The following is a 72089-nucleotide window of genomic DNA, read 5'->3' as shown; positions in this document are numbered from 1 at the left end:
GAGTCAGTCTTTTAGATACAAACCACAAAATCCTTGTTTTCATTGTGGTAGTTTATGGCATTCCATTTATACGTGTAAGGAATATCATAGTTTGTACTATGATTATTATCAAATAAAACCTTCTTTGAAGAAAGTTTCCATTGTTCCTTCTAGTGTAAATTCTGATTCAAAGTCTGATAGTGTAAGTTCTGATAAGGAAAATGTTAACATAAACTCTGATGCTAAATCCGCTGTAAATGTTAACAAACTTAATAAGTCCAAAGGATCCAAGCAAGTCTGGATCCTTAAAACTAATAATTAGTGGTCTTTGTGATTGCAGGGCAACAGGAAAAATATTCTAGTTCTGGACAGTGGATGTTCAGGACATATGACTGGAAATAAGGCCCTGATATCAGACTTTGTGGAGAAAGTTGGCCCAAGTGTTTCTTATGGAGATGGCAACATTGGAAAAACATTGGGATATGGCAATATCAATCTTGGAAATGTCATAATTAAAGAAGTAGCTCTGGTCTCAGGACTTAAACACAATCTACTGAGTATAAGTCAAATCTGTGACAGAGGTTATCATGTTGATTTCTTTGAAGAACACTGTGAAATTGTGAGTAAATCTAAAGGCAAAGTTGTTCTGAAAGGATACAGGCGTGGTAACATTTATGAAGCTAAGCTTTCAACAAGTACTGATGGTTCTACAATCTTTCTGTTAAGTAGAGCATCAATTGAAGAAAGCTGAAATTGGCACAAGAAACTCTCTCATTTAAATTTCAACAATATAAATGAACTGGTCAAGAAAAATCTTGTGAGAGGACTGCCAAAGTCAGTATTTGCTCCTGATGGCCTTTGTGATTCCTATCAGAAGGCCAAACAAAGAAAATCTTCATTCAAGAGCAAGACTGAATCATCAATTCTTGAGCCTTATCATCTACTACATGTTGATCTATTTGGTCCAGTAAATGTCATGTCTATTGCAAAGAAGAAGTATGCGTTGGTCATAGTGGATGAGTTCACCAGATACACATGGGTGTATTTCTTGCACACAAAAAGTGAAACTGCATCTATCTTGATTGATCATGTCAAACATCTGGATAAATTGGTCAAAGATTCTGTGAAGATTATAAGAAGTGATAATGGCACTGAGTTCAAGAATTTGATCATGGAAGAGTTCTGCAAAGACCGTGGAATAAAGCAGGAATTTTCTGCTCCTGGAACTCCACAACAAAATGGAGTTGTTGAAAGGAAGAATAGAACTCTCATTGAAGCTGCATGAACTATGCTTGATGAAGCAAAGCTTCCAACCTATTTTTAGGCTGAAGTTGTGCAGACTGCTTGTTTTACTCAAAATGCAACACTCATTAACAAGCATGGAAAGACACCATATGAGATGGTGAAGAAAAAGAAGCCAAATCTGAAGTATTTTCATGTATTTGGATGCAAGTATTTTGTTCTTAAGACTCATCTTGAACAGGTATCCAAATTTGATCTAAAAGCTGATGAAGGAATTTTTGTTGGATATCCACTTTCCACAAAAGCCTTCAGAGTCTACAATTTAAGAACAAGGGTTGTCATGGAATCTATCAATGTCTCTTTTGATGATAAGAAGATTACTGGACTTGAAGATTTCAATGATCATGATCAGCTGAGATTTGAAAATGAAGATTTAAATTCTGATACTGTAAATCCTGACAGTCTAAATCCTGATACTCCAAACTCTGATGGATTAAACTCTGATGTTATTGAAACTGTGGTGACTATGCCAAAGGAAGATGCACCTGTGCAGGGGGAGCATACTGAAGATACAACCACATCTCAAGAAGCATCAGAACATACAACTGGCTCTTCAAGTTCTGATTCGTCAAGTTCTGATAAGCCAAGTTTTGATAGTGCTGAAAATCTAAATACTGAAGAATCCAACTCAGAGAGCATAGTTTCAGGGGGAGCATCAGAAAATGAAAATGAAGACAGCATGGATCATGGGGGAGCATCCAGTTCTAGAGAAAACCTTCCATCTGCAAGGAAGTGGACAAAATCACATACACCTGATTTGATAATTGGAAATCCTGATGCAGGTGTCAGAACTAGAACAGGTACTTCAAATGAATGTCTCTACAATTCTTTTCTCTCTCAGACTGAGCCAAAGAAAGTGGAAGAAGCTCTTCAAGATGCTAATTGGGTGCAAGCAATGCAGGAAGAGTTAAATGAATTTGAAAGAAACAAAGTCTGGACCCTAGTGCCAAGACCAAAGATTAGATATGTTGTTGGTACAAAGTGGGTATTCAGAAACAAAACTGACAGTGATGGCATAATTACAAGGAATAAGGCAAGGCTGGTTGCAAAAGGATATTCTCAACAGGAAGGAATTGATTATGATGAAACATTTGCACCAGTTGCTAGGTTAGAAGCCATAAGGATATTTTTGGCTTATGCTGCTCACAAAAAGTTTACTGTCTTTCAAATGGATGTGAAAAGTGCTTTTCTCAATGGAGAATTGGAGGAGGAGGTATATGTTGAACAACCTCAAGGCTTTGTAGATTCCAAACATCCAGATTATGTCTACAGGCTTGATAAAGCACTTTATGGACTTAAGCAAGCTCCTAGAGCATGGTATGAGACTTTAGCTCAGTTTCTTCTGGAAAGTGGATTCAACAGAAGAACAATAGACAAAACACTGTTCTGTTCTACCTCAACCATGGAAAGGACTTACTTCTGGTCCAGATTTATGTTGATGATATCATTTTTGGGTCTACAAATGACAGACTTTGCAAGAAGTTTGCCAAACTAATGCAGTCAAGATATCAGATGAGTATGATGGGGGAACTTAGCTATTTTCTGGGCCTTCAAGTCAAGCAGAATGAAGAAGGCACTTTTATTTGTCAAACCAAGTACACCAGAAACTTGCTGAAGAAATTTGGAATGTAAGATTGTTCTAGTGCATCCACTCCCATGGCCACTGCAACAAAACTGGATAAGGATACTGGTAAATCAGTAGATATTACTGATTACAGAGGTATGATTGGCTCTCTACTCTATCTAACTGCTAGTAGACCTGATATCATGTATGCTACCTGTCTTTGTGCAAGATTTCAAGCAGATCCAAGAGAACCTCACTTAATAGCTGTGAAAAGAATCTTTAAGTATCTTAAAGGAACAGCTGATCTGGGATTGTGGTATCCTAGAGAATCAGATTTTAAACTAATAGGTTACTCAGATGCAGATTTTGCAGGTTGCAAAATTGACAGGAAAAGCACAAGTGGAAGCTGCCAATTCCTTGGAGGCAGATTGGTTTCTTGGTTCAGCAAGAAACAAAAGTCAATTTCCACATCAACTGCTGAAGCAGAGTATATTGCTGCAGGAAGCTGTTGTGCACAGATTCTTTGGATGAAGAATCAGTTACTGGATTATGGGTTAACATACTTCAAAATCCCTATTTACTGTGATAATCAAAGTGCTATTGCTATGACAGGTAATCCAGTTCAACACTCTATGACAAAGCACATCAGTATCAGGTACCACTTCATAAGGGAACATGTGGATGAAGGTACAGTGGAATTACACTTTGTTCCAACAGATCAACAACTAGCAGATATCTTCACAAAACCACTGTGTGAAGCCACTTTTACAAGATTGGTAAATGAACTTGGAATGATTTCAGGTTCTTTCTCTAAATCTGCTTAGTCTTGTTCTGTATTATCAGACTTTATGATCAGTATTTATAGAATTTAATCTCTTTGTGTATTCTGTGATTAATTGACAAATGTTTTTAAATACTGACTGTTGTCTGATATATGTTTTTAAACTCTGATAAGTGATATGTCTGTCTAAGTAACCATTCAATCCTATGAGGATAACTGTGCTAGATACTGACTTAATAGTCTTCAATAAACAAATGATCCCATGTAAGAAGTAATTATTTCTGTGGAAATCTTATGACACTAGCAAATTCTGATAATTGAGCTTAGTTGAGTTTACTTTGTTTATCTTATTACTAAGTCACAAATTAGAATAATGCTACTCATCTGTTAAGTTCTGATACTGGTAAAACTGCTGAATGTACTAAGTGCTGATAAACCTCACTTATAAAAAGAAAAATCAAAAGGATCAAAGAATAAAATCAGGTACTCCTTTGAGATCTAGAGTAAAAATGTGGAAGGGAAGACCCAAGTGCATTGCTGGTATTAAGTAAATATGCATTAGAAAAGCAAAATATTTTCTTGGTGACTTTTCACACTCTATGATTACTGGAGAAATACTCTGATAATAGCATAAATTCTGATAAGCAGTCGTGACTCACTTACACTGAGGAGCCACTGTAAAATAGAATTTAAAAAGATGCATAAAATTAGCACAAAACAGTTGAGGTGGACTCAAGCATGAACTCATTCATCAGTAGGTTTTAGGATAATGACAGCTCTTTAGCAAAATTTTAGTTATGCCTTATTTCTAAGATATACTGAAGTGAATCAGACTTTACTCTTTGTCTGCTTTTAGCTTGATACACACACTAATCACTCCATCTGAATGATGAAAATTACTGTGGTGGTCTATGTTGTTTTAGATAAACAGTCATTGTGTCATTTTGCATTAACTCTGAGGCCAAGTTCTGGTTGCATATTCTGACGATTAAGTTCTGAAGAGTATAACTCAGCACTTGTATGAGGATTTACTTAGATAGGAATTCCTTTTTCGAGTTAAGAAATTATGTTCTGATGACTGTTAAGTTCTGAAATAAGTCTAAGTTCTGATATTACAGTCTAAATTCTTTACTTGACTTATCTGTGGATAAAATTTGATAACAGTCTCGGTACAAACTAGAACATGTGAAGTGGAAGATTAATAGTCACTATGGTTAGGATTAATGGTACTCGTACTTGAACAGTCAACTTTTACTTGTGTCTTGTGCGCATTCAACCATGTTTTCTCTTTCCAATGAATGTTATTCTTTTTCCAAGTCTGGGGAGACGAGGTAGAATTAATTCTACCTGTCAGAATTAAAACCCTTTATGTCTCCTGGCATTCTCTTTCCTATATAAACAGCCTCTTCACATCAGCCTTCCCATCAAATTCTTTCTCACAAACTTACCTTCATACTTTTTCTTTCAAAAACACAATGGTCAGATACAACATGTTTTTGAACTACGAAAACTTCAATATGGAGATAAGTTGTGCCGACTGGCAGCAGGAATGGCACGTCACGGCCATTCCTGAGGAGATATGGGACTCTGTCCCACAGGAGGTACTGACCCACCTCCTGTTCTTCTATATGGACTACCATCACCATCTGGAGCGATTGGAGGAGGAAAGGCTGGAAGCTCTCCGCTAGCAAGAGCGAATCATCCGACTCGCCATTCTGTTTGTCGAGAGTAGGAAGAAGAAATGATTTAATCTCGTCTTCTTCCTATTTTTCTTCATCATCAGCTTTGTCAGGCTTCTTAGCTAGGACTAAAGCTGTTGATGTTAGGTTTCGTAGCTTAGGAAAATCTTGTATAAGTACTGATGTAATTTCCATTTCATGAATGTATTCTCTTGATATATAAATGAAATTTGTTTTTGTTTCAAGATTTTGTCTCTAAGTTATTTTGTAATGCATTGATAAATCCTGATTGATATTATGATGACCATATAAATTCTGTTTTAATTTAAGTTCTGACTTTCCTTTATCAGTACTTACTCATATGATTTATCTTGGTCATTTTCACTTGATTTCTTTTCAGAATATTAATGATGCAGTGAAAAATAATTAAATCAGTGGGAACGGTTTCAATTTTGAATTAAAACTGTTTCACCTTGATTAATGGAATATCTGGGTAAATAGAACGGTTTTTCCTTGAAAACAGGCAAGTGGGCAAGTAATGATTACTGTTTTCTCGCGCCCAGTAACTATCTGTTATTACTGCATGTCTGACAGGTGTCCAACGGTAACATTTTTTTAGAGTATAAGTACGACAGAGAAAGGATTTCTTTAATCTTTTATTTCCTTCATACTTTTTCTCTCTACTTGCTTTTACTCTCTCTTTCTCTCACGTTGGTTTTTCATACAGACATTTTATCAAACACCTAACAGGCACTTTTAAATCTCAATTTTTCACATGGCACCTAAGGATTTAATCATTGATGGAGCTAAGTTTGTTCCAAACAACTATGCTGCAATTCTTGATCATGTTGAAGCTCCATCTGAATTGCATTTTGTGTGAGATCTTCTTGCACACAGTGAGATTGGGTATGCACTGACTCAGCCTTCAGTCTTTTCGAGCCAACAAGTTCTGACATTTTGGCGGACTGGGCACTTTGATGATGGTGGTAAACATGGCACTCCCGGTATTGTTTTCGAAGTGGGTGATTCATCTTATGCAGTCACTCCTGGTACAATACGCAAAGCTCTACATCTCCCAGAAGATTGTACCTTTTCAATTCCAGAAGAATCAGCTCTTCAGGAGTTAATGGCAAATTTGGGGTATGAAATGAGTTTGGCAAAACTTGGGCAGTTGAAACGGGCTCATATCAGAAGAGAATGGAGCTTCTTCTTCGACTACATCACCAAAGCTTTTGGGAACAAATGCTCGAATTTTGATGATATCCCAATTCTGAGTCAACACATCGGGTATGCTATTATCAATCAAACTCATTTTGATTTTGCAACTGGTATAATTGGTTTTATTGGGGATAGGATGCCAGAGGATAGGAATGTTGTCTATTTTGCTAGATTCTGTCAACTTATTTATACTTTTTGTACTGATGAACCTCAATTAGTCAGTTCCTCAACCCCGCCTTTTAAAGTTGCAAAATGATACTTTAATGACCTGGTAAATGCTGACACTAAGAAATCAGTGGTTAGACCATTACAGATTCCTCAGTCTGTATAACAGATCTTAGTAAATGCTGATCCTGATACCTATAGATATGTTTACTCTGATGTCCAACCAACAACAAACACCCAAAAACCATCATCCTCAGCACCTACCACTCATTCTACTCAACCTACCCTCAGGAAATATCTCAAATCCTATCTCTCCACTTCACAGACTGATCATCCCTCAGCCTCAGCACCTACTGTGAAGCCTTCATCCTCCAAGCCAAAGAGGACAAAGAATGTTCCTCAAACACCTCAAAAGAGGAGGATTGCCTTGAGAGATGAATCTGATACTGAGGAACAGGTACCTTCTTCAAAACCTGTTGTAGGTGAAGCTGAGAAAAAGACTTCTCAGAAGGATTCTAGAATTGGGGGATCTAGGCTTCTTAAAAGGCTTAGAAGAATGACAGTTCCTGCAACTCCCAAGGAATCCAAATCAACGAAGAGATACAAGAAACAAAGGGCAAAAAGGCTAGTTTCAGATGATGAAGAGGAAGCAGCTAAGGAAGGGGATCAGGAATCTATGATCTCACAAGACAAGGAATTTGCTCCAGTCACTTCTTCTCCATCAACTCCATCTCAGGAAGCTGTTTCTGAAAAGGCTAACACACCATCTGTGTCTCCTGTTGATCCAGGCACAAGTGCTGATATTGATGTTCAAAACTTGGTTGTGCCTGAAGTAATTCTCTTAGAAGCTCCATCAGCAACTAATCCTTCTACAACACCTGTTCCTGATGTTGTTCAAACTCCAGAGTTATCAACAACATCTTCTCTGAATCATGATGCTGATGATCAGACTTTAGGTGAGCATCAGGATTTGGCTGTTGATCAGAACTTAGAACAAGATCAGCAATTAGAGGATGCTGAAGCCTCTATTGCTACTCACATTGTTGTCTTATCAGAAGATACTGATTCTTTAAGTTCTGATGCTGCAAATGCTGGAGATACTGGTGATGCTGCTCCAACTGCAGATGCTGATACAGCAGGTCCTTCAGGACATGCTCCTCAACAGACTATTCTAAAGTCTGAACTGGTTAAGAAGTTTGTTACCGGAGAAGCACCAGTACCTTGGAGTGAAACTCCTGTAGGTCAGGAGTGGACTAAGGAATGGAACTCAGTTTCATGTGTTCCAACTGAAAAGCATCTTGCTGAGCACTTGACTAAAGCTGATGAAATGTTAAATTCTGATGATTTCAAAACCCAGCTTAGAGTCACTGCATTGAGTACTAAACATCTACAAGGTCTTCATTCAACTACTCATGCAGAGCTACACAAGATTCAGGAGAACTTTATCAAACAGGAACAAGTTTGGAAAATTGATAAGAAAAAGTTCTTCCAACCTACCATTGACAGGATTGCTTATATTGAGAAGACTCAAGATCATCAACAAGCTCAGATTGATGAAATTCTGAAAAATCAAGCTTCTCAGCAATCACAACTGACTGAAATCCAATCCTCAGTGGAATTGCTTATCTCTCTTCTACTACCTGCTGATGTCAAAAAGGGGGAGAAAGTAATTAAGTCCAAATGCAAGACTGACAAGACACTGACAGGAAAGGATGATGAAAAAGATGATCAAGGAAACCCTGGAATGGGTAGAGGTCATAGTCAAGGTAGAGGATTCACATCAAGACAAGCTAGTCACAGGACAAGTTCTGATACTGGGAAGAGAATAAGTTCTGCTACTGGTAAAAGTATAAGTTCTGATGAACTTTTAGATCTTGATGAGGAAATGTCAAGACAGTTATTTCTTCAGGAAAATCCAGGAATGGACTTGGAGAGTTTAATGAAAGAAGAAGCCAGGCTTAAATAAGAGAAAGTCACATCTAAATCTGAAGCTTCTGGTAAAAAGCCACTTCCAAAACTCAAAGGCATTGTGATCAAAGAAAGGACACTTACTGAAGCAACATTGGCTAGATCACAACCGCAGATAGATCCAAGATCCAAGGGTAAAGAAAAAGTTGGTGAACCTATCAAGGTTTATGTGCCTCCTGAGGATGAAGAAATTACTGATGAAAAGGATGATCTTGCTCTGACTTCAAGAAAAGTTCTTAAAATAACCTCTGACATGGCTCAAGTTGTTCAGAGTCAAGAAATTGTAAGTTCTGATATTCAGAAGAAGCAAGTAACCTCTGACATAGCTCAAGTTAACTTGATATCAGAAGATAGACCAAAGACACTCCTACCAGGATTCACTAAAGCAAAACAGACTCAACCTTTGAAGACTACTGTAAGTGGTTTTGAAGTAAGAGTAGTTACTGGAAAGGAAGCTAGAGATAAAACTGGATTGGGAAGTGCTGATGAAAGAAGAATACATAACACTACCAATGATCCAACTTCCTTGAGTGAACCAGGTATTGGAGCAACTCCTGAGAGATTGAATCAACTGGAATCTGTACAGATGGTTTACCATACCTACTTGAAAGAATACATCATGTTGTATTTCATGACAGATGGTAGGGTTTATCATATAAGACAAAATGCCATTCCATTGAAGTATTTTGAAGAATTGGAGCATGTACTTTTCTTACTTCAAGTGGATGACAGAATAACAGGAACTGCTGCAAACTATTTAAAAGAACAGATTCAGAGACAGAAAAGGCTTTATTCTGTTAAGTCTGACAGCATATATGTTCCAAAGTACAGAGATCACAATGGTGATATAGTTGAAATGAAGCCCAACACTGCTAAGATTATAACTACCTTTCTGGGGTACAGGGCTGTTGAATTCAATCTTGAGTCTGATAAAGCTTATTTGATCAGACTGGATCAGGATATAAGAAAAGCAAAGATCAATGATCTCAGAGCTGCAATCTTTCAAATTGGTGAAGATACTGCAGAGCTTAAAGATGCCAAAAGGAGAATGATTGATGAACTCAGATATGCTGAGAAATGTTTGTTGAAGAACTATCTCAGAACAACTCCTGACATCAGAGAGATCAGATGATGAAGCCAAGTCGAAGATCTACAACTGCTTAAATTCTGATATTTGTACAGACTGAAGTTGTTATCAGGAGTTGAATATTGGTAAAGCTTTACGGACTGTAAGTTGTGGTTATCTAGTCTAATTCTCATGCATTTGTACTTAATGTTTTTGACATCATCAAATATCTATTAAACTTGTATATTATGCTAATTTACAAGTTGGGGGAGATTGTTAGATATATTTGATAATGTCATGGCTAATATAATTTATGTTTAGATTTCAGATCTTACTTAACAGGACAAATCAGTACTTAACTGTTGATCAGTACTTATACTGGAAGTCAGGACTTAAGGATATCAGTATTTATATTATCAGGAGATAATCATCAGAAGTTAGATATCAGAACTTAAGTGCTGAAGGACGATCAGATAAGGACAATAGCTGATTAAAGGAAAGAAGATCGAGATAAACATAAGAAGAGATATGCATGAAGAAGGAGTTTCGTGAAGAATGGAATACTTGGAAGAAAAGATATCTGATTGATATATTTTAGGAAGCAGAATTATATTCCATATCAATTAGCGATTATCTTGTAATTGTGTAGTATATAAACACAGACTTAGGGTTTACACTATAAGTGTTATCATATTCGAGAAGATTATTCATTGTAACCCTAGCAGCTCTCGTGATATTTGTTCATCACTGAGAGGTAACAGTTCCATACTGTTACAGAGTTTATTGTTTCAATAAAGTTTGTTTTCTGTTACTTAATATATTAAATATCGATTTGATTGTATTATACACTGTATTCACCCCCTCTACAGTGTGTGTGACCTAACATTAAATCCCGAACGACTCTCGGTCTTATATAATACATCACGCTTTAAAGAGAAATAACATTTCACGATATATACTTTATCGTACAACATTGCTACATTATGCGAAATTTCAACAACTGCGTATCATGGCAAGCATGGTATTTATGCAATGATAGTAAAACAATTCTTTTACAACACAACAGTAAAATTGGAGTTGGGTTCGTAAACTTGCCTGGGTATCTCGAAGTGGAGGATGCTCTAGGTTCCCCTCGGAAATCTATAACCATAAACACATTTCCTTTCGTTAAGTTCCGTTCTAATTTACGGCAACTTGCACTCATGCGCTACTTATTATGCACCCTCTAAACTTATACTACCCTTATCATTCCTTTAAGTCATATTCACATTATGGTCACTTCATTTTCCTAAGTATCTTAGGTTCATTCTTATTATTATCGTCGGCTCCGCTTATGGATTCTCACGGTTTCTACTCGCGCGGTCTCGGCTCCGATATTTTTATAAAATTGAGAAATCATTATTTTCACTTGAAATTTTTATGGAAGTTAGGAAACTAAATATGTTACTCTCTGTACAAATTTCATGATTTATGAACATGTTTAAGTCTATCCTTTATATTTTCAAAGTTCGTGATTCGTAGCAGTTTTTGTCGTGTAAATCACTTTTAGTAAAACGACCATAACGTTTGATCCATAAATCGAAATCAAGCGATTCAAGCGCCTAAATGATCTTTATAAAATTTTCTATCTTAAAAAAAGGTTATTTTTCAAGAAACTACAGTTTACAACTTTGGGGCTTTCTGCAGAAACTTAAAGTTACGATTTGTTGGTTTTAACGAAGTTACGTTTACGATCGGGGTTTCATTTACGCCCCATCAACACACAAACTCCTCTCAATAAAATTATGTTCTTGAGGCAACAACAACCAACCTTAAATCTACTTAACTTAATCATAAAGATTTCATTAATAACACTCATTATACTAGGTTTACTACCACATCCTAAATGGATCTTAAAAATGAATCTTAAATAAAGTTAGGCCAAAGATTTTAACCTTTCTTGAAATCTTGAGATGTTTTCTTGAGGATGGTGGAGGCTTGGAAGTGCTTTGTATGATTTTTAGAACCTAAAACCACCATTGAAATCAAGAAACCAAAGAGAGGTTACTATTCACACTATTCACTAGTGAGTTTCTTGAATTTATTTCCCCCATCAAACCTTGATAAAAAGAGATGAAAGAATTTTCTTACCTTAGTTTAATTGCTAGGAGGCTTGAGAATTAATTGGATGATTTTACAAGAGCTAGAACTTGGAGTTTTGAATTTGATTTCTCCTTCATTTGCATTAGGGCCGAATGGAAGCATCAGGGGGGTATTTATACTCCTCTTGGTTGCTTAGCTTGGTTGATTTGCTAGGTAACTTCTAGGAAGATGGGGTGATATCTTGTAATTGATTTTATTCTCCTAGTATAGCATTCTAGGTTGATTCTTGGTTGCAAATCTTAGGGATAAATCTTTGTAGCTTGCTAGGTTACAAGCTAAACTACATGGTTAGCTTCCTTAGCACACTATTTTGCTAGCTGGCTTGATCATCCTATGGTTAGCTCACTATTTGATGAAGTAACCATGGTTACTTCCTTACCATGGTTTAGTTAGTGCATTACGTTTATTTAATCATTTACGCGTTCGCTCGGTTACTTAAACGTTTTCGTAATACTTACTCGTAAATTGTTCGCGACGTAATTCCTTTCGTATTTATTCCTTATATTTTTCTTTATCCTACTTGAATATAAATCCGTAGGGTTTTAATCTCGTAATTATATTGTGATTCCCGTAATCCTCGATGAGTCATAAATACGGTCGTTTTTCAAAGTTCATTTTCTTCGAAAACTAATAGCGTTTACATACACTCATTTAGTACATATAATCGTAATATCAACTCCGAAACTCATTTCCTCATGCACTACATAGTGTGGGCTCAAAAGTTTTTTCCGTCTGTCAGGGTTACTATTCATTTAAATGTTTTACAAGGTCTCAAAAATTTGAGTTATTATATGAACCATTGTATTCAGTTTCACAAGATTCTTCAAGTCCAATAAGAGCTAAATTAACCATCTCTTCACTTGACTCGTCAGAATCTGAATCTTCATCATCATTCCAAGTCAAAAGAGTCTTAGATTTCCTCTTGTCTTTGAAATCAGCTTGCTGCTTGGAATGCTTTAACTTGTTCTTCAAGTTGTAGCAATCTCTTTTGAAGTGCTCTTTCTTTCCACATTCATAACATGTATCAACGTTTGAATTCTTCTTCGCACCAAAAGATTTTCCTTTGTCTCTATTCATTCGGTTCTTCTTTTCAATCAATTTCTTGATTTTCCTTGACATGAGAGCCATTTCTTCATCTGATTCTGAATGATCATCTGATTCTAGCTTGCTAACAGAGGAGTGCAGAGCTAGATTCTTCATTTTCTTAGTTGGTAGCTTGACACGTTCATATTTTCTAGCTTCAATTCTAGTCTCAAAATTGTTCTAGCTCAGCAAATATAGTAAGATGATCCATTGTATCAGCATTTACAACATATTTCAAAGATGTAGTTTTGGATTGTAAATAAAAGGAACCGAGCTAAGTACTTTAATGTTAATTTCCTTTTGTGCAATCTTATTTCCCAATCTTTATAGACCATTGATTGTATTCTGAAACCTTGCTTGAGCTTCCTTGATAGTTTCACCATCTTCAAGCTTGAAATTCTCGAAATCATTCATTTAAGCACTATGCTTCACTTTTCTCAATGCTTTAGATCCTTTATGCTATGTTTCAAGAGCATTTCATATCTCCTTTTACAGTCTTGAGAGAAGATACTTTATCATATTCAGCTTGATTTAGACTCATGATAAGCATGCTCCTAGCTTTTCCATTGTAACAAATCTTTAAACTCACATGATTCTTTATAAACAACCCCTAAAATAATTGGATCTCTGGACAAGTGTGTTTCCATTTGACCTTTCCACCAGTTGTAATTGTCAGCTCCAGTGAGAACAGGAATTCTTAGATCAGCATTTCCAAAAAATAAGTCATCCATTTTATCGATACTTTTCCTGTTACAGAATTGTTAGTATACCAAAGCTCTAATACCAAGTGAAATTCTACACCTAAAGGGGGGTTTAATAGGTGTGATGGCTAACTAATACCAATTTTAAATTATTGTCGAATATTTTATCAAACGGTCAGACAGCTTGCTGTTAAGTTCAAATAGATGTTGTCAGCAAGCTGACACTCGATATGCAATGCAGAAAGTAAACAATAGCAAGTAAATAACACAGAGAGTTTTAGCCAGGTTCGACCCCTATTCATAATGGTCTACGTCTTGATCCCTTACCAACTTGGTAAGAGAATATATTATTAATCACTAAAATGATACGATTACAAGATTCAATAATATATCTCCCTTTACCCCTTGTTCCTGATAACAGCTTGCTGATAACACCTGTTCCCTTGAGTGAATTTCCCTTTAAGCCCTATACCAAACCTGTATAGCCTTCTCTATCAATCTAACTCCCTGAACCCCTGTTACCCAAGCTCGACTACTCAACAACAAATGTTTACACCTTGAATAATACAAGTTTTAATATAAATTACAACTGGAACTATGAACTCTATGTATATAGATATACGTGATTAAACTAGAGCTCAAACTAAAGAATATTCAATGAATGCAAGTTATATTTTCTCAGATGGTATGGTGTATACTTTCGTGGATCAACCTTAAAACAAGTATACCAAAATATATTTATAGATTAAGCTAACTTTCGAATTAACACACAACTCCCGATCTTGACCAAGTCTCACGGTTAGTTTGTTTTAATTCAAACTTTAAAGTAATCTAGAAACATGTTTAAACTAAAGATAAGATATATTAGAAAGATTTAAGAAAAACTTATATCTTTAGTTTAAATTTAAATACCAATCGGATAAGAAGTTGTTAGGATAAAAACCTTAACAACTTCCTAGAAATAGCAAATAGCTTTTTGAAAAGAGTTTCTGAGTTTTAATATATTTAAACACGTAAAAATATATAGTAGAGTCCTTACAAAAACTCATTTCTATCCATTTCTTGAAATTCGCACTTCTGACATATCTTGAATTATTTTTGGCATAATCTGTAAGCTCGCTGATATGACTGTCAAATATATTGTTAGCTTGCTAATAGAAAAAAAAAATTATAAGCTATGAGCTTGCTAATAGTGTGATCATCAAAATCATAAGGGTATCATATTTGATATTACTAGCATTTTTTATGATATATATATAGGCTCATGATCAAATAGAAACTAACCTTAAAATAAAAACTGGAAACCTCCAATTTTATACTACCCACCCCACCCATATATATACCTGCCCACCCACTTGTACTTCACCTGACACCCTGCCGTCGATCTTTCCCCAATCCTGACTCCTCCACATGTTTAAAGAATATCCCATCTCCCCTGAGTAATGTTTAAACCACACCCACAAACAATCACCCAATCTACTTTTCACCTACCTTCTTCTCTAACCTCCTCACCGCCAAAATAGATACATATATACGTACAACATGCATATATATACATAAATATCACCACATACGAGCAGTATATTCAGTAAATTACACTTTTATTTTATAGATTCTGATGAGCTTAGAAGATTAAGATATACATCACCCCCTATAAGTAATAAATTAAATGAATCATGTCACCTTACGGTGATGTAAGTTAGTGATTATTATAACATGATTGGTAATTTTCGTTACATAAATTAATGATTTTCGATACATAAATTAGTGATTTTAGTAATACAATATAGTGTTATTAATATACATTAGTGATTGAAGGTTAAATAAAGATCTGTTAGATATATTTGTGATGTCATGTTTAATCTGATTTGTTTAGTTTCAGAACTTATTATCAGAACTTAACTGGAAATTAGAACTTACTAAAGACAGGAATTTATCAGAACTTAAGCCATCAGGACTTACATCAGAACTTAAGTGCGGATACACTTCAGGGATGAAAAGCGGCTGATTTACAGGAGAGGATCTGGATTAAACAAAAGAAGATATGCTTGGAGAGTTATACAGCTAAAGGACTGCAGTAGATAATCTCTTATTGATGTATTTTAGGAAACAGAACATATCATACCAATTAGGAGATATCTTATAACTGTGTAGTATATAAACACAGATTAGGGTTTACACTATATGTGTTATCATTCACGAGAATATTATTCATTGTAACCCTAGCAGCTCTTAGTGATATCATACATCACTGAAAGAGTAGATTAAACCTATTGTAACAAAGTTTGATATATTGAATAAACTTTTTTTCTGTTACATATTTATGTTTATAATCGAATTGATTGTAGATACTATATTTAACCCCTTCTATAATATCATTGAGGCCTAACAAGTGGTATCAGAGCCAATCTGTTAAGCTTACAAACAGTTAAGATCCAAACAAATAATCAATCATGTCTGATCAATCAAAAATACAAGACCCTCAAGAACCTGCAAAGGTTCAACCCATTCAAAATACCAGTAGATATGAAACCATCAGGATTCCTCTGCTCAGGGTGTCTGAGTACCCTGTATGGAGTGTGAAGATGGCCATGTTTCTAGAAGCTACAGATCCAGAATATTTAGACAGAATTTATGATGGTCCACACAAGCCCACAAAGCTTTCTGTTGCAGTTGGGAATAAGCCACAGAAGATTATTCCCAAAGAAAAGAGAGAACTCACCACTGAAGACATCTCTTCACTAGGCAAGGATGCAAAAATAAGACACTTGCTTCATAGTGCACTTGACAATGTCATGTCAAACAGGGTGATTGGATGCAAGACTGCAAAAGAAATCTGGGATGCATTGGAAGTGAGATGTCAAGGAACCAATGCCATCAAAAAGAACAGGAAGACAATACTCACACAGGAGTATGAGCACTTTGACTCAAAATCTAATGAGTCACTAACTGATACATATGATAGATTCACAAAGCTGTTGAATGATCTGTCACTAGTGGATAAGGAATATGATCAAGAAGATTCAAATCTGAAATTCCTACTAGCTCTTCCTGAAAAGTGGGATTTGAAAGCTACTACAATAAGAGACAACTATGAACTTACTGATATGTCTCTTGATGAAATCTATGGGATACTCAAGACTCATGAACTTGAGATGGAGAAAAGAAAAAAGAGACATGGGGGGAATTCTAAGACAGTTGCTTTAAAGACTGAAGAAAAGTCAATTATCTCTAGGAAGGCAAAAGGAAAGGCTCTCATCATACAGTCTGATTCAGAGCCATCAGATTCTGATGATGATGATTCAGAACCTGAAAATTTATCTGAAGTGGATGTTGATGCAGAGATGATGCAACTATGTTCTCTTATGGTGAAGGGTATCACAAAGATATCCTACAAGAAATTCAGAAAGGGTAAGAAGTTTTCCAGGAAAGGTGGAAGTTCTGACAAGAAAGGGTTCAGAAAGAATGAAGGCAAAGGAAGAAAGTCTGACAGAGGAGACAACTCAAATGTCAAATGCTACAATTGTGGTGAAAGAGGCTTCATCTATCCTGATTACAAGAAATGAAAAGGTGATAAAGGCCAGGCACTTATCACAAAGAAGAAAAATTGGGCATACACTTTAGAATCTGAAGAAGAGGTAAACTATGCCTTAATAGTAAATGCTGATAGCAATTCTGATGCTGATGAACTAAAGGTACCTCTATCAACTCTTGCTTTTGATACAGAAGATATTACTGAGTTGAGATTATTTCTGAAAAACATTTATATTATCTATAGAGATCAGACTTTAGAGAATGAAAGATTAAAATCTGAAAATCTAAAGTACAAAAACAGAAATAGCTATCTTGAAGAAGATTTAGTCAAGATGAACACTATTCATAAAGAGAGATAATGTTGTGTATGTTAAGAATGAATTGCTTAAACAGAATGATTATCTAAAAACTGGATTAGAAAAAGAAAGAGAAATCATCAGGACTTGGACTAACTCAGGCAGAACAACTCAGAATATTTTAAGTAGTGGAAACTGGAAAGAGGGGTTAGGTTATAAAGATGGTAAAAGTGAGAAAGGGACTTTGCCAATTAAGCCAATTGCTATCAAACAGATTGTAAAGCCAAAGGTAAATCTTGTTAAATTTGTTGCAAAAACTGTTGTGTCTGATTCTGAAGAGATGAAAGACTCTAAAACAGAAGTCAAAGAAAAGTCAACTTCTGAAAAATCAAAACAGGATAAATCAGCTTTGGTGAACATTGGCTTAATGACAAAGAAGCAGCTTAAGTATAAGCTGAAAGAGATTAAAAATGTAAACAAGGTAAAGGAAGCTAGGAAAAATAGGAATGGAAAGGAAGGTGTGAATAAAAGTAATAATTATATGCCTGTTCCTAATGCTCCTAGAAAGAAATGCTATAATTGTGGAAACTCTAACCATCTTACTTCTTTTTGCAGGAAAAATAAAGATATAAACTCTTTACCTCCTAGATCAGGAGTTAAGAGTCAGTCTGTTAGGTTTAAACCATAAAATCCTTGTTTTCATTGTGATAGTTTATGGCATCCTATTTATACTTGTAAGGAATATCATAGTTTGTACTATGATTATTATGAAGTAAAACCTTCTTTAAAGAAAGTTAGTGTAATTCCTTCTAGTGTAAATTCTAATGCAAAGTCTGATATAAAGTCTGATAAAAAGCATGTTAGCATAAATTCTGAAACTAAATCCGGTGCAAATGCTAACAAACTTAACAAGGCCAAAGGATCCAATCAAGTCTGGGCACTTAAAACTAATCAATAGTGGTCTTTGTGATTGCAGGGCAACAGTAAAAACATCCCGGTTCTGGACAGTGGATGTTCAGGACATATGACTTAAAATAAAGCCCTGCTATCAGACTTTGTGGAGAAAGCTGGCCTAGGAGTTTATTATGGAGATGGCAACATGGGAAAGACCCTGGGATATGGCAATATCAATCTTAGGAATGTCATAATTGAATCAGTAGCTCTTATCTCAGGACTTAAACACAATCTGCTAAATGTGAGTCAAATCTGTGACAGAGGTTATCATGTAGATTTCTGTGAAGAACACTGTGAAGTTGTAAGTAATTCTACAGGCAAAGTGGTTCTGAAAGGTCACAGACATGGTAACATATATGAAGCCAGACTTTCAACAAATTCTGATGGTTCTGCAATCTGTCTGTTAAGCAGAGCATCAATTGAAGAAAGATGGAATTGGCACAAGAGACTCTCTCATTTAAATTTCAACAACATAAATGAGCTAGTAAAGAAAGATCTTGTGAGAGGAATGCCAAAATCAATATTTGCTCCTGATGGTCTTTGTGACTCATGTCAAAAGGTAAAACAAAGAAAATCTTCATTAAAGAGCAAAACTGAATCCTCAATTCTTGAGCCTTATCACTTACTGCATGTTGATCTATTTGGTCCAGTCAATGTCATGTCTATTGCAAAGAAGAAATATGCTATGGTTATAGTGGATGAGTTCACAAGATACACTTATGTGTATTTCTTGCACAAGAAGAATGAAACTGTATCTACTCTAACTGATCATGTCAGATAGCTGGATAAGTTAGTCAAAGATTCTGTTAAAATAATAAGAAGTGATAATGGCACTGAGTTCAAGAATTCAATCATGGAAGAGTTCTGCAAAGAGCAAGGAATAAAGCAGGAATTTTCTGCACCTGGAACTCCACAGAAGAATGGAGTTGTAGTAAGAAAGGACATGACTCTTATTGAAGCTGCACGAACTATGCTTAATGAAGCAAAGCTACCAACCTATTTTTGGGATGAAGCTGTGCAGACTGCTTGTTTTACACAGAATGCTACACTCATAAACAAGCATGGAAAAACACCATATGAGATGGTGAAGAAAAATAAGCCAAATATGAAATACTTTCATGTATTTGGATGCAAGTGTTTTGTTCATAAGACTCATCCTGAATAGCTGAAAAAATTTGATCTAAAAGTTAATAAAGGAATTTTTGTTGGATATCCACTTTCCATAAAAGCCTTCAGAGTCTACAATTTAAGAACAAGGGTTGTCATGGAATCTATCAATGTATCTTTTGATGATAAAAAGATTACTGGACTTGAAGATTTCAATGATCATGATCAGCTGAGATTTGAAAATGAAGATATAAATTCTGATTCTGTAAATTCTGATGACCTAAATCCTGATCCTGTAAGTTCTGACAGATTAAATTCTGATGTCATTGAAACTGTGGTAACTGCTCCAAAGGAAAATGCACCTGATCAGGGGGAGCAAGTTGATGATCATACCACATCTCAAGACTCTCAAGAAGCATTAGAACAAGTCATTGGCTCTTCAAGTTCTGATTCATCAAGTTCTGATGAGCCAAATTCTGACAATTCTAGAAACTCTAATTCTTCAATTCCTGAAGGATCCAACTCAAATTCTGGAATCTCAGAGAGAATAACTTCAGGGGGAGCATCAGAAAATGCTGATGGAGATAGCATGGATCATGGGGGAGGATCCAGTTCTAGAGATCAACTTCCATCTGCAAGGAAGTGGACTAAATCACGCGCACACAACTTAATAATTGGAGATCCTGAAGCAGGTATCAGAACTAGAACATCAACAACAAATGAATGTCTCTATCATTCCTTTCTATCTCAGACTGAACCAAAGAAAGTGGAAGAAGCTCTTCAAGATGCTGATTGGGTGCAAACAATACAGGAAGAGTTAAATGAATTTGAAAGAAATAAAGTCTGGACCCTAGTACGAAGACCAAAGGACAGATCAATTATTGGTACAAAATGGGTGTTCAGAAATAAAACTGACAGTGATGGCATAATTACAAGAAACAAAGCAAGGCTGGTTGCTAAAGGTTACTCTCAACAGGAGGGTATTGATTATGATGAAACATTTGTTTCAGTTGCTAGATTGGAAGCCATAAGAATCTTTTTGGCTTATGATGCTCACAAGAAGTTTAAAGTCTTTCAAATGGATGTGAAAAGTGCTTTTCTCAATGGAGAATTGGAAGAAGAGGTATATGTTAAACAACCTCCAGGCTTTGTAGATCCAAAATTTCCAAATCATGTCTACAGGCTTGACAAAGCACTTTATGGCCTTAAGCAAGCTCCAAGAGCATGGTATGAGACTTTAACTCAATTCCTTCTGGAAAGTGGATTTCACAGAGGCACAATTGACAAGACTTTATTCTACCTCAACCATGGAAAGGACTTACTTTTGGTACAGATATATGTTGATGATATCATTTTTGGCTCTACAAATACAAAACTTTATGAAAGATTTTCCAAGTTAATGCAATCAAGATATCAAATGAGTATGATGGGAGAGTTGAGTTATTTTCTGGGACTTCAAGTCAAACAAACTGAATGAGGTACTTTTATCAGTCAATCCAAGTACACCAGAAATCTACTCAAGAAATTTGGAATGCAAGACAGCTCTACTGCATCAACTCCCATGGCCACAGCCATCAAGTTAGATAAAGATACTGGAGCATCAGTAGATATTACTAACTACAGAGGTATGATTGGCTCTTTACTCTATTTAACTGCAAGTAGACCAGATATCATGTATGTTACCTGTCTTTGTGCAAGATTTCAGGCTGATCTAAGAGAACCTGATCTAATAGCTGTGAAAAGAATTTTCAAGTACCTCAAGGGTACAGCTGATCTAGGATTGTGGTATTCTAGGGAATCGAGTTTTAAGCTAATAGGTTACTCAGATGCAGATTTTGCAGGATGCAAAATAGACAGAAAAAGCACTAGTGGAAGCTGCCAATTTCTTGGAGGCGGATTGGTTTCTTGGTTTAGCAAAAAATAGAAATCAATTTCCACATCAACTGCAGAAGGAGAATATATTGCTGCAGGAAGCTGTTGTGCATAAATTCTGTGGATGAAGATTCAGTTACTGGACTATGGGTTAGAATTTTCTAAAATACCCATTTACTGTTTGTTAGGTCACACTTTCACTGTAGAGGGGGTGAATACAGTGTTTATTACAATCAAATCAAACTTCAAGAACTTATATAACAGAAAACAAACTTTATTTAAACAATAAACTCTGTTACAATCTGGAACTGTTATCTCTCAGTGATGAACAAAATATCACGAGAGCTGCTAGGGTTATAATAAATAATATTCTCGATGATGATAACACTTATAGTGTAAACCCTATGTCTGTGTTTATATACTACACAGTTACAAGATATTCGCTAATTGATATGGAATATAATTCTGCTTCCTAAAATATATCAATCAGATATCTTCTATTCCAAGTATTCCATTCTTCACGGAATTCCTTCTTCATGCATATCTCTTCTTATGTTTATCTTGATCTTCTTAACTTTAATCAGCTACTGTCCTTATCTGATCGTCCTTCAGCACTTAAGTTCTGATATCTATCTCCTGATAACATAAGTACTGATATCCCTTAAGTTCTGACTTCCAGTATAAGTACTGATCAGTTAAGTACTGATTTGTTCTGTTCAAATAAGATCTGAAATCTAAACATAAAACATATTAGCCATGACATTATCAAATATATCTAACAATCTCCCCCAACTTGTAAATTAACAAAATATACAAGTTTAACAGATATTTGATGATGTCAAAAACATTAAGTACAAATGCATGAGAAATAGACAAGATAACTACAACTTACAGTCCTTAAAGTTTTTACCAATTCAACTTCTGATAACAACTTCAATCTGTATAAATATCAGAATTTAAGCAGTTGTAGATCTTCGACTTGGCTTCATCATTTTCTGATCTCTCTGATGTCAGGAGTTGTTCTGAGATAATTCTTCAACAAACATTTCTCAGCATATCTGAGTTCATCAATCATTCTCCGTTTGACATCTTTAAGCTCTGCAGTATCTTCACCAGTTTGAAATATTGCAGATCTGAGATCATTAATCTTTGCTTTTCTCAACTCCCGATCTAGTCTTATGACATAAGCTTTGTTAGACTCTAGATTGAATTCAAGCCCCTTAATACCAAGATATGTTCTGATCTGTGCAGTATTAGGCTTCATATCAACAATATCACCATTATGATTTCTGTACTTTGGAACATATCTGCTGTCAGACTTAACAGAATAAAGTCTTTTCTGTCTCTGAATCTGTTCTTTTAAGTAGTTTGCAGCAGTCTCTGTTATTCTGTCATCCACTTGAAGTAAGAATAATACATGCTCCAATTCTTCAAAATACTTCAATGGAATGGCATTTTGTCTTATATGATAAACCCTACCATCTGTCATGAAATACAACATGATGTATTCTTTCAAGTAGGTATGGTAAACCATCTGTACAGATTCTAGTTGATTCAATCTCTCAGGAGTTGCTCCAATACCTGGTTCACTCAAGGAAGTTGGATCATCAGTAGTGTTGTGTACTCTTCTTTCATCAGCACTTCCCAATCCAGTTTTATCTCTAGCTTCCTTTCCAGTAACTACTCTTGCTTCAAAACCACTTGAAGTAGTCTTCAAAGATTGAGTCTGTTTTGCTTTAGTGAATCCTGGTAGGAATGTTTTAGATTTATTTTCTGATATCAAGTTAACTTGAGCACTGTCAGAGGTTACTTGCTTCTTCTGAATATCAGAACTTACAATTTCTTGACTCTGAACAACTTGAGCCATGTCAGAGGTTGTTTTAAGAACTTTTCTTGAAGTCAGAGCAAGATTATCTTTTCCATCAGTAATTTCTTCTTCCTCAGGAGGTACATAAGGCTTGATAGGTTCACCAACCTTTTCTTTACCCTTGGATCTTGGATCTATCTGTGGTTGTGATCTAGCCAAAGTTTCTTCAGTATGTATCCTTTCTTTGATCACAATGCCTTTAGGTTTTGGAAGTAACTTTTTACCAGAAGCTTCAGATTTAGATGTGACTTTCTCTGATTTAAGTCTGGCTTCTTCTTCCTTTAAACTTTCCAAGTCCATCCCTGGATTTTCTTGAAGAAATAACTGTCTTGACATTTCCTCATCAAGATCTAGAAGTTCATCAGAACTTATCCTTTTACCAGCAGCAGAACTTATTCTTTTCCCAGTGTCAGAACTTGTTCTGTGACTAGCTTGTCTTGATGTAAACCTTCTACCTTGACTATGACCACCACCCATTCCAGAGTTTCCTTGGTCATCTTTTCCATCATCCTTTCCTTGCAGTGACTTGTTGGTTTTGCATTTGGACTTAATTACCTTCTCCCCCTTTTTGGCATCAGCAGGTAATAAAAGAGAGATAAGTAGTTCCACTGAGGTCTGGATTTCAGTAAGTTGAGATTGCTGAGAAGCTTGATTTGTCAGAATTTGATCAATCTGAGCTTGTTGCTTCTCTTGAGTTTTCTCAATATAAGCAACCCTGTCAATGGTAGGTTGGAAGAACTTTTTCTTATCAAGTTTCCAAACTTGTTCCTGTTTAATAAAGTTCTCCTGAATCTTGTGTAGCTCTGCATGAGTGTTGGAATGAAGACCTTGTAGATGTTTAGTACTCAATGCAGTGACTCTAAGCTGGATTTTAAAATCATCAGAATGTAGCATTTCATCAGCTTTAGTCAAGTGCTCAGCAAGATGTAAAGCATTTGGAACACATGAAACTGAGTTCCATTCCTTAGTCCACTCCTGACCTGCAGGAGTTTCACTCCAAGGTACTGGTGCATCCCTGATAACAAACTCCTTTAGCAGTTCAGACTTAGGAGGAGTATGTCCTGAAGGACCTGCTTCATCAGCATCTACAGTTGTAGCAGCTTCACCAGTATCTCCAACATTTGCAGCATCAGAACTTAAAGAATCAGTATCTTCTGATAAGACAACTGTATGAGTAGCAATGGAGGCTTCAACATCCTCTAATTGCTGATCTGATACTAAGTTCTGATCAACAGCCATATCCTGATGCTCACCTAAAATCTGATCATCATCTTGATGCAGAGAAGGTGTTAGTGATAACTCAGGAGTTTGAACAGCATCAGTAACAGGTGTTGTGGAAGGATTATTTGCTGTTGGAGCTTCTAGGAAAAGTATTTCAGGCACAACCAAGTTCTGAATATCAATTTCAGCACTTGTGCCTGGATCAACAAGAGATATAGAAGGTGAATTAGCCTTGTCAGATACAGGTTCCTGAGATGGAGTTGATGGAGAAGAAGTGACTGGAGCAAATTCCTTGTCTTGTAAGATCAGAGATTCCTGATCCCCTTCCTTAGCTGCTTCCTCCTCATCATCTGAAACTGGCCTCTGTGCCCTCTGTTTCTTGTACTTCCTTGTTGATTTGGATTCCTTGGGAGTTTCAGGAACCGTCATACGTCTAAGCCTCTTGAGAAGCCTAGAACCCCCAATTGCAGAATCCTTCTGAGAAGTTGCCTTCTCAGCTTCATATATCATAGGGTCTGAAGAGGGAGTCTGATCCTCAGAATCTGATTCATCTCTCAAAGTAATCCTCCTCTTCTTCTGAGATGTTTGAGGAACAGTCTTTGTTCTCTTTGGCTTAGAGGTTGTAGGCTTCACAGTAGGTGCTGAAGAAGAAGGTTGAGCAGTCTGTGAAGTGGAGAGATAGGTTTTGAGATAAGTTCTGAGGGTAGGTTGAGTAGAATGAGAGGTAGGGACTGAGGTTGATGGATTTTGGTTATGGTGAGTTGGTTGAACATTTGAGTAAACAGATTTGTAAGTAGCAGGATCAGCATTTACCAGAATCTGTTTCACAGACTGAGGAATCTGTAATTGTCTCACCATTGATTTCTTTGTGTCAGCATTTATCAGGTCGTTAAAGTACCTTTTTGCAACCTTAAAAGGTGGGGTTTGAGTGCTGACTAACTGGGGTTCAGCAGTACAATACGTATAAATAAGTTGACAGAATCTAGCAAAATAAACAACATCTCGATCCTCTGTCATCCTATCCCCAATAAAACCAATTATTCCATTTGCAAAATCAAAATGAGTTTGATGGATAATAGCATACCCGATGTGCTGACTCAGAATTGGGATGGCATCAAAATTTGAACACTTGTTGCCAAAAGCCTTGGTGATGCAATCGAAGAAGAAACTCCATTCTCTTCTGATATTAGCCCGTTTCAACTGTCCAAGTTTCGTCAGACTCTTTTCATATCCCAAATCAGTCATTAACCCCCGAATGTCTGATTCCTCTGGTAGAGAGAAGGTACAATCTTCTGGAAGATGTAATGCTCTTCGTACTGTACCAGGAGTGACTACATAGGAAGAATCACCCACTTGGAAGATAATACTGGGAGTTCCTCGTTTACCACCATCATCATAAACTCCAGTCCTCCAAAACCGCAGAACTTGTTGACTTGAAAATAATTCAGGCTGAGTTAAGGCGTACCCAACCTCACTATGTGCAAGAAGATCTTGCACAAAATGCAATTCAGATGGAGCTTCAGCATGATCAAGAATTGCAGCATAGTTGTTTGGAACAAACTTTGCTCCATCAATGATTAAATCCTTTGGTGCCATGTGAAAAAATATTGAAATTCAAGTATGCCTGTTAGGTGTGTGAGATAATGTCTGTATGAAAAACCAACGTGAGAAAGAATGAGAAAGAGAGTAAAAGTAAGAAGAGAGATAAAGTATAAAGAAGGTAAAAGATTAAAGAAATCTTCTCTCTGTTGTTCTTATACTCTAAAAAAGAATGTTACCGTTGGACACCTGTCAGACATGCAGTAATAACGGATAGTTACTGGGCTCGAGAAAACAGGAATGATTACTTATCCAGTTGCCTTGATTCAAGGAAAAACCATTTCAGTTATCAAGAGACACAGGTTTAATTCAAAATTGAAACCGTTAGCACTGATTGAATTGTTTTTCACTGCAACATTAATATTCTGAAAATGAATCATGTTAAAAATGACCGAGATAATTTCGATGAATAAGTGCTGACAAAGAATCAGAACTTAAATAAAGACAAAATTTAAATGGTCATCAGAATATCAAGCAGGATTTAACAACACAGATAAAATAACTCAGAGACAAAATCTTGAAGTAAAAACAGTTTTCATAAATATATCAAGTCAATACATATATGAAATAGAAATTACATCAATACAAGATTTTCCCTAAGCTTCTAATCCTAACGTCAACAGCTTTAGTCCTAGCTAAGAAGCCTGACAAAGCTGAGGATGAAGAAGAACAGGAAGAAGACGAGATTAAGTCATCCTCCTCTTCCTATCTTCGACAAACAAGATAGCGAGTCGAATGATTCGCTCTTGCTGACGGATAGCTTCCCGCCTTTCCTCCTCCAGGCGCTCCAGATGGCGATGGTAATCCATCTCGAAGAATAGAAGGTGAGCCAGCACCTCCTGTGGGACAGAGTCCCAGATCTCCTCAGGAATGGCTGTTATATGCCACTCCTGCTGCCATTCGGCACAACTGAGCTCCATTGTGAAGGTTTGTGTGTTCAAAAACATGTTGTATCGAACCATTTTGTTTTTGACAGAAGAAGGAGGATAAGTGTGTGAGAAGAATGTGATGTAAAGACTGATGTGAAGTGGTTGCATATATAGGCAAGAGAATGCCAAGAGACACAAAGATATTGAATGCAGACAGGTAGAATTAATTCTACCTCGTCTCCCTAGACTTTGAAAAAGAATAACAGTCATTGGAAAAGGAATGTACACATGTAACAAGAGTGAACTGTTCAAGGACGAGTGCCATTATGTTTTAACCATAGACTATTAATCTTCCACTTCAACATTTCGAAATTAATCTGAGACTGTTACCAAATTTTACTCACAGATAAGGCAAGTAAAGGGTTAGACTGAAAAATCAGAACTTAGACCTATACCAGAACTTAACAGTCATCAGAACATAATGTCTTAACTCGAACAAGGAATATCTATCTTAGTAAATACTCATACAAGTTCGTAGTTATGAACGTCAGAACTTAATCATCAGAACGTGTAACTAGAACTTGTCCTCAGAATTTGTGCAAAAGTGACACAATGACTGTTGATCTAAAATAACATAGAACACCACAGAAATTTCATCATTCATATGGAGTGATGTGTGTGTGCATTAAGCTAAATAACAGACAAAGAGTAAAGTCTGATCTACTTCAGTACATCTTAGAAATAAGTCATAATTAAAATTTTGCTAAAGAGCTGTCATTATTCTGAAACCTACTGATAAATGAGTTCATGCATGAGTTCACCTCTACTGTTTTTGTGCTAATTTTATGCATCTTTTGAAATTCTATTTTACAGAGGCTTCTCAGTGTAAGTGAGTCACGACTGTTTATCAGAATTTATGCTATTATCAGAGTATTTCTCCAGTAATCATAGAGTGTGAAAAGTCACCAAGAAAATATTTTGCTTTTCTAATGCATATTTACTTAATACCAGCAATGCACTTGGGTCGTCCCTTTCACATTTTTACTCTAGATCTCAAAGGAGTACCTGATATTATTCGTTGATTATTTTTCTTCTTCTTTTGATAAGTGAGGTTTATCAGCACTTAGTACACTCAGTAGTTTTACTAGAATCAGAACTTAAACAGATGAGTAGCATTATTCTAATTTGTGACTTAGTAATAAGATATACAAAGTAAACTTAACTAAGCTCAGTTATCAGAATTTGCTTGTGTCATAAGATTTCCACCGAAATAATTACTTCTTTCATGGGATCATTTGTTTATTGAAGACTAGTAGGTCAGTATCTAGCACAGTTATCCTCATAGGATTGAATAGTTACTGAAACAGACATATCACTTATCAGAGTTTAGAAACATATATCAGACAACAGTCAGTACTTAAAGACATTTATCAATTAATGCACAGAATATACAAAGAGATTAATTCTGTAAATACTGATCATAAAGTCTGATAACATAGAACAAGTTTAAGCAGATTTAGAGAAAGAACCTGAAATCATTCCAAGTTCATTTACCAATTTTGAAAAGGTAGCTTCACACAGTGGTTTTGTGAAGATATCTGCTACTTGTTGATCTGTGGGAACAAAATGCAATTCCACTGTACCTTCATCCACATGTTCCCTGATGAAATGGTACCTGATGCTGATGTGCTTTGTCATAGAGTGTTGAACTGGATTACCTGTCATAGCAATAGCACTTTGATTATCACAGTAAATAGGGATTTTGAAATACGTTAACCCATAATCTAGTAACTGATTCTTCATCCAGAGAATCTGTGCACAGCAGCTTCCTGCAGCAATATACTCTGCTTCTGCAGTTGATGTGGAAATTGACTTTTGTTTCTTGCTATACCAAGAAACCAACCTGCCTCCAAGAAATTGGCAGCTACCACTTGTGCTTTTCCTGTCAATTTTGCAACCTGCAAAATCTGCATCTGAGTAACCTATTAATTTAAAATCTGATTCTCTAGGATACCATAATCCTAGATCAGCTGTTCCTTTAAGATACTTAAAGATTCTTTTTACAGCTGTTAAGTGAGGTTCTCTTGGATCTGCTTGAAATCTTGCACAAAGACAGGTAGCAAACATGATATCTGGTCTACTAGCAGTTAGATAGAGAAGTGAGCCAATCATACCTCTGTAATCAGTAATATCTACTGAATTACCAGTATCCTTATCCAGTTTTGTTGCAGTGGCCATGGGAGTGGATGCACTTGAACAGTCTTGCATTCCAAATTTTTTCAGCAAGTTTCTGGTGTACTTAGATTGACAAATAAAAGTTCCTTCTTCACTCTGCTTGACTTGAAGGCCCAGAAAATAACTAAGTTCTCCCATCATACTCATCTGATATCTTGACTGCATTAGGTTGGCAAACTTTTTGCAAAGTTTGTCATTTGGAGACCCAAAAATAATATCATCAACATAAATCTGGATCAAAAGTAAGTCCTTGCCATGGTTGAGATAGAACAATGTTTTGTCAATAGTTCCTCTGTTGAATCCACTTTCCAGAAGAAACTGAGCAAAAGTCTCATACCATGCTCTAGGAGCTTGCTTAAGTCCATAAAGTGCTTTATCAAGCCTGTAGACATAATCTGGATGTTTAGAATCTACAAAGCCTGGAGGTTGTTCAACATATACTTCCTCTTCCAATTCTCCATTGAGAAAAGCACTTTTCACATCCATTTGAAAGACAGTAAACTTTTTGTGAGCAGCATAAGCCATGAATATCCTTATGGCTTCTAACCTAGCAACTGGAGCAAATGTTTCATCATAGTCAATTCCCTCCTGTTGAGAATATCCTTTTGCAACCAGCCTTGCCTTGTTCCTTACAATTATGCCATCACTGTCAGTTTTGTTTCTGAATACCCACTTTGTACCAACAACCGATCTATTCTTGGGTCTTGGCACTAAGGTCCAGACTTTGTTTCTTTCAAATTCATTCAACTCTTCCTGCATTGCTTGCACCCAATCAGCATCTTGAAGAGCTTCTTCCACTTTCTTTGGCTCAGACTGAGAGAGAAAAGAATTGTAAAGACATTCATTCGAAGTACCTGTTCTAGTTCTGACACCTGCCTCAGGATTTCCAATTATTAAATCAGGTGTATGTGATTTTGTCCACTTCCTTGCAGATGGAAGATTTTCTCTAGAACTGGATGCTCCCCCATGATTCATGCTGTCTTCGGTTTCATTTTCTGATGCTCCCCCTGAAACTATGCTCTCTGAGTTGGATCCTTCAGTATTTAGATTTTCAGCACTGTCAGTACTTGGCTTATCAGAACTTGACGAATCAGAATTTGAAGAGCCAGATGTATGTTCTGATGCTTCTTGAGATGTGATAATATCTTGAGTATGCTCCCCCTGCATTGGTGCATCTTCCTTTGACGTAGTCACCACAGTTTCAATAACATCAGAGTTTAATCCATCAGAATTTACAGTATCAGGACTTAGACTGTCAGGACTTGAGATATCAGAATATGAATCTTCATTTTCAAATCTCAGCTTATCATGATCAATGCAATCTTCAAGTCCAGTGATCTTCTTGTCATCAAAAGAGACATTGATAGATTCCATGACCACTTTTGTTCTCAAATTATAGACTCTGAAGGCTTTTGTAGAAAGTGGATATCCTACAAAGATTCCCTCATCAGCTTTTAGATCAAACTTGGATAGCTGTTCAGGATGAGTCTTGAGAACAAAACACTTACATCCAAATACATGAAAGTATTTGAGATTTGGCTTTTTGTTCTTCACCATCTCATATGGTGTTTTTCCATGCTTGTTAATGAGTGTTGCATTTTGAGTAAAACAAGCAGTCTGCACAGCTTCAGCCCAGAAATAGGTTGGAAGCTTTGCTTCTTCAAGCATTGTTCGTGCAGCTTCAATTAGAGTTCTATTCTTCCTTTCAACAACTCCATTTTGCTGTGGAGTTCCAGGAGCAGAAAATTCCTGCTTTATTCCATGATTTTTGCAGAACTCTTCCATTATCAAATTCTTGAATTCAGTGCCATTATCACTCCTCAAAATTTTCACAGAATCTTTGATCAATTTATCCAGATGTTTGACATGATCAATCAGGATAGATGCAGTTTCACTTTTTGTGTGCAAGAAATACACCCATGTGTATCTGGTGAACTCATCTACTATGACCAACGCATATTTCTTCTTTGCAATAGACATGACATTCACTGGACCAAATAGATCAACATGAAGTAGATAATAAGGCTCAAGAATTGATGATTCAGTCTTGCTCTTGAACGAAGATTTTCTTTGTTTAGCCTTCTGACATGAGTCACAAAGACCATCAGGAACAAACACTGATTTTGGCAGTCCTCTCACAAGATCTTTCTTGATCAGTTCATTTATCTTGTTGAAGTTTAAATGAGAGAGTTTCTTGTGCCAATTCCAGCTTTCTTCAGTTGAGGCTCTACTCACTAAACAGATTGCAGAACCATCAGAACTTGTTGAAAGCTTAGCTTCATAAATGTTACCACGCCTGAATCCCTTCAGAACAATTTTTCCTTTAGATTTACTAACTATTTCACAATGTTCTGCAAAGAAATCAACATGATAACCTCTGTCACAGATTTGACTTATACTCAGTAAGTTGTGTTTAAGTCCTGAGACCAGAGCTACATCTTTAATAATGACATTCCCAAGATTGATATTGCCATATCCCAAAGTTTTTCCAATGTTGCCATCTCCATAAGAAACACTTGGGCCAGCTTTCTCCACAAAGTCTGATAGCAGGGCCTTATTTCCAGTCATATGTCCTGAACATCCACTGTCCAGAACTAAAATATTTTTCCTGTTGCCCTGCAATCAAAAAGACCACTAATTATTAGTTTTAAGGACCCAGACTTGCTTGGATCCTTTGGCCTTTTTAGGTTTGTTAACATTTGCAGCGGATTTAACATCAGATTTTATGTTAACAGTTTTCTTATCAGAACTTATACTAGAAGGAACAACAGAAACTTTCTTAAAGAAGGTTTTATTTGATAATAATCATAGTACAAACTATGATATTCCTTACAAGTATAAATGGAATGCCATAAACTACCACAATGAAAACAAGGATTTTGTGGTTTGTATCTAACAGACTGACTCTTAACTCCTGACTTTGTAGATAAGGAGTTAATATTCTTATTCTTCCTGCAAAAAGAAGCCAGATGGTTAGAACTTCCACAGTTATGACATGCTTTCCTAGGAGCATCAGGAACAGATTTATAGTTATTGCTTTTATTCACACCTTCCTTTCCATTCCTGTTTTTCCTAGGTGATTTTACCTTGTTTACATTCTTAACATCTTTCAGCTTATGCTTAAGCTGCTTCTTTGTCATTAAGCCTATGTTAACTTCAGCTGTCTTTTCCTGTTTTAGTTTGTCAGAAGCTAATTCCTTTTTAACTTCTGATTTCTCATTTTCGGATTTTTCAGTTACAAACTTAACAGGTTTTAACTTCAGCTTTTGCTTATCAACAGGCTTAATTTCTACAGTTCCTTTTTTATTTTCTCCATAGCCTAAGCCCTCTTTCCAGTTTTCACTGCTTAGCAAATTTTGAGTTGTTTTGCCAGAGTTAGTCCAAGTTCTGATAATCTCTCTCTCCTTTTCTAACTCAGTTTTTAGAGATTCATTCATTTTTAGCACTTCATCCCTAACATAAAAAGCATCATCTCTATCCTGCTGAGTTTGATGAAACATGACTAACTCTTTTTCTAAGAAATCATTTCTTTTCCTAAAAGCAAGATTTTCAGAAGTTAATCTTTCACATGTTAAAGTTTGATCTCTATAACTAACAAACATGGTTTTAAGATATCTTCTCAACTCATTAATATCATCAGTATGAAAAGCATAAGTAGTCTGAGGTACCTTTGTTTCAGCAGCTTCAGAACTGCTCTCAGAACTTGATTTATCAGCATTTGCCATCAATGCATAGTTCTCCTCACTTTCAGAGTCTGAGGTGTCTGTCCAGCTTTTCTGCTTTGTGACAAGAGCTTTGCCTTTGTCATTCTTGGTCTTCTTGCAATCAGGAGATATGTGGCCTTTCTCACCACAATTATAACATTTAACATTAGCGTAATCTCCTCTGTCAGACTTTCCTCCTCTTCCTTCAGATCTTCTGAAATTCTTCTTATCAGAACTTATGCCTTTCCTGGAAAACTTCTTTCCCTTCCTGAACTTCCTGTATGCAATCTTTGTGATTCCTTTCACCATAAGAGCACACAGCTTCATCATCTCCTCATCAGCATCAGTTTCAGGCAAGCTTTCAGAATCTGAGTCATCATCACTCTCAGAACTTGATGACTCAGTATCAGATTTTATGATAAGAGCTTTACCCTTATCTTTCTTTGAGGAAGGTGGTTTGGGGGATTCCTCTTCAACCTTGAGAGCAACTGTCCTTGACTTTCCTCCTTTCCTCTTGCTTCTTTGTTCCATCTCAAGTTCATGAGTCTTGAGCATTCCATAGATTTCATCAAGAGTTGTTTCATCAAGATTGTAGTTGTCTCTTATTGTTGTTGCCTTCAAATCCCAACATTCAGGAAGAGCTAACAGGAATTTGAGGTTTGTATCTTCAAGATCATACTCCTTATTTACTAATGACAAGTCATTCAAGAGTTTGACAAATCTATCATATACATCAGTCAATGACTCATTAGTCCTAGAGTCAAAGTGTTCATACTCTTGAGTGAGTATTGTCTTCCTGTTCTTCTTAACTGTTTCAGTTCCTTGACACCTTGTCTCCAGTGCATCCCATATCTCCTTAGCAGTCTTGCAGTTGATTACCCTGTTTGACATTACATTATCAATGGCACTATGCAATAAGTGACGTACCTTGGCATCCTTAGCAATAGATGCTATATCTTCAGCAGTGTAATCATTCTTTTCCTTTGGTACGGTCATTGCTGCTTCACCTGCAACTACAACAGCGAGCTTGGTAGGTTTGTGAGGCCCTTCCTTGATTCTATCAAGGTATTCTGAATCTGTTGCTTCCAGAAACATGGTCATCCTTACCTTCCATATGGGATATTCAGATGGTCTCAATATGGGAACTCTGATAGTCTCATATCGACTTTGAGTTGATGTCTTTGATGATTCCTCAGTTTTGGTAGGCTTAGTTGGAGTTTCTGTGTCAGACATGATTGTTTTTGGATCTTTAATTGTATGTGTGTTAACAGATAGCTCTGATACCACTTGTTAGGTCACACTTTCACTGTAGAGGGGGTGAATACAGTGTTTATTACAATCAAATCAAACTTCAAGAACTTATATAACAGAAAACAAACTTTATTTAAACAATAAACTCTGTTACAATCTGGAACTGTTATCTCTCAGTGATGAACAAAATATCACGAGAGCTGCTAGGGTTATAATAAATAATATTCTCGATGATGATAACACTTATAGTGTAAACCCTATGTCTGTGTTTATATACTACACAGTTACAAGATATTCGCTAATTGATATGGAATATAATTATGCTTCCTAAAATATATCAATCAGATATCTTCTATTCCAAGTATTCCATTCTTCACGGAATTCCTTCTTCATGCATATCTCTTCTTATGTTTATCTTGATCTTCTTAACTTTAATCAGCTACTGTCCTTATCTGATCGTCCTTCAGCACTTAAGTTCTGATATCTATCTCCTGATAACATAAGTACTGATATCCCTTAAGTTCTGACTTCCAGTATAAGTACTGATCAGTTAAGTACTGATTTGTTCTGTTCAAATAAGATCTGAAATCTAAACATAAAACATATTAGCCATGACATTATCAAATATATCTAACACTGTTATAATCAAAGTGCTATTGCTATGACAGGAATCCAGTTCAACACTAATGACAAAGCACATTAGCATTAGGTATCATTTCATAAGGGAATATGTGATGGAAGGTACAGTGGAATTGTAATTTGTTCCAACAGATCAACAACTAGCAGATATCTTCACAAAACCACTATGTGAAGCTACTTTTACAAGACTGGTAAATGAACTTGGCATGGTTTCAGGTTCTTTCTCAAAATCTGTTTAGTTTTTGTTCTCATACATCAAACTTTATGATCGCTGTTTACAGATTTTCTTATCTCAATATAATATGTGCTTAAATTGTAACATATTAAACACTGCCTATTATCTGATGTAATTCTATAAACTCTGAAAGTGTTTTAAAAGTTCTGTGACTATTCAATCCAATGAGGATTATTATGTTAGATGCTGACTTAGTAGTCTTTAACAAACTATGTATCCCATTTTTGAATTAGTTATTTATGTGGAAATCAATAACACAAGCAAATTCTGATTTTGATCTTAGTTAAATTTATTTCTTGTATCTTATTACTAAGTCACAAACTAGATTATTGCTTCTTATCTGTCAAATTCTGATGTCAGTAAATCTTAAGGATGAACTACATGCTTGATAAGCCTCACTTATCTGAAGAAAATAAAAGAAAAGAAAAAATTGAAATCAGGTACTCCTTTGAGATCTAGTGTAATTTATGTGAAAGGGAAGATCCAAGTGCATTGCTGGTATTAAGTTATATGCATTACAAAAGCAAGTTGATTTTTCTTGGTGACTTTTCACATTCTTTGATTACTGAAGAAATATTCTGCTAACAGCATTAATTCTGATGGCAGTTGTAACTCATTTACACTAAGAAGCTCTTGTCAAAAGAATTTTAAAAGATGCATAAAATAAGCACAAACAGTTGAGGTGGATTCTTGCATAACTTTATTCTACAGTAGACTTCACAATTCAAGACAGATTTTAAGCATTTTTCTTAGTTATGCCTTATTTATAAGATATACTGAAGTTTATCAGACTTTAATCTTTATCTGATCATTTACACATACACAGACTATCACTCCATATGAATGATGAAAATTAATGTGGTGATTAAGTTATTTCTGATAAACAGTTAAGTATTATTTGAATAAATTCTGAGGACAAGTTCTGATTATGTTCTGATGATTAAACTCTGACGAAACCAGACAGTATTTGTGTGAAGAAACACAGACACATTCATTCACCTTTTGAGTACAGAACCCATGTTCTGATGACCGTTAAATTCTGATAATAGTCAAGTTCTGATGCAAATCCTGATGCTTGCGTGGCATTATTTATTTACTTGACTTATTTTTGGTATTTACTGTAACGGTTATATTTCTCAGATAAATAATTAGGTGAGATAAAAACAGTCATAATCATTTATTAGTGGGTTGCGTGTTGGTTTTGGTATGTGCATGTGTTCTATAATTACTGTAATATCCGGGAAAATTATGTGAATATTATATGTTAAATAAATAACTATTATGTGTTTTATAAGTTTAAAGTGAATATTGCCATGTTATTAAATGATGTAATTGTTATTTGTGTTTTGGTGCGGACCAGAAAAATTTTCGAGTAATTAATAGGTGTTTAAACTGCAATTATATGAATTGATCTGTAATCGGGACTCGTATTTACTTGTGTTTTTATCGAGGTACTCGTTTTATGTGCGTTTGAATACATTTTATGTGTTTCCGGGATTTTCTGGTAATTTAGGGATCGTTTCTGTGTTTCAAAAATCAACGGACCGGGACCCCACCGGGACGTCAACCCCATAAAATATGTGTTTTTATTTTTATAAAAAATTTCGTATTTCAAATACCTTGTATTTTTGCATTTATGAATTATTCACAATTTTTGGGAAATTTAGATATAAATTTTATATTTTATTGCTTTTAAAATTATTCCCCGAAATTAATATTTTGGGGCCTAATTATTTTAATTATGGGGATAAAAACACCTTTAATTTATTTTGGGGTGTTGATTTTACATAAATATAAATAGCAGTTTATATTATTTTATTCTAATTTATTTTTCAGAAAAATCATTAAAAATACAATAAAAATCAGAAAAAGAAAAAGGGGGTGTGGGGGTGTTCTTGAACCTCTAAAGATCAATCCACTGGTTTCCTATGATTTTGAATTCCGTTTTTGAAGCTCGAATATCCGATTCAAAGCTCTTGGAAAACTCTTTCTATCCATACCCGAATCATAATCTGAGGTGAAGTAATTTGCAAAAATCGATTTTTTGTGTTCTTGATGTTGAAATTTGTTTTTAGAATTTGAATGATTGTTTGATGGTTTAGTTAATGAATTAACATTCTTGGGGTTCTTCGGAATGATTTGGCATAATAATTTGTTGGATTTGGTTCCATTTTAATGAAACCCGAAGTTTGGTTTTGTTGAATTTTTCTTTGCAAATTTCTGAGTTTATGATGATTGATTGATTGATGTAAGGTTATGAACATATTACAAGAGTGATTATCTTCGTTTTCACGTATTAAACGTTAAGTTTAGTTTAGAATCGAAGTCATTCGTCATTTGGCCGGAATTTCCACCGGCATTTTTCTTTTTAATCGGATTGAGAGTTTTGTCAACGAATTGTTGTGGTTGATGTGTGTTCTGGATTTTTGGTTTGTCAGGGTCCGTTTTCGGATTAAAAAGCTGGGGGATTAATCGCGTTTCGGGGGGGATTTGAACTCACCGGAGTCCGGCGGGGAGCCGCCGGAATCTGGAGTTTTTCCAGAAACCGGTGGTCTTCGAACCCGACCCGGTTTGTTCTTATTCGACATGTTTAAAACTTTTACCGACTCGGTTTCAATCTTGAATACCCCATTTCTATTTCCTGAATTCTGTTTTTACATTTTCTGATTTTAAGTTTATTTCAAAAATTATTTTATTATTTCCAAAATCATTTATTTGATTTTTAAAAATCATTTACTTATTATTTATAATTCTAAAAATTATTTTCTTAATTATTTTAAATTCCTAAAATTATTTTCTTTTATTATTTTAAAAAATCTAATTTTATTTAAATATTTATAATTCGTTTTAGTTAATTATTTATGAATTTAATGAATTGATTAAAATCATTTAATCAATTAATTTCATTCATAAATAGTTAAATAAAAGTAAATTATTTATAATTAATTCAAATAATTCCTAAAAATTACTTTTAAGCTTTTAAAAATTTTATTTTGATATTTAAAAGTCAATTAATATTATTATTAATTGATTTAATTCTATTTATTTCTTATTTTATTCATAATAATTAAACCGTTCGTCCATTTAATACGAAACGAACGCGTACAGACTCAGAAAAACATTACGCTTTCAATAAAAATATTTTTGAGACCTACTTTTTTTGTATTGCAATGTCGTTCGAATTGTTAGTCTTTTCGAGTCGGTATCTGATCGATAAATACTATTATTGACCTGATTTTGATTCTGAACGTACTGAAACTTATGTTTTGACAACCTAACTTATGTGCTACATGAATATGTGATTAAGTGATATATAAATGACATGCTTACGTGTTACGTGATATGCATGCTATTTGTTTACAGTTTTAAAATGCCATGAGTATATAATCGATCGGGTAGAGGTCAAGACGTATAGTTACGTCAATTGAGTTTGGTTCTGTCAGTTAAGATAATCCTTTTATTTATAGAATCGAGTAGCAAGGAGTGCGGTCAAGTGTTAGACGGAGATAGTAGCCAGCAGCTATAAGCAGAGTTATAGTAAGAGGTTATTGAGCATACCAGGCAAGTACCCCTAACTTCACTTATCGTTCAAGTGACGTTTATTTCGAATCATATTATGCCAGTATTTATATCTTCACTTATGATTCAAGTGATATTGACTCTGAATTTTATTCTTTCAATTTATCTACTATTCTAAGTTCAGAGAAGTTAAATGTTTTACATTTCGCTACAAATTACTCTATACAGTGAATCTTTGAATTGAGATTAGCGAATAACTAATTGTTCTGGTTATTTCGCCATTGGTTGTTAAGATAACTTTTGACCATGAGAAATGGGGAGTTATGTGGTTAAGGATGTCATTTGATTCGACTCCTTTGACGGATTTTTTTTTATGGGTTGGATGGTTGCGTAAGAGGCCGTGGCGACGGTCCAGCGTGAGCTATGTGTTATACAGGATATAACACCTTGCTAGGACGATATGTGCCTTGGGTACCTTTTGTTTAGTTGGATATGCTTCGACATACCGGTGTTGCTCCGCGGCTGATCACCGGCGGCAACACACCGTCATTCGAGGATTCCAATCCTAAAATAAAATACATATGCAAATGTTGTTTATTATCAAAATATATATCAGTTTTTGATAATGTTCAGGTATTGTGTTTCGGTTTTGTTCATCAAATATATGGTTATTGTTGTTCTAAATCATAAGCTATATACTGCTTGCTGAGCATTTCTTTCTCTCATACTTGTTTCATATCCTGATTCTTTCAGCTAGGCCAGGGAAAGCTTGAGTTCCAGGTTTGACCAGAAGTTGTGTGCTTGTAGATAGTGTGGTTTGTTTTTCCAGATAGACAGTTTGGGACGCTTAGCTAGTCTAGAGGTTTGTAATAAAATTTGAATAAGTTGTAAAACTAATTAGACTTATGGTTTGTAATAACAATTGGTTTGTATTAGTACTTATTCCATACTATAACCTGTGATCAATCCAATTGTATGCAAGGGGTCATTATTATTATATTATTCTGCTATGATTATTTTATTATGGTTTATTGGCTAGTGACCCCCAAATCTAGACCCCAAGTTTGGAGGGCGTCACAGGTTGGTATCAGAGCTACAAGTTATGGTCACTGAAACAGGCTTAGGATTGTCATAAGTGAGTCATAGGAAGATCACATAAGATAGGCGCGTGTAGTTTAGCTCTTATAGGGTTAAATTTAGGTTATTGGGTTGGGTTATAGTTAAGATTTAGGTTCCATGTTTTGTGTTTAGCTCTTGGTTTTTATGCCATCGCTTTGCTATTTTGTTGGTTTTGAGGATGTAAGAAGTGATGAAGGAGGTTGGAAGGTTATGTTGCAACCCTATCCACCGATTGTTGGTTTATTTGAGATTTGGAGCAAGGGTTTAAAAGGTTTGGATAATTTTTCATCAATTTTCTTTGTGTTATTATTTTCGAGATAATAAGCAGGATTATGTGATAATCATGTCGCTTGTGTTAATATGGTAGCAAGTTTATGATATTTTGAGAAGAGATAATGCTTGAGAATTTTGATATGCTAAAGAATTGCTACATATTTGACACAATGATTGACAGATTATTATATATGTTGCTTGTTTACTTACCAGAATAATGGCACCAAAGAAAAGGAGTAATTCAGGAGAGGATCGTACCGAAAGCCTTACGGATCCGGCGATTGTCCAGATGTTGGGACTAATGCAGCAACAGGTATTGCATCTTACGCAGCAGCAATAGCAACAGCAGCAGCAAGCAGCAGCACCACCCGTAGTAACTTTTAAGCAGTTTCAAGCTGTGAAGCCACTTGAGTTCAAGGAAAGTGTTGATCCCGTGGAAGCCAATGCATGGCTCAAGGAGATGGAAAAGGCTTTTGAATTAGTCGGAGCAGGAACTGAATAGAAGACCAAGTTTACAAGCTACTTTCTGAAGGGTGAGGTGAACTATTGGTGGGAATCCACACGAGCATTGGAAGGAGGTGAGTTTATAACTTGGGAAAGGTTTACAGAGCTGTTCCTATAGAAGTATTTCCCGAGGTACATGAAGAACCAAATGGAGATCAAATTCTTGAACTTGACCTAGGGAGATCTTACTGTCGCTGAGTATAAAGCTAAGTTTACCGAGTTAGCAAGGTCCGTATCAGACCAGGTTGATACAGATGAAAAGAAAGCCATAAGATTTGAACAGGGATTGAAATTTTGGATTCAGAATAGGGTGGCCATGTTTGAATTGACTTCATATGTGACAGTGGTTCAGAAAGCAATGGTGATTGAAAGTAAGAGTGACATGTCTCAGAAAGGAAAGGATGGGAAGAAAAGGAAAATAGAAACCTCAGGAGGAGGCCAACAACAAGGTAACTTCCAGAGCCATTTTAATAAAAGGCCAGAGTTTCAGGATAATAAGAGTGTGGGATTCAAGAAACCGCAACCGGGAAATGGGGATTGTTTTCAGAATTCAAATCAGCAGAGGCCCAATCGTCCACCAGCGTCAGATTGCAAGTTTTGTGGTAGAAGGCACTTTGGGATTTGTAAGGTTAATGTGTTGTGTTACAAGTGCAATCAGAAGGGACACTATAATAATGAGTGTCGAAGTCAGACTACAGCTCAGAAATCAAGGACATTATGCTTTAAATGTGGAAATATGGGGCATATTGCATGGGACTGCCAGACAACTGAACCAGTAGCTAATGTGGCAAGGATTGAAGGACCACCAGCAAAGGACCATCCAAAGGCCAGGACATTCAACATGACTATGAAGGATGCTATTCAGAGTTCAGACGTGGTTGCAGGTATGCTTCTAGTCAACTCCATAGATGCTAAAGTTCTATTTGATTCTGGAGCTACAAGGTCATTTATTTCTCAAGATTTTATCGATAAACTGCATTGGAAAGTTGAATTATTAGAACAAGCATTAATGATAATAAGAATCAAGTTCCCGTCGACGAGTGTGCCCGAGGTGTGACATTGAGATAGGAGGACATCATTTATGTTAGGTCACACACACTGTATAAGGGGGTTGAATATAGTGTATACTACAATCAAATCGAATTAAGAATACAAGTATGAAACACAGAATAATCTTATTAATAAAACAGTATTACAATGGAACCGTTCTCTCTCAGTGATGAACAAATATCACGAGAGCTGCTAGAGTTACAATGAATAATATTCTCGATTAAGATAACACATATAGTGTAAACCCTATGTTGTGTTTATATAGACACACAGTTATAAGATAAACTTCTAATTAATATCGAACATAAGTCTGCATCCTAAAATATATCAATTAGTTATCTTTTCCTCCAAGCATTCTGTTCTTCATAGAATTCTTCTCCATACATATCTCTTCTTGTGTTTGCCTTAATCTTCTTTCCTTCAATCAGCCGCCTTCCTTATCTGAACATCTTCTTAAGTCCTGATATTATCTCATGATAAATATCTTCTGATATCTTAAGTTCTAATAACTTAAGTTCTGATATCTTAAGTTCCGACTTCAGTATAAGTACTGATTTCCAGTGAAGTCCTGATTTATCCTATTAGTTAAGATCTGAAAACTAAACACAAATCACTATTAGACATGACATCACAAATATATCTAACAATCTCCCCCAACTTGTAAATTAGCATAATATACAAGTTCAATAGATATTTGATGATGTCAAAAACATTAAGTACAAATGCATATGAGAATTTGACTAAGTAACTACAACTCACAGTCCTTGTAGCTTTTACCATCCTTAAAGTCTGATATCAGCTTTAGCATGTATATCCTTCAAAATTTATCAGTTGTAGTTCTTGGCTTGGCTTCAGTGTGTGATCTCTCTAATGTCAGGAGTTGTTCTGAGATAGTTCTTCAACAGACTTCTCTCAGCATATTCAAGTTCATTCTGCATCCTCCTTTTTGCATCTTTAAGTTCAACTGTATCTCCCCTGTTTGAAAGATAGCAGCCCTGAGATCATTTATTTTTGCTTTCCTTATATCCTGATCCAGTCTGATGACATAGGCTTTATCAGACTCTAGATTGAATTCAAGTCCCTTAATACCAAGAAATGTAGTGATGATTTTGGCAGTATTAGGCTTCATCTCAACTATATCACCATTGTGAGCTCTGTACTTAAGATAGTATGGTCTGTCAGACTTTATAGAGTAAAGTTTCTTTTGCCTTTGAATATCAGATTTTAAGTAACTGGAAGCACCATCTGTTGATCTGTTTTTCAATTGAAGTAGAAATAGCACATGTTGCAATTCTTCAAAGTACTTCAAATGAATAAAATCCTTTCTTATCTGGAATACCCTCCCATCTGTCATGAAGTATAGCATAATATCTTCTTTTAGCACAGAGTGGTAGACCATTTGTATAGACTTCAGTTGATTCAATCTTTCAGGAGTTGCTCCTACTCCTGGTTCACTCAAAGAAGTTGGATCAGAGGTAGTATTATTTACTCTCTTTTCTTTAGAACTACCCAATCCTGATTTGTCTCTAGCTTCCTTCCCTCGAATAACTCTTGCTTCAAAACCACTTGATGTAGTCTTCAAAAGTTGAGTAGATTGTTGAGCTTTAGTAAACCCAGGTAGTAGAATTTTTGAAGGTTTAACATGAGCAATGTCAGAGGTTTCCTTTTCTTTATCTTCTGATATCAAGCCAACTTGAGCTCTGTCAGAGGTTGCTTGCTTCATTGTAATATCAGAATTTACAAAGTCCTGATCTTGAACAACATGAGCTCTGTTAGAGGTTGTTTGAATATTCTTCTTCTTCAAAATCAGACTAGTATCTTCATCAGATTTTGCTTTCAGATCCATGATTGGTATATATATCCTTACAGGTTCATCAATTTTAGCTTTTCCCTTGAACCTTGGATCTACCTATACCTGTGATTTGGCTTTGGATTCAAATTTGGTTGCCTCGGAGTCTGTCTTCTCTTTAATCACAATGCCCTTAGGCTTTGGAGGTTTCTTTGTAGTAATAGAAGCTTTAGACTTGGATTTGACATTTTCTGCTTTAAGTCTGGCTTCTTCTTCTTTGAGACTTTCAAAGTCCATTCCTGGATTGTCTTTGAGAAATAGTCTTTTTGAAATTTCTTCATCCAGCTTCTGTAACTTGGGGTCTTGATAGTAGACTGATGTTTCCTTCCCCTTAAGCTTCAGTGTCTGCATAAACTTCTGTGATTCTTGACTTTCACCCTGTATCAGAACACTAGGCTTAGTCAGAACTTTTTTATAAGAACTTTTTCTTCTATCAGCATCAGAACTTGATCTCTGTGTAGAAGTTCCTGCTTTCCTGGATGAAAAGCCTTTGCCTTGTCCATGACCTCTACCCCTTTCAGAGTTTCCCTGGTCATCATTTCCATCATCCTTTTTCTTCAGTGCTAAATTAGATTTGCATTTGGACTTAATCACTTTCTCCCCCTTTTTGACATCATCAGGTAATAGCAGAGAGAGAAGTAATTCCACTGAAGATTGGATTTCACTTAGTTGAACTTGTTGAGAAGCTTGATTCTTTAGTACTTCATCAATCTGAGCTTGTTATTTCTCCTGAGCTTTCTCAATAGCCTCAACTCTGTTAAAGGTAGGCTTGAAAAACCTGCTCTTATCCAGTTTAACATTCATGTCTTGCTGAATCAGGGTTTCTTGAATTTTGTTCACCTTGGCTTGAGTTATTGAGTGTTGACCTTGAAATTGCCTTGTACTCAATGCAGTAACTCTGAGTTGTGCTTTGAAATCATCATTCACCAGCATCTCATCAGCTTTAGCCAGGTGCTCAGCAAGAATATTTGCAGTAGGAACAAAATCAACTTTGTTCCACTCCTTGATCCATTCTTGTCCTCTTGGAGTTTCACTCCAAGGTACTGGTGCATCCTCTCTAACAAAGTTCTTGATTAGATCAGCTTTGCCTAGAACTTGTTGAGGTGCATGTCCTGAAGGACCAGCTGCATCAGCATTTAAATTTGTAGCAGCTTCACCAGTAGTATCAACATTTGCAGCATCAGAACTTACAGAGCCTGCAGAATCAGCTTCCTCTGATAAAATGATAGTGTAGGAGGCTATAGAGGTTTCAAAATCATCCTCTAAGTTCTGATCAACATCCAAATTGCGATGCCCACCTAATATCTGATCTTCATCATCTAGATTCAGAAGAGGTGTTGTTAGAATATCTTCATTGAAATCAACATCTAAAATTGGTGTTGTTGGTGGAGTATGTTGAGGAATGGTTGGAGCTTCCAAGTATAGAACCTCATGCACAACCAAGTTGTGAATATCTATTTCAGCACTTGTACCTGGGTCTACAGCATGTACTTGTTCCATGATAGGAGACACAAGAGGTGTAGGCACTCTGTCTTGAGCAGTTTCTTCAACTTGAACTGGAGACAGTGGAGGTGTAGATGCAGTGGCTTCAGCAATTTCTGGTTGTGTAGATGGAAGGGATTCAATCACAATTGGCTCATTTGGGATCAGAGATTCCTGATCCCCTTCCTTAGTTGTTGCTTCCACGTCCTCTGAATCTGACTCAGCTGTGTCCCTTTTAGCTCTTTATTTCTTCCATCTCTTCAAGGGTGGAGAGATTGTGGGAACTTTATCATCAGAATGTATCTTTCTAAGCCTTTTGAGGGGCCTAGAACTCCCAGTTTCCTTTGTTTTCTGAGGAGACTCTTCCTCAGGTGCTTTTGCAACAGGTTCTGATATTTGAACATGTGCCTCATCTTCTGATTCATCTCTCAAAATCATCCTCCTTCTTTTCTGCTGTGTCTGAGGTACAGTTTTTGTCCTCTTTGCTCTAGAAGAAGGCTTCACTGTAGGTGATGATGGTTGATTGGTATGTGCTGATGTTTATGTTTGTGGAGTGACTGGAGTAGGTGTTGATGGTTGTTGTATATTGGTAGGTTGGACATCAGGATATAGCAATGAATATGTAGCAGCATCAGCATTTACAAGAGCTTGCTTTACTGATAAAGGAATGCCAAGGGGTCTCAAAACTCCCTTCTTGTTGTCAGCAATGAAAAGATCAGTAAAAGCCCTTTTTGCTAACCTAAAAGGTTCTATGAGTTCACCTGCTAGTTTTGGTTCATCTTCTGTACAGTAATTATAAATTAAATGACAAAACCTAGCAAAGTAAACTACATTCCTGTCCTCTTTCATTCTATCTCCTATAAAACATAACACAGTCTTTGCATAATCAAAATGAGACTGGTTTAGGAGTGCATACCCAATTTGTTGTGTCAGAATAGGAATGGCATCAAAATTTGAGCACTTGTTGGCAAACGTCTTCGTGATGCAATCGAAGAAGAAGCTCCATTCCTTTCGAATATATGGGCGTTTGAGTTGACCCAACTTAGCCAAACTTTGTTCATACCCAAGATTAGCCATCATTTGTTGTAGCAAGGGCTCCTTCATAGCAGAACTAAATTGACAGGATTCAGGTAGGTGTAGAGCTTTTCGAACTGCTCCTGGAGTAACAACATACTCAACCTCATTTGCTGTAAATATGATGCTTGGAGTCCCATGCTTACCACCATCATCATAATGTCCAGTATGCCAGAATGTCAGAACTTGAGTTCCAGATATACTGGATGGTTTGCTCCATTAAAGATTATGTCCTTGGGTGCCATTGAAAACGAGTGAGAATTTAGAATGCCTGAAAGGTGTTTGATAAAATGTCCGTATAGTAAACCGTCAGAAAATATGAGAGTATAAGAAAAAGAGAGAGAGTGAATATAATAGAAACGTAAATAAAAGGTTTGAAAATATTTTATCTCTTTTACTTAGACACCCCACGTGACAACAGTTATTGAGAAGTGGAACAGACTATATATCTGTCAGCCATGCAGCAGTTAAGACAATAGTTAATGGGCACGGGAAATAAGTAATGATTACTATGCACATGCAGCTTTTAAAAAAACTTTTCCCACTAAATAAATGATTATTACTGTCTTTATCTCACATAAACCAATATTCTGATAAAATATAGCCGTTCAAGTATTGACTAAAAATAAATCAAGTAAATAAATACTGCCACGTAAGCATCAGAACTTGATTATTATTAGAATTTAAAAGTCATCAGAATATGGCTCCTTCACTCAAAAAGTGAATGCTTATTTCTTTAATTCTTCACACAAATACTGATATAGTTTCAACAAAACTTAATTATCAGAACTTCCATCAGAACTTGTCCTCAGAATTTATGCAACTGACACTTAAAATGTTCATCTAAAACAACATTGATCACCACAGTAATTTTCATCATTCATATGGAGTGTAAGTGTGTGCATTAAGCTAAATACCAGACAAAGAGTAAAGTCTGATTCACTTCAGTACATCTTAGAAATAAGGCATAACTAAGAACTTTGCTCAAAATCTGTTATTAGTCTGAAGTCCACTATAGAATGAGTTCATGCATGAGTCCACCTCAACTATTTTGTGCTCATTTTATGCATCTTTTGAAATTCCTTTTTACAGTGGCTTCTCAATGTAAGTGAGTCGCAACTGCTTATCAGAATTTATGCTATTATCAGAGTATTTCTCCAGTAATCAGAGAATGTGAAAAGTCACCAAGAAAATTTTATTTTACTTTTCTAATGCATATTACTTAATACCAGCAATGCACTTGGGTCTTCCCTTCCACATATATTTTTTTCTAGATCTCAAAGGAGTACCTGATATTTATTTCTTTTCTTTTCTTTTTTTCTTTTGATAAGTGAGGCTTATCAGCACTTAGTATATCCATAAGATTTACAAACATCAGAATTAACAGATAAGAAGCATTATTCTAGTTTTTGACTTAGTAATAAGATACACAAAGTAAACCTAACCAAGCTCAATATCAGAATTTGCTTGTGTTAAAAGATTTCCACATAAACAATTACTTCAAACATGGGATCTTTAGTATATTAGAGACTACTAGGTCAGCATCTAGCATAGGTATCCTCATTGGATTGAATGGTCACAGAAACATTCATATTACTATCAGAGTTTAGAAGTTCACATCAGACAACAATCAGCACTTAGGTAAAATTTCAATTTAAGCACAGATTACATAAAGAGAGTAATATATGTAAATACTGATCATAAATTCTGATGTATAAGAACATAAACTAAACAGATTTAGAGAAAGAACCTGAAACCATTCCAAGTTCATTTACCAATCTTGTAAAAGTAGCTTCACATAATGGTTTTGTGAAGATATCTGCTAGTTGTTGATCTGTTGGAACAAAATGCAATTCCACTGTACCTTCCATCACATGCTCCCTTATGAAGTGGTACCTAATGATGATGTGCTTTGTCATTGAGTGTTGAACTGGATTACCTGTCATAGCAATAGCACTTTGATTATCACAGTAAATAGGAATTTTAGAAAATTCTAACCCATAATCCAGTAACTGATTCTTCATCCAAAGAATCTGTGCACAACAGCTTCCTGCAGCAATGTACTCTACCTCTGCAGTTGATGTGGAAATTGACTTTTGTTTCTTGCTAAACCAAGAAACTAATCTGCCTCCAAGAAATTGGCAGCTTCCACTTGTGTTTTTTCTGTCAATTTTGCACCCTGCAAAATCTGCATCTGAGTAACCTATTAGCTTAAAGTCTGATTCCCTAGGATACCACAATCCCAGATCAGTTGTACCCTTAAGGTACTTGAAAATTCTTTTAACAGCTGTTAAGTGAGGTTCTCTTGGATCTGCTTGAAATCTTGCACAAAGACAAGTAGCATACATGATATCAAGTCTACTTGCAGTTAGATAGAGTAATGAGCCAATCATACCTCTGTAATCAGTAATATCTACTGATATACCAGTATCCTTATCCAATTTTATTGTAGTGGCCATAGGAGTGGATGCACTTGAACAGTCATGCATTCCAAATTTCTTCAACAAATTTCTGGTGTACTTAGATTGACAAATAAAAGTTCCTTCTTCATTCTGCCTGACTTGAAGGCCCAGAAAATAGCTAAGTTCTCCCATCATAATCGTTTGATATCTTGACTGCATTAGCTTGGCAAATCTTTTACAAAGTCTGTCATTGGTAGAACCAAAAATGATATCATCAACATATATCTGTACCAAAAGTAAGTCCTTTCCATGGTTGAGATAGAATAAAGTTTTGTCAATTGTCCCTCTGTTAAATCCACTTTCCAGAAGAAACTAAGCTAAAGTCTCATACCATGCTCTTGGAGCTTGCTTAAGGCCATAAAGTGCTTTATCAAGTCTGTAGACATGATGAGGAAATTGTGAATCTACAAAACCTAGAGGTTGTTCAACATATATTTCTTCTTCCAATTCTCCATTAAGAAAGGCACTTTTTACATCCATTTGAAAGACTGTAAACTTTTTGTGAGCAGCATAAGCCAAAAAATATCCTTATGGCTTCCAATCTAGCAACTGGTGCAAATGTTTTATCATAATCAATTCCCTCATGTTGAGAATATCCTTTTGCAACCAGCCTTACTTTATTTCTTGTAATTATGCCATCACTATCAGTTTTGTTTCTGAACACCCACTTTGTACCAATAATAGATATGTTCTTTGGTCTTGGCACTAGGGTCCAGACTTTATTTCTTTCAAATTCATTTAACTCTTCCTGCATTGCCTGCACCCAATCAGTATCTTGAAGAGCTTCTTCCACTTTCTTTGGTTCAGCCTGAGAAAGAAAATAATGATAGAGACATTCATTTGATGTTGTTGTTCTAGTTCTAATACCTGCTTCAGGAACTCCAATAATCAAGTCAGGTGTATGTGCTTTAGTCCACTTCCTTGCAGATGGAAGGTTATCTCTAGAAATGGATGCTCCCCCATGATCTATGCTGTCTCCATCAACATTTTCTGATGCTCCCCCTGAAATTATGCTCTCTGAGTTGGATTCTTCAGAATTTAAGTTTCCATAATTATCATAATTTGGCCCACCAGAACTTGATGAATCAGAATTTAAGTTTCCAGAACTATCAGAACTTGGCCTATCAGAACTTGATGAATCAGAACTTGAAGAGCCTGTTCTAGGTTATGATGCTTCTTGAGATGTGGTTGGATCTTCAATATGCTCCCCCTGCACAGGTGCATTTTCCTTTGGCGTAGTCACCACAGTTTCAATAACATCAGAGTTTAACCCATCAGAGTTTGTAGTATCAGGATTTAGACTATCAGAATTTACAGAATCAGAATTTAAAGCTTCATTCTCAAATCTCAGCTAATCATGATCATTGAAATCTTCAAGTCCACTAATCTTCTTATCATCAAAAGAGACATTGATAGATTCCATGACAACCCTTGTTTTTAAATTGTAGACTCTGAAGGCTTTTGTGGAAAGTGGATATCCAATAAAAATTCCTTCATCATCTTTTAGATCAAATTTGGATAGCTGTTCAGGATGAGTCTTAAGAACAAAACACTTGCATCCAAATACATGAAAGTACTTCAGATTTGGCTTCTTTTTCTTCACCATCTCATATGGTGTCTTTCCATGCTTGTTGATAAGTGTTGCATTCTGAGTAAAACAAGCAGTCTGCACAGCTTCAGTCAAAAAGTAGGTTGGTAACTTTGCTTCATCAAGCATAGTTCGTGCAGCTTCAATAAGAGTTCTATTCTTTCTTTCAACAACTCCATTTTGCTGTGGAGTTCCAGGAGTAGAAAATTCATGCTTTATTCCTTGGTCTTTGCAGAACTCTTCCATAATCATATTCTTGAACTCAGTGCCAATATCACTTCTAATGATTTTCACAGAGTCTTTGACCAACTTATCCAGTTGTTTGACATGATCAATCAAGATAGATGCAATTTCACTTTTTGTGTGCAATGCAAGAAATACACCCATGTGTATCTAGTAAACTCATCTACTATGACCATAGCATATTTCTTCTTTGTAATAGACATGACATTCACTGGACCAAATAGATCAACATTTAGTAGGTGAAGGCTCAAGAATTGAAGATTCAGTCTTGCTCTTGAATGAAGATTTTCTTTGTTTTGCCTTTTGACATGAATCGCAAAGGCCATCAGGAGCAAATACTGATTTTGTCAGTCTTCTCACAAGATCTTTCTTGACTAGTTCATTTATATTGTTGAAATTTAAATGAGAGAGTTTCTTGTGCCAATCCCAGCTTTCTTCAATTGATGCTCTACTTAACAGACAGATTGCAGAACCATCAGAACTTGTTGAAAGCTTGGCTTCATAAATGTTACCATGCCTGTATCCCTTTTGAACAACTTTTCCTGTAGAATTGCTTACAACTTCACAGTGTTCTTCAAAGAAATCCACATGATAACCTCTATCACAGATTTGATTAACACTTAGCAGATTGTGTTTAAGTCCTGAGACTAGAGCTACTTTTTCAATGATGACATTCCCAAGATTGATATTGCCATATCCCAGAGTTTTTCCCATGTTGCCATCTCCATAAGAAACTCCTGGGCTAGCTTTCTCCACAAAGTCTGATAGCAGGGCTTGATTTCCAGTCATATGTCTTGAACATCCACTGTCCAGAACTAGGATATTTTTCATGTTGCCCTGCAATCACAAAGACCACTAATGATTAGTTTTAAGGACCCATACTTGCTTGGATCCTTTGGCCTTTTTAAATTTGTTAACATTTGCAACGGATTTAACATCAGAGTTTATGTCAACATTTTTTTTATCAGAATTTACAGTATCAGACTTTGCATCAGAACTTACTGAAGACAGGAAGTTATCAGAACTTAAGCCATCAGGACTTACATTAGAACTTAAGTGTGGATACACTTCAGGGATGAAAAGCGGTTGATTTACAGGAGAGGATCTGGATTAAATAAAAGAAGATATGCTTGGAGAGTTATACAGCTAAAGGACTACAATAGATAATCTCTGATTGATGTATTTTAGGAAACAGAACATATTATATCAATAAGGAGATATCTTGTAACTGTGTAGTATATAAACACATATTAGGGTTTACACTATATGTGTTATCATTCACGAGAATATTATTAATTGTAATCCTAGCAGCTCTTAGTGATATCATACATCATTGAGAGAGTAGATTAAACATACTGTAATAGAGTTTGATATATTGAATAAACTTATTTTCTATTACATATTTGTGTTTATAATCGAATTGATTGTAGATACTATATTCAACCCCCTTCTATAGTATCATTGAGGCCTAACAAGATCAGAGAGGAAGAAATAATAATTCGTCGAAATTTATGAAAGTGATAAGGAAATTATAAAATTTGGTGGTAGGTGATGATGGCGGACGGAGGTAGATCGAGTGTAACATCCCACATCGATAAGAATAAGAGTGTTTATGACCTTAATAGATACAAGTAAACATCCAATGTGTACCAAATAGCTAGCTTTTTCAGACTGACCTGTGGTGGGTTGTTGGGTCCGGTACGCATTCGGTTGTGGACTTGGATATTATAAAGGGTTCCGTATGTGTGTTTGTGGGCTCGACGAGGACGTCGAGTTTATAAGAGGGGGTGTTTGTAACATCCCACGTCAATAAAGATAAGAGTGTTTGGGATATTTATAGATACAAGTCAACAACTAATGTGTACCAAATCGCTAGCTTTTTCGGACTGGCCTGTGGTGGGTTGTTGGGTCCGGTACGCATGCGTACCGAACCGAATGCGTACCGGACCCAACAACCCATCACGGGTCAGTCCGAAAAAGCTAGTGATTTGGTACACATTGGTTGTTTATTAGTATCTATAAAGGTCACAAACTCTCTTATTTTTATCGATGTGGGATGTTACAAAATTCCCCTTTTATAGGATCGACGTCCTCGTCGATCTCACAAACACACATACGGAACCCGGGCAGAGCTCTGATACCATTTATAACATCCAAACCCACGACTGAATGCATACCAGGACCCAACAAATCCACCACAGGTCAGTCTGAAAAAGCTAGTGATTTGGTACACATTAGTTGTTTACTTGTATCTATAAAGGTCTCAAACACTCTATTCTTATCGATCGATGTGGGATGTTACATTGAGGATGGTGTTAGAGATTGATTTTAAATGATGGGGATGATTTGACATAGTGGTTGATTATAATTAAAGATCGGAGATGAATGTGTTGATTATGATGTTGTGTATTTATGTGTAATTTGGACTGATGTAATGGACTGGGCCTGTTTTTATACATGTGAAGTAGCTGGTTACTAAGTTTTATTGTAAGGTTTTTTTTTATTTGAACAGCCCCCAAACTTTATATATATATATATATATATATATATATACTATTATAAGCAAAACATGGTTTCGTTTGGTCGGTTGGTTAACACCTTTTTAAAACAAATATAATTTAATTAAAAAAAATCATGTATCTAATATAACTACAAATTCTATGAATTATTATCCATCTTAATTTTTAATTACACTCAACTTTTTTCTTACTTTTTTTATAGGTAACCAAACACTTTCAAAATTAATTTGAGTAATTCAAATTATAAGATAACAAAATAAGAAAAAATTAAAAAAATCAATATTAAGAAAAACAATACCAAATCATTCAAATACACCACAGCTATTGAAGACTCCCACTTTTATATAGGTTCTACACCGGCATAACGAAACGATCTATACGGGCAGTAATAGGAGGACTTGTTAAGATTTTAACTATCTAAATTTTGTATTGTTCAATAATATAATATATGCAAAATAATATGTAAATATTTTAACTTTATTAATCTCAAATAATATATACTTATTATTTTTTTTAATTTAATTTTATATAAAATAATAAAATTACAAATATTATAATTAGTCCATACTGCGTACGATACCTGATATATGTATACATGCATCTTCTCGAATTTTAAAATAGTGCGGTAAACTTGGGTTTGAAAATATAATGCAGTGATATTACTAGAGCAGTGCACTAATCTTTAAAGTTTAAACCTCTCCTGTACTTCTTCTATGTTGTATCATGCTCCTCGCTCTCTGCGCTTAGCTGCCATAACCAAACCACATTTTAAACGAGCCCTCCATTTTCAATCTCGAAATGACCATTTTTATCACCCATCAAACATTCTCCCAATCTGCGCTTCCACACAATCACTTGCCCAAACTAAACAAGCCCACGCTCTAGCTCTTTTCCATGGCTCACTCCCCCACAGTGTTTCTGTCTCCGCTTCTCTCATTCTCCAGTACGCGCATTTCAATACCCCGCAAGCTTTTAAAGTTTTGTTCGATCAGGCTGTTGCGCATTGTAAAAATGCGTTTCTGTGGAACACTTTGATTCGGGCTTATAATATTGTTGGGGGTAATGGGGTTGCAGGGTTTGATTGTAGTGTGTTGGAGGTTTATAACTTGATGGTAAGGAGTGGTGTTTGTCCCGATGATTATACCTTTCCGTTTGTGATTAAAATGTGTTGTGATTATGGGGAGAGATGGAAGGGGAGAGAGGTTCATGGGGTGGTTTTTAAGTTGGGGTTTGATTGGGATGTTTATGTGGGGAATACCCTTTTGTTGTTTTATGGGAATTGTGGGGAGTTGGGGGATGTCGAGAGAGTGTTTGATGAAATGCCTGAGAGAGATGTTGTTTCGTGGAATACGGTTATTGGGGTTTTTTCGGGGAGTGGGGTGTGTCAGAAGGCAGTTGAGGTTTTTCTGGAGATGAGGTTGAGGGAGAAGGGGAATTCGGTTACGTTTGTGACTGTGTTGCCGGTTTGTGGTTTTCTCAGGGAGTTTGGGTTGACGAGGGGGGTACATTGTGAGGTTGTGAAGGTTGGTTTGGATTGTCGTTTGATGATTGGAAATGCTTTGGTTGATGCGTATGGGAAGTGTGGTGATATGAATGGGGCTATGGGAGTGTTTAGTGAAATGGTTGAAAGGAATGCTGTTTCTTGGAATGCTGTTATTACTAGTTTTACGTATGGTGGATGTGATAGAGATGCGTTGGATTTCTTTCGGTCGATGGTTGATAACGGTGTGAAACTGGATGGTGTGACCATATCTAGTATGCTACCTGTGTTGGTTGAGTTGAAATGTTTTGCTGCAGGGAAAGAAGTACATTGTTTTAGTGTGAAATTGAGTTTAGATTCGGATATATTTGTTGCCAATTCGCTAATAGATATGTATGCGAAATCTGGGCATCCAGTTAAGGCATATCAAGTGTTTAGCAAGATTAAATATCGAAATGTTGTCTCGTGGAATGCCATGGTTGCAAACTATGCTCAAAATGGGCTTGAGATAGATGCAATAGAATATGTGAGAGAAATGCAGGCCAATGGACAAAGCCCCAGCTCTGTTACCTTTACGAACGTTCTTCCTGCCTGTGCACGAGTGGGGTTTCTTCATGCAGGAAAAGAGATTCATGCTAGGGCAGTGAGAACAGGGTCTTCTACTGATCTATTTGTTTCAAATTCTTTAATAGATATGTACGCCAAATGTGGATGCCTTATTGTAGCACAAAATGTTTTTGACAGCTCTATTAGAGATGAAGTATCATACAATACTTTAATCGTAGGCTATTCTCAGTTAAGTGATTGCTCGAAAGCAATAAATTTATTCACAGAAATGGGGTCAATAGGGATGAAGCACGATAGTGTTTCCTATATGGGAGTTCTCTCAGCTTGTGCCAACATTTCTGCTGCTAAGCAAGGAAAGGAAATCCATGGTTTATCGGTAAGAAAGCTGTTTCATATGCATTTGTTTGTTGCGAACTCGCTTCTCGACTTTTACACTAAATGTGGAAGAATTGATCTTGCTCAAAAGGTTTTCGATCATATTCCTAATAAGGATGTAGCCTCATGGAATACAATGATTCTAGGGTATGGGATGCTAGGTGAATTTGATACCGCAATCAATTTTTTCGAGACCATGAAAGAAGATGGCATAAAATGTGATTCAGTTTCCTATATCGCAGTTTTATCTGCCTGTAGTCATGGAGGATTTGTGGAGAAAGGAAAGCAGTACTTCAACGAGATCCATGGTCTGGATATTGGACCATACCAAACACACTATGCTTGTATGGTCGACATTCTTGGTCGAGCTGGCCTTATGGAACAGGCAGTAAAGTTTATAAAAAGCATGCCACTTGAACCAGATGCCAATGTATGGGGTTCTCTGCTTGGGGCATGCCGGCTTCATGAAAATATTGAGTTGGGATCCTGGGTTGCAGAGAATTTACTTAAGCTAAATCCGGAGCAACCTGGATATTACATACTTCATTCAAACATGTATGCGGAAGCAGGAAGATGGGATGAGGCAGATAGTGTAAGAAAGTTAATGAGATCAAGGGGAGTAAAGAAAAACCCAGGCTGCAGTTGGGTTTAAACCTGTATACATACCAATGTAGGACTTCCACTTGGCTCCACCATATTGCAATGTAGCCAAGTATATATGACTTACAGTGTATATAAACTATCAAATATCAGTTGCAGAAACTGAGAGGGATATCACTTCTTTTTCATCTTTATAATTTTTTATTTTATATTAGCATGTATAGTTTCTTGAAAGATGGAATACTGGTCCCTTAAAACAAAGTCTTATACAGTGCAATGATATACCAGCGGAAAAAATATGATACAATCGTGTTAGGTACATGTTTGCTAACAAATCATACAAAGTCCAGTAACTATGTCATCTACTTGGTCGCTAAACGCTATGACTGGTGACAAACTACTGCATTGCACGATAGATTGTCATCAACTAGCCACATACTTGAATTTTGAAGTTCTTTCTGAAGTAAATCCGGACCCTTTTCCGGAAACCAAAAGACATTCTTTTCAACAGCATTGTCTTTGGTGTCTACACCAAAACCAAACTTAGTAATCTTGTTCTCCAGTACATCATCCAGAACATACATGAACCCCAAGGCCCTCCTGGCTGAGTAATCTCTATTTGACATTTTTCCAAGTTTTGCAATAACTTGATCAACCCAAAATTTCTGTGCTGAAGATGAACTTCTGACAAAGAAAATAATTTTGTCTTTGCTAATAAAAAAGTCGCAAGACCGAGTGTAAGAATCGACAAACGACTCGCTGCTATATGGAACAGTGTATCCTACCACCAACCAGGAATTATACCCAAGCTCCAAGGATTTCTTAATTACGTAAGACTTTACATAAATATCCTTCACTAGCTCCAATCCAGATTCTCGAAAATCTATCGATTTGCGAGCTTTAATGCTATTATAGAATTTGTTTGTATCTATAACGGGATGCCCTCTTCTTGCAAGATCGTGCAAGAAACTAGAGTCCGGACCCACAAAGACATAGTTCAAGATATTTAGTCGTTCAAAATGGCAGAGCAAGTTTCTAATAAGTTCCTCCGATATTTCATATAGGCTCACAAGAATAATTGTTTTTGATTTGTGCACAGAGTTAAGAACAGAGCCAAGTTCGTCAACATGTTCAATAACTCTACCAGGAAGAACTTCTCGGAAACAAAAATCATACCACTTCAAATCACTCAGAGGCTGCATCTCCAAGAGATTGAAGTCAAGAGAACTTTCATCAAGTAAATATGAATCTGGCCCAGCCGATTTCCCATAATTGACACCAGCATCCCTGTGAGATACACTGAGTGCTCTGTCACCCAAAAAGTTTGTATATATATTAAAATAACCACGAGCATGGATAAATTTAATAAACCAGGGTGTCCATATTTTATCTCCCAACTTTCTATACCATCCTGTCGTCACCTACAACATTACTATGTAATTTAGAAAGCTAAATCAATATTATAAATGGAATAAATGTAGGGAAGCATATAAATGATATATCCTCTAAACTGAGAATATAGAAACTTTCTTACCATACCCTCAAGATATGGTTTAATTCCCTTAGTCTTGTGGATATCATACCACAAGCGGAACTCTTTCCAGGGCCTCGGAAATAGTAGTTGTCCCCAGGTACCCACCAGCTGGTACAAGAAAAGGCGTGTTCCCCCATCCAATTGAATTTTATTTCCATGTTTACCTGTCATTGATGATCAAATTACTACATTTAGTATGCAAGGATTAAAAGTACAACATAACAAAAATAGGAATTATTTAGCTCTACAAGAACAAGAAAAAAAATGGAACACTGGTCAGCAAATCATTCACGTGATACAAAACAATTTAACATATACTCATGTTATAACAAGTGAAACCAACAAAATATTATTAACCATAACACAAAACTCGGCCAAGATATACATACTTCTGTCTGTGGATCCTGAGCTATAAATACAAAGAGCATATTTTGTACATTACCAGACATTTACTACACTAGTTTATTTGACCACACTCATTAAACACAGGACATTATACTATGTCTGTTGATCCTGCTCTATAAATAAAGAGAGTATATTTTGTGCATTTACAGGTCATTTACTTGTTTATTTGACCACACTCAATTAAACACAGGACATGATGATCAACAATACAAGTCTATATATATAAGAAAATTATCGTGCTTATCATCTGAGTTTGTCAAGAAGGTAGATGCTAGTACCTAATGTCATCTATGCAAGATCTTTGTATCCAAATGTTGTCTTCTCGACATGGCTTGAAATTGACAACCTTGTACAAGGATAAAGCACAAGATCAACTAATTACGGCATTCACTACTTATGCCATACATTCACAGAGACTTCTTCTTGATTTCGAGGGTAAAAATGCCTTCAGGATGCAAGAGGTTTTGCACCCTTTATAAAACTTCCAAGGAAATTAACTACATGCCATAATTTAGGTACATTTTATAACATATGTGGCTTGAGAAAGTTTGTGCATATGATTTATTAAAGGGAAAATTAGAACCCCAAGGTCGTATATCGGAGCTACCACATTATATCATTGACCATATATTTAGTCTATACCTAAAAGAAGATGCATCTAGAACTAGTCTCCTGCACTAGTCATGGTCAACATATTGGTCTAGTTACCCTGTTCTAGATCTAATGAAAACACTTTAAAGAAGATCTGGCTTCCTGAAACCTGTTTATCAATTATAATACTAATATTCAGACATAAAAGAGAGGAAATCCTTTTGAATTTTGTACAGAAAACGATAAAGAGCTTTTAAGCAGATGATGTATCTCACAAAGTGAAGTTCTAAATGAATGTGTACAAGGGCTGTGAGTATGATTTTTCTGTTGAATGGTGACTAGAGATCAAATGAAAAACTATGTCAAAGAGCTTCAGCTCAAAGTATGTACATCGGTTTGGCCTTTAAGGTCACACATTACAGGCAAGAAACAAATTGATCAGGTTAATATTTTATGTTCCTAGGTTTTGGGAGCATATATTATAGAAATAATAATATTATGTGCATTTTTTGGTTTAGTCTTCTGGAATACGATTGCTCTCATCCAGTCCCCATAAATTGTCATTTGTACAAAAATAGTCCTGCTAAGAAAAAACTACTTATGCTTGTTGCAATTATATCCTAGCTATAATAAGCAACATCATATAGCAAAGGAGTCATGCATCAATAATATACCAACCCAAATTCTATAGGCTTATCTTGAGCAAATTTTCACGAAGCTGTGGAGGCCTATGGTGATAACTGCTCTCTTAACTGATAGTGCTTATGGAATTCCTTATCCCCGCATTCCTTCCTGATTCACTCCTATTGATAATAGTGTGATCCTAGATTTACATAGGCACATAGGCTGTAATTTATAATTAAGGTCATGTTAAAATAAAGTAATTTCCTAATTCTCTGAATTTTTCTCATTGACACCCGAATTGATAATTTCTTGTGTAATTTTCATTAGTATTAAATAATTTGAATGGGAAGGTAGTGACTGAGTTTATATCATTTGTTATCGTATATTTAGATCTAAGAAAAAGGGTTTCAAGAAAAAAAAAAGCGTTCTGTATTAATTCTTAGAAATAATATTCTATACCATTTACAATTATTGAGGATCGGTTGCATAAAGACAAACTCTGCATTAATAATACATAATTTCCATTGTACAATATATATACACAAAATTCACTTAGAAAAACACTAGGTACTCCGTTACTGCATTTAGATCTGAGAGGAAAGAATTTATCATTCTAAAACTTCCACATTTTCGACAGTCACAATATTCTATTAAAACTTCTCCAGGTCTAAAAATAACATGTGTAGAAGTACACTCGCTATTAAATAAGATAGTAACAATCACCTTCATCGCTATTTATCCACATTAGAAATCTCAAAATTTTCAACGTTTTATTGCAAAAAACCCAAAAAGAGGCCATTAGTAAAACCAACCACAGCACATCATATTTAACATAATTCTCGCATTATCAACCTTGTAATTCAAAGTATATCATTAACAATTCACTTAAACTTATTCAGAAACTTTCAAATTTGCTAATGCCTAAAAAATAATAAAACCACATAACATACATTTCAATTAGTACATAACATAGATCACAAAAACGGCACAAATACACACAACACAAACAATGAACACCAAAGACCATCAAAATGGTACCTGGAACGAACCTTGGTCGCTGCAACGAAGCTCCGTAAATCCACGGACTATAATTAGACCCATTATAATAATACTCAAGAATCAAACCTTTCAAAAACCTATAATACAAAGGCGAAAGCTCGAGATCATCTTCGACAACAAACGCAAACTCATTATCATCACTAGGCCACCAAGATTCAAGCCATTGAGCTTGTAATCCCACATTTTGAGTCCTATAATGCACAATCTTGTCCCCAAATTTCCACACAAACCCATCAACAAAATCCAAAATTTGATGTGACCCATTTAGTTTTTGATCCAAATCTGACGACCCATTTGCGAAATGGTCAATGTAGATGTGAAGATTAACTTTGTTGGAGTCGTAGTGAGCGGAGGAGAGAGATGAGAGGCAGCGAGAGAGAGAGTGGAGGCGATTGTACGTGAGGAGTTTGATGGTGAGAGTGAAGGTTTGGGGGGGAGTTTGGAGATGGGGGGTAAAGGATTTGAGAGGGAGAGATTGGGGAGAGGAAGGGTAGAGAGAGAAGATGATGAGAGAGAAGAGAGAGATGGCGAGGATGAAGAGTGGGAGGATGCTTTTTTTGAGTTGTGCCATTGGTTTTTGTTTTGCGACAGGGTCACTGTTCCGATGTAGAGTGTGTTAAAGACATTATTGTTAGACAACAAAAGTTACCATTTTATTTAGGGACAGTTTTTGCAAATATAAGTTCATTTTTTAAAAAAATTGTAAAAACACGTTTTTCAAATTTATTCCGTAAAAGTACAATTTTTCAATAACTTGATGCAGCCATCTGTAATCTGGACGGGTTTCTACAACTAAATACAATAAAAAAATTGAATTAAATAATTACATATCCGATCCTTTTGATTGCACTATATAAAAAAAATAGAATCACAACAAGGTTTCTACGGTTACCTTTTCCTTTTCTTCAAAAATTTCTTTATGACGGTTACTAATTCTTTCCCACACAAATTCCTTACATTTTTACCAAATTGTCACAATATAGTAATCTCAAATCTGCCATTTATCATATAATTTTAAAAAAAAAAATTCATCCACTCGCTTCCTATTAGTTCCAAAATCTCTTCTAGACATAATAATACGCACCAGCACCATCTTGAAAGTATAAAAACAACGAGATATTTGCATCATTTGTGAAAGAAGAGAAAAAAATAACTTGTTTTTCATTCTAATATCAGACTGTCAAATTTGTTTGTAGACGTTAATGGATAGTCAAATTATGTGTCTACAGGTGGGAGTTGGAGGCCTAACAAACCCTAGTTCATCTACACATATTCCAGCATGGATGATAACCAAGGATTGCAGTTATCATCATTTCAACTCCACAATATTCAAACTAATTTCTCAGACTTAATCAGCCATTCAAGCCACCACTAATGCTAGTACGAGATGTCTTCTAGAAACCCATCTTGAATCTCTACAGCTGTAAAAAATTCAGACTCTTAAACAGAATCAAGATGTGGATGAGCTCAAAAACATCATTGATATAGTCAAGATAGACCTCAATGATAAAATAAAGATTAAGCTTCCTGAGTCAACAATGAAGGATATTCACCGGTAACTCAGAAAGGAAAGTGATCTAAATAGGATTCGGAAGGTTGAGGTCTTGAGTTCCAGAATGACAGTTGTTGAGAGCTCAGTGGCCAAGATACTTTCACATCAAGAAGCTCAAAATTAATTACTTCAACAGTTGGTGGGTGCTCAATCTTCAAACTCTGGTTCACTTGATGATAACAAAAAGGGGGAGAAGGATGTGCATATCCAAGTCAGCAAAGTGATAGTACCAGCTATTACTATCTCTAAGCCACCAGTTGTGGAAAACATTGATCTAATCAATCTTGCAGCAGCTGAGCTCAAGATAAAAGGGAAAATGAAGAAGATGATGATAGAATTGAGAAGGTTTTTGGCTCAACTGCTACTCAGGATCAATCTGTGAAACATTTCACACAGTTGAAGCCAATCACCATGGGTGATATGCAGTTAGGAAAAGGAGATAAAGGTGAGCCCTCAACAAAGAATGAGTTCAACAACTTTGTCGTGCTGAAGCCTAAACAAGCAAGTGTCACAATGTCAACAAAGCACCCAATGTTGGTTGATTATTCTCCTCCTGGGCAAGATGAAGGTAAACTGATGGGTGCATCAATTAAAAGCTTTAAAATCACCAAAGATGTCATGTCAAGACCAAGAATTGCAAGAATCTATAGACATGGAAAATGATTTGTGTGATCAATGGACACCCCCATTTTGGGGAAGCTAAAAAAGAAGAAAATAAAAGACTTGGAGCTCAGAATAGTAGAAAAAGCAGGAAGAAGCATGCCATTAAAGGAGTGAAAAGAACACTTGAGATGTCGGCTGTTTCAACTGAAACTGAGAACACTTTAGCTGATGAACCAAAGAAAAAGGAAGAAAAACCAGAGTGGGTAAAGGGGTTAGAAAGAAAGCTAACGTAAAAAGGTCACCTAGTCCTACTGAAAAGGAAACTAATCAAATTCAATCTACAACTACAAGTCAACCAATTGTTTCCACTAAGGAAACTGTTGAATTCAAGGTTCATCCAGGCACCAACTTTCATGGTGAGCCTATCTTACCCAAGGATGAACCCGTAGATTGGGACAGTTTACATTTACTTGAATTCAATCTACCATTGCCCATCAAAGAGAGAAATCCAAGGAAGAGAAGTGTAGGAGTCAAGTCAAACCCACCTCAACTAAAAGTGATTTCTAAGTCTAAGCCCAAAGTCAACAAAGATGATCAACTATTCATTCATGACATAAATATCAATCTTTTTTTGGATGAGCAAGATGAAGTAAGGGGAATTGTTGGTTACAACAAGCTTCCAGAAAGATTGGTGTTTAAATACAAGGGAGGCAAGGAGATCACTTGGCCTTTACACATAATTCTCAATGAAAGCCACAATGTTCTTATGAAGGTGTTCTCTACAATGAAAAAGGATTTTGGCTTCACCAAAGCTGCCAAATCTGAAGTACTTAGCAAGATCAGCCAAACCAGACAAAACTGGAGAAATTCAAATGCGCTGCCTAGAGTTTTAACTATTCCATATAATGGTGATATAGTGCATTTGAGACCTTATTGGATGATGGAGTTTAGAGAGGAAAAGGGTGTCTGAAGATTTTTTAGACTTGAAGACAAACTACAAATATCAAGTAATGATACACTCAAAAAAATACAGGAGATGCTGGATCTCAATGATGGAAATGAAGCTGAATTCTTTAGACAACTCCAACACCAAATTGAGGAGAATGACAAAAGGCTGAGAAAGAGGACTAGGGACTCAAGGAAAAAGAAATGATCAGCTCAGACTAGAGGAGCATCTTGAAATGACATGTAACTATACTCAACTTCCTTTGTTCAAATTTTATTTGAAGCATTTTGTAATTTATCTACTCCCTACAGTCTTAATTTTTATTAGGGTGTTTTGTTATCATCAAGTTAACCTGAATTTATGCTTAAAACTCTATTAGACATAAATTGGGGGAAATTGTTAGGAATATATTGCACACTTGATGATATCTCAACAAAACACTATAAGTATATAAGTTAATTGATTTTGTAACCATAATTAGGTAGAGTGGCTTGTATTAAAGAAGTTGGTAGCATATTTTTGTATGCAACAAACAGCTTAGTAGTTTAGAAGTTGTAGTGAACTATCAGTCATGTTGACTACTAGAAAGATATACAAAATAGGTTGGCTAATTTTAAATAAGAGATGCCTTGTAATTTTGTATAAGTGAAAGAGTGTCAACTGCTAAAGGATTCATCATCAACGAATAAACTTGAAGATTCAACAAATGACTCAAGACAATTTCAACGGATAGCTCAAGAATAAGTATCAACGGATAATATTAGAGTCTCAAAGGACAATAGATTTAAATAATAGTTGAAAGCGACTTGACAGACACATGGGTTGATTGTATAAAAAAGGAATGTGGCAGCCTGTTTGCAGGTTTTAGAGAACAAAGAAACATTTTCATTTTCATGCTTAACTGGAGATATTCAAAGATGCTGGATAGATAAATGAAGAAACATTTAGATAACCTAGATTCTTATTTTTACTGTTTATCTTATTCATGTGTAACTTGGTAGTATATAAACCAAGAGTAACAAGTGTTAATTATCGATCGATCAACTGAATAAGTGAAAAATAGGAGTTGAACAGAGAACTAGATAAAGCTACATCTGTTAGGAATTCTCTCTGTTCATCTTTGTAAAACACTTGTAAGCAGCTGTGTGCATTCTTGCATCACAGAGTTCTCGAATCTATGTATATCTCTCGTGGAAAGATCAATCCACCAGAAAGTTTATAAACCGTCTTATTTAATTACTTTGTGTTTGAATACTTACAATCTTTTAATCCGCACTACTACGTATTTATTCACAGCTATATATATATATACACACATATTCAAAAGAAATTTTAAAGTTTTCAAAAGAAACTCATTCAACCTCCCCCATTTCTGTAATTCTGTTGTCAGATTATTAGGGAATAACAATACATGATATGTTTGGTTTGATTTGGTTTAGTAAAATCATAACAATTTTTTTTAAAAAAAAGATTTTTGATAATTTCTCTTTTACTAAAATAAAAAATTTTCATAATATGTTGAATAATATTAGATTTAAATGTATATTTGAAAATCAAATTGAATGCCAACAATTATTATAAATTTACAAAAAATTAAATTAAATTCGCTCATATTATACCAACTAAATAAATTCAAATTTTATGAAATTTGAAAATTCAGTCAAATACTTCGAGATTTTAAAATTTTAAAAATTTCCATAAAACTTCAATAAATAATAAATAAGTTGAGTTGCATAAGCTTACATCGTACTTTGATCCGTCTTTTGCTTTTCAATGCACGTGGGCTCATTCCTTACAAGTGTCCTCTTCATGTTTTTCTCAACCTTGTTATACTTTTCGGCCCTATCTTGAACCTGTAACATGCTTTCAAGGGGCGCTGGGCTAGGGACATCTTCAAAAATTCATCCGTAATTCCTTACTGCAGGACTGTCATGGCCATTTTATCATCAAAATCTGAGACCTTCAAGACCTCCTTCGTGAACCGATTTACGTAGTCTATAAGAGACTATTTCGCTCCTTGTATAAGGCCCATGAGAAAAACTGAACTTTTTTCAAGCACTTTGTCACTGGTGAATTGCTTGACGAAGGCCTGACTTAAATCTCTGAAGGACCCAATCGAGCCGGGGGTTGACAATTATATCATCTTTGAGCCATGTTAGATAGGAATTGTTGGAAGCCCTGACACTTGATTGCGTCGTTCACGTGCTGCCGTAATAGGGAATTGAAAAATATCCTCACATGATTCATCGAGCCGTCAGTACCATCATATGCCTTGATGGTAGGCATCTTGAACTTTTTTGAGATATGGGCATTCATAATCTCTTCAGTGCATGAGGGGCTTAGGATCATCAAGATCTTCTAGGGGCTTTAAGTCAGTTGGATCGATCATTGGGATTACAACCCTTTGTCTCGGTGTTGGATCTTCTAAGTGTATGAAAGGAGGAAAATCCATTGATCTCGCTATCGGGGGAGGCCTCGACGGCTGATGCATCTCAATATCACGTTTCAACCTTTGGATCTCGACTTCATGGGCCCCAATCCTCTCCTGAATATCTTAGGAAATCGTCCAATGGTTGCTTCAGAGCTGTTGGTAGTCTCTTGGTTGAGACTCCTTGCTAGCACGCCTTTTTCTTGGAGCGGTCTCCTCTTTCAATGAATCTGAATCAGTTTCAGAGTGAGGTTCAGAAAAGTGTAATCCTTCAAGGATAGGGGCCAAATCATAAATATATTGGGTCGTCTGCCTTTTTCCTTCTCCTTGACATGAGAGGCCACTCCCTCTAATCTCCTTGGCGGGTATATTAGGGGCGTTCGTAGATGTCGTAGGCCTTGGTTGTCTTATCTGTGCCAGGTCTCGAACTACATGATTCGTTTTAGGCCTTGGACATGGAATTTAAATGTAATTAATGTGATATTTATTATTTTTTAGGATTTATTTTTGAGCAATATCATTTACGCATGAGCCACAGTTTATTCGTGAGATATTTTGCACAAAATTTACCGATAAATAGTATTTTAAGATGTTAATCCTAAAATAGGTTTAGTTTGATTTTTATTATCATATTTTTGCGAGATTTATTGTATAATCTTATAAATTCTTCCCGAAACTCTTTGATTTACCTAAAATTTGTTGTAAAATCATATCATATTTTGTGAATTTTAACAACTGTTGTAAAAGACATGCATGTACTTTAACAAGACTAAGACAATTTGCCAACCCTAATTAAGTTGTATTGTTATCTAAATTTGTATTTTGTACTTGTAACACTTAAATTCTGTAAAAATGCAAAGGAGCAGACTGAAGCCTTTTTCCTGAAACAGTATCAATCCTAAGGATTCTATCTGGAAGAAGATCAAGAAGATCATGCATCAGAATAATTTTAAAGAAGCTTGGAGTTGAATTAATCTGTTTATAAAAAAATAATCGAATCAATATCTCTACAAGTCACGGATTTAATGTTATAGAGAAGTCATTCGAGAACTCCAGAATGGCTTATCGAGAAGTCAGAAAAGCCACTAGAGAACTCAGGAAGATATCGACAAGCCAAATTTGAAGAACTGAAAATTGGAGATATCGACAAGTCATTCCTTCACTAGAGAACTCAGAGTTATCGACAAGTCTACATTCAGTAGAGAACTCTGAGTTAGCGATAAGTCAAGTTTCACTAGAGAACTCAGAGATATCGATAAGTCAAATTTCACTAAAGAACTCCGAGATGTCAACAAGGTGAATTTGACTAAAGAACTCTGAGATATCAACAAGTCAAGAAGCCACTAGAGAACTAAGAGTTATCGATAAGTCAAAGTGAAGATGTGAAGACTAGAGATCTCGACAAACCTAAATCTCTTATAAAGAACTGTATATCTCTACAAGCCAAACTGAATATAGAGTACTAGAGATCTCGATAAGCCAATATACTTATCGAGATGTCAACTGTTCTATAGACCTAAACTGGAGATCTCGAGGTACAGTCTCAAAGTACAAAATTGCAGACCAGATCAATATTCAAGATAAACAATCAACAAACAATCCAACAGCTGGATTGACAAGTCTACAAAAAGCAGCTTGAAGAATGTGCAAGATCAATGGCAAAGATTAACTGACAGAGGAAGATTAAAATAAACACGGGATGCTAAAGATATGCTAAGCCATAAATGGAAGATTTGCTTTTCTATAAATAGAAATGACAAGTGAAAGTTTAGAAAAGCTAATAGCATGTTTATTATCCGATGTGTAAACCGGCAGTTAACTAAATTATAAAATTAACACTAGTCCCTTAGTCAGTTGTAACAATTTAGATCAAAATGCTTGTAACACTCTCAAGAAGAAGCCGAGCTCTTTAACATCAAAGAGCTTAGAAATTTTGTAGCAAAACAGTCTTAATTTTAATATAAAATTAAGTGAGTTTTGAAGATCTGTATTCTTTATTTTCTGCAAGTTTAAATTATGCATGAACACTTTTCTATACAAGATTTAATTTATTTTGTTCAACCATTAACTTTCAAGAAAAGCCTAAAATCCGAAAAACACATTCACCCCCCCCCCCCCTCCGTGTGTGATTCATTACCTAACAAGTGGTACCAGAGAAAAATCTGAAAGTAAACAGATTCAAGATCTCGGAAGAATGAATACATAGAAAATCAGTAGCATCAGAGATCCTACCTTTGACAAAGCCAACTACACTCTTTGGAAAAAGAAAATGATGTTGTTTATCAGAATGGCCAATCCACTCTACATTCAGATCCTCAAGAATGGACCCTGCATTCCTATGGTTAGAGTTGAGGAATCTACAGATGGAGACATGGTCATACCCAGCTCATTATGCTCCTAAAGATCCAGCTGAGTATTCTGACCCTGAAAAGGAGAAAGTCTCCCTGGATAACAGCTTGCAATTGATATTGATTGAGTCACTTGACAATGTGATGTACAACAATATTGTTAACTGTGACACTGCCAAGCAAATATGGGAGAAGATTGAAATACTCTGTATAGGAACTAAGGAGGTTAGATCTAATCAAAGAAGGATACTGATTTCACAGTATGTGGGTTTCATGGCTAAGCCTAAGGAAAACATTACTGATGTGTTTGAAAGATTCAATAAGTTGATAAATGACTTGCAGCTTCATGACAAATACTATGAAGCTGAAGAGGTGAATTTAAAGTTCTTGCTTACTCTTCCTGATCATTTGGAACAGAAAATCTCAACAATCAGGGAAGGGAGAAACTTGAGCAGAATAACTCTGGAAATTCTATATGGAATTCTCAAAATATATGAACTGAAGATGATTCAAAGGCAATTATTGAGGTCTGGTCAAGGACATGTTGTGGATGGCTCAAGTGCTTTAATTTTAAATGAAATACAATCCTTCAATGATGAACTAAGATCTAAAACTTCAGTTGCCTCAACAAGTGGGCAGAGAACAAATGATTCAGAGGAGCAAGTCATACTAGAGTTGGAAAAAGATGAGTTCTGGACTCTTGAAGAACTGGATGAGCTAGATCAGTCAATGGCCTATTTAGCTAGAAAATTATCTAACATTAGAGTAAAGAAGCCAAGGTACTTCAGGAGTAAAGGACAATCTTTCAACAAAGACAACAGCTGGAAAGAGAAAGGGAAGTACAATTCTAATAGCAAGAGTGGTTACAAAACTGGATATGTTGACAAATCTAATATAAGGTGCTTCAATTGTGATGAACTAGGTCACTTTGCTACAGAATGTAGGAAACCCAAGAAGGCAAAGAAAGACAAAGTTTATCTTAAACTGGAAGCAAGGTATGAAGCTCTTCTGAAAATGCAACAAAGCAAAGCTTATATTGCGGAGGGAAAGAGTTGGGATGATTCAGATAATGATGAAGATGAGGAAGTTAGAAACTATGCTCTAATGGCTTTTGAGCAAGGTGAATCATCCTCATCAAAAGCACAGACACCAACTCTTACCACTATTAATTTAAACGTGAATCAATACAAGGAAACTGTTGAAAAGATGAGCACATAAATGTTTCACATTCACACAAGCATGATTGCTGTTAATGAAGAAGTTAGCAGATTAACAAAGATAAATGAGAAGCTCGAGAGTGAGAAGCAAGAAACCGAATTGTTGTTGGTGGAGCTTGAAGCTTTAAAACAAGAAAATGCTTATCTCAAGAACAAGCTCAAGTGTGCAAATGAAATTGAAGGAGTGTTTAAGGGAGAAGCTGGAAAAGAATAAAGTAAAGATGAAATCTTTAATAAATGCATCTGAATTGGTCGGACAGTATCATGAGAAAAATAAGCCCTGTGCAAACACTGCTATTGGCCTTGACTATGATGCGATGAATGACAAAATGAACAATGTAGGTGACAAAGGGAAAGCAAAAAAGACTGAGAATGCTCCAACCTTTTGAAAGAGGTTAATGTACCTATATTCAAAGCATGTGTAGTCAACTTCAGTTAAGAAGAATTGATTATCAAGCAAGAAATTGCTGATGACGACAAAGAGGAGAAAACTAAAGAATCAGTTTAGTCTTCCAATACTGAAGAGAAGCTTATAAACAAACAAAGTCCCAAGACTCCTGTTCAAGGAAACAAAACTGAAGATGTAAGAAAAAAAAATAGAAATGGGAAAATAGGGATAAATAAAAGCAATAATTTTGCTTATGTTGCAAATGCTCTTAGAAAGAAATGTGAAAAATGTGGCTCTACAAATCATCTAACTCATCTTTGTAAAAAGGTTGTTAGCAAGCCAGTTGAAGGAACTTGCAAATACAATGAAGCAGATTCAAGTGATCCCTGTTCATTCTGTGACAAGTTTGACTGCATTCCTTGCAACATGAAAGTAATGAAGAGTTTCCATAAACTGAGAGTAGACCTTAAAGAAACAAAAAATGAGTCAGCATCAGAAGGAAAACATGCACAACAGTCACTAAATTCCATTTTTTCTAAAACAACTCATTCTACTTTTACTGAACAAGTTACTAAGAAGAAACTACCCAGCACTGTTTGAGTTTCCAAACACACTTAAGACTCAGTGTGTGCAGGGCATAGTGAAGAAAGTCATCTGGATCATAGACAGTGGATGTTCCAGGCATATGACAGGTGGTAAAGCCCTGCTATCACAGTTTGAGGAGAAAGCTGGCCCATTGGTGACCTTTGGAGATAACAGCAAAGGATTCAAAATGGGATATGGCAAGATTGTTCTGAAAATGTTGTCTTTAAATGATGTAGCACTGGTAGCTAATCTTGAAGTGAATCTTCTCAGAGTTAGCATTTTGTAGACAATGGTCTCAAGTTTTATTCAACAAGAAGAATGCACTGTTATTAGTAAGAAAACTGGCGAAGTTGCTCTGAAAGGAGTAAGGGAATGAAGCTTGTTTGTTGAAGATTTTGACTCAATAAATAAGGTTGGTATTTGTTACTTCTACACCAAGATATCAGAAGAAATAAACAAGCTCTGGAATAAAAATTTGTCTCACTTGATTTTCAAGAAAATTAACACCTTGCCAAAGAGGAGTTGGTACGAGACATGCCTAAAATGGAGCTTGCTCTAGTTAAAATTTGTGGAGTCTGTCAGAATAAGAAGATGAAGAAACTACTCAACAATAGAATCTTGGAAATGAAAGCTCATCTCATTCATTTGAGTTTAATTTCATAACCTCAGGGGGAGAAAGAGAATCTTCAGATATTGGAAGGAAGTTCAACTTGGGATTATGGTATCCCAAGGGAATCAGTTGTGGAGCTGTTGGTTTCACAGATGCAGATTTTGCTGGATGCAGGGTTGACAAAAAGAGCTCCAGTGAAAGCTGTCAATTTTGACTTTCAAAGACTTGTATCCTGGTATAGCATTAAGCTCATTTTTGTACTATCAGAAAAATAATTAGCTGACATTTTTACTAAACCTTTGGATAAAACATCTTTCACTAAATTTATAAGTAAAATTGGATTGCTAAATTCTTCATCCTAAGGCAAGAATTCGGCTAATGTTTTGCAGCAGATTAATCTCTAGTAAATCAAAATTAATTTGATTAAATTGGAAATTAACTGAAATATGAATTATAAATATTTCAGAAATCTCTACATTTTTGTTTTTCAAATTCAAAATTAACTTGGAATTATTCAAATTCTAAGTAAACTGCCCAGTTGTTAATTTACATTTTTAATATGTAAAATTAATACAAGGTAGAATTACAATAACTAAAAGTATTTGGAGAACTGAGTTCTCGATAAGTATAAATTAACTTCTCGACAAGTCATTTTAAGACTTCTCGAGTGAGTCCTCGATAAGTCAACTTACTGTCTTCTCGAGTGACTTCTCAAGTGACTTCTCGATAGGCTTAAAAATGACTTATCGATAAGTTCGTATAGAGTTCTCGAGTAGTATTTATTCACAGAGTTATCTGCAGGTACAATTTCTGACTTATCGATAACTCAGAACTGAGAAAATTTAAATTGATAAATTATTTTGGCAAAATACTTTTAGAAAATTTATTCTAATTTATTTTGAATTTATTCAAATAAAAGTTAGAATGAATTCAGTCCACTCTTTGGACAAACTGGGTATTTATTTGACATCTCGATAAGTCAATTTTGAGTTCTCTATAAGAGTAATTTAAAATAATTTCTCGATATGTACTTCACTTCAAAATGACTTCTCGATAGACTAACTCCAAATGTCTATTTTTGAGTTCTCAACAAGTCATCTAATTTTACTATAAATACACAGACTTCTCGATACATACTCTTACCTACCTTTCGAGATCTAAAGTGACCTACCTTTCAATCCAAAACCGTTTTCTCTCTCGTTTTTCATCCTTTCTCATAATTTTTTCTTACACATTCATTATCATCAATCAGCAATGGCCCAAAATATTGCTAGGATATCTATCCCAGAAAAAGGAACCAACTATCTCGCTTTTATTGATGCAAACCTAGCCCCTGATAGTTTTAAGGGGTTTGTGAAGCTGCTGGCTGAATCCTATCTTGCAGGTGCTTTGACTGCAAATCCGGTACTGTATCTAGATGTGCTGCATGAATTCTGGACTACAGCTGTAGTGAGAACTGATGTA

The 72089-nt window shown here is 35.7% G+C and overlaps 2 protein-coding genes across 5 annotated transcripts; one reads left to right on the top strand and one right to left on the bottom strand.

The window, feature by feature from the left end:
* The first annotated feature begins 53349 nt into the window (after positions 1–53349).
* Positions 53350–55969, top strand: LOC141668837 (pentatricopeptide repeat-containing protein At1g18485-like). Its single transcript, XM_074475866.1, has one exon. It carries the CDS (start codon positions 53427–53429, stop codon positions 55785–55787), a length of 2361 nt encoding a protein of 786 aa, XP_074331967.1. The 5' UTR covers positions 53350–53426; the 3' UTR covers positions 55788–55969.
* A 2-nt stretch (positions 55970–55971) lies between these two features.
* On the bottom strand, positions 55972–60575 carry LOC141668848 (uncharacterized). 4 transcript variants are annotated; one of them, XM_074475874.1, is made up of 3 exons: positions 59928–60575; positions 57270–57433; positions 55972–57156 (listed from the first exon to the last, which is right to left on the bottom strand). In XM_074475874.1, exons 1-3 carry the CDS (start codon positions 60517–60519, stop codon positions 56116–56118), a joined length of 1797 nt encoding a protein of 598 aa, XP_074331975.1. In that variant the 5' UTR covers positions 60520–60575; the 3' UTR covers positions 55972–56115. The 4 variants fall into 4 exon arrangements, with proteins under 4 accessions (XP_074331975.1, XP_074331990.1, XP_074331997.1 ...); XM_074475889.1 differs by having other exon boundaries at positions 59939–60130; XM_074475896.1 differs by lacking the exon at positions 59928–60575 and adding an exon at positions 57953–58013.
* Between the last annotated feature and the right edge of the window lie 11514 nt (positions 60576–72089).

The sequence above is a fragment of the Apium graveolens genome, chromosome 1 (assembly GCF_009905375.1).
Source record: "Apium graveolens cultivar Ventura chromosome 1, ASM990537v1, whole genome shotgun sequence".
In the NCBI taxonomy this organism is placed as follows: Eukaryota; Viridiplantae; Streptophyta; class Magnoliopsida; order Apiales; family Apiaceae; genus Apium; species Apium graveolens.
Note: the sequence above shows the minus strand (reverse complement) of the source record. Positions and strands in the feature narration are given on the sequence as shown.

Bases quoted from the DNA above. Each gene is read 5' to 3' on its own strand.
- LOC141668837 (XM_074475866.1), top strand. From the start codon at position 53,427: ATGTTGTATCATGCTCCTCGCTCTCTGCGCTTAGCTGCCATAACCAAA.
- LOC141668848 (XM_074475874.1), bottom strand. From the start codon at position 60,519: ATGGCACAACTCAAAAAAAGCATCCTCCCACTCTTCATCCTCGCCATC. The intron at 57,434-59,927 runs GTACCATTTTGA...CATCAATGACAG, and splicing joins GCGACCAAGGTTCGTTCCAG to GTAAACATGGAAATAAAATT. The intron at 57,157-57,269 runs GTAAGAAAGTTT...GTAATGTTGTAG, and splicing joins AACCATATCTTGAGGGTATG to GTGACGACAGGATGGTATAG.